Source organism: Triticum aestivum, chromosome 5A, assembly GCF_018294505.1.
Source record: "Triticum aestivum cultivar Chinese Spring chromosome 5A, IWGSC CS RefSeq v2.1, whole genome shotgun sequence".
Lineage (NCBI taxonomy): Eukaryota > Viridiplantae > Streptophyta > Magnoliopsida > Poales > Poaceae > Triticum > Triticum aestivum.
Window position 1 is genome coordinate 693,086,937 of NC_057806.1, and position 72,089 is coordinate 693,159,025.

The 72,089-nt window shown below is 44.3% G+C and overlaps 2 protein-coding genes, 1 long non-coding RNA gene and 1 pseudogene across 8 annotated transcripts; 2 read left to right on the forward strand and 2 right to left on the reverse strand.

Moving 5' to 3' along the window:
• Nucleotides 1-11,826: 11,826 nt before the first annotated feature.
• Nucleotides 11,827-15,289, reverse strand: LOC123108464 (uncharacterized). Of its 3 annotated transcripts, none has more exons than XR_006451911.1 (4): nucleotides 14,843-15,289; nucleotides 14,295-14,344; nucleotides 13,651-13,846; nucleotides 11,827-12,084 (listed from the first exon to the last, which is right to left on the reverse strand). It is a non-coding gene; the product is annotated as an uncharacterized lncRNA (long non-coding RNA). The 3 variants fall into 3 exon arrangements; XR_006451912.1 differs by lacking the exon at nucleotides 11,827-12,084 and adding an exon at nucleotides 12,094-13,132; XR_006451910.1 differs by lacking the exon at nucleotides 11,827-12,084 and having other exon boundaries at nucleotides 12,092-13,846.
• A 1,957-nt stretch (nucleotides 15,290-17,246) lies between these two features.
• LOC123106066 (pentatricopeptide repeat-containing protein At1g03100, mitochondrial) lies at nucleotides 17,247-20,814 on the forward strand. Its single transcript, XM_044528267.1, has 2 exons — nucleotides 17,247-17,556; nucleotides 17,673-20,814. Exon 2 carries the CDS (start codon nucleotides 17,684-17,686, stop codon nucleotides 20,003-20,005), a length of 2,322 nt encoding a protein of 773 aa, XP_044384202.1. The 5' UTR covers nucleotides 17,247-17,556; nucleotides 17,673-17,683; the 3' UTR covers nucleotides 20,006-20,814.
• Nucleotides 20,460-26,941, forward strand: LOC123106065 (putative disease resistance protein RGA4; annotated as a pseudogene).
• Nucleotides 26,942-27,462: 521 nt separating this feature from the next.
• Nucleotides 27,463-36,113, reverse strand: LOC123106067 (putative F-box/FBD/LRR-repeat protein At4g03220). Of its 4 annotated transcripts, XR_006451185.1 has the most exons (6): nucleotides 35,058-36,113; nucleotides 34,783-34,977; nucleotides 34,277-34,568; nucleotides 33,278-33,343; nucleotides 28,423-28,445; nucleotides 27,851-27,961 (listed from the first exon to the last, which is right to left on the reverse strand). XR_006451185.1 is itself a non-coding variant. In XM_044528269.1 (5 exons), the coding sequence occupies exons 1-4, from the start codon at nucleotides 36,057-36,059 to the stop codon at nucleotides 33,306-33,308; spliced, it is 1,527 nt and encodes a 508-aa protein (XP_044384204.1). In that variant the 5' UTR covers nucleotides 36,060-36,113; the 3' UTR covers nucleotides 27,463-27,864; nucleotides 33,278-33,305. The 4 variants fall into 4 exon arrangements, 3 of the variants coding, with proteins under 3 accessions (XP_044384204.1, XP_044384205.1, XP_044384203.1); XM_044528269.1 differs by lacking the exon at nucleotides 28,423-28,445 and having other exon boundaries at nucleotides 27,463-27,864; XM_044528270.1 differs by lacking the exons at nucleotides 27,851-27,961; nucleotides 28,423-28,445 and adding an exon at nucleotides 32,581-33,173 and having other exon boundaries at nucleotides 35,145-36,113.
• Between the last annotated feature and the right edge of the window lie 35,976 nt (nucleotides 36,114-72,089).

Here is a 72,089-nt window from a genome sequence, read left to right on the forward strand (position 1 = left end):
ATTTCAAACCGTATGGCCCCAGCTCTATAGCCCACTTTGCAATCCGGCCAGTTGCTTCCCGGTTCTAGATGATATCTCCCAAAGGAGCAGAACTGACCACCGTAATTGGGTTCCCTTGGAAGTATTGCTTAAGCTTCCGGCTTGCCATAAAAACTCCATACACCAGCTTCTGCCAATGGGGATACCTTTGCTTGGACTCAATGAGCACCTCACTGATATAATAGACCGGACGTTGAACCGGATGCTCCTTACCTGCCTCCTTTCGTTCCACCACAATAGCCACGCTGACCGCACGAGCATTAGCAGCAACATATAGCAGTAACGGCTCCTTGTCAATGGGAGCGGCGAGCACAGGCGGATTGGCCAATTGCCGCTTTAAGTCCTCAAATGCTTCATCAGCAGCAGAACTCCAGACGAATTGATCCGTCTTCTTCAACATCTGATACAAAGGGATCGCCTTCTCACCCAGGCGGCTGATAAACCGGCTTAACGCGGCAATCCGGCATGCCAGGCGTTGAACATCATTGGTACACTTCGGTTTATCCAGGGAGGTGATGGCTGTGATCTTCTCCGGATTAGCCTCAATTCCCCTGTTGGACACCAGAAAGCCCAATAACTTGCCCGCCGGTACACCAAAGACACACTTGTCCGGATTAAGCATCATCTTGTACGTCATTAGGTTATCAAAGGTTTCCTTCAAATTGTCAACCAGAGTCTCCTTCTCCCTGGATTTAACCACGATATCATCCATGTAAGCATGTACATTACGGCCAATCTGCTTGTGAAGACAATTTTGTACACACCGTTGATAAGTTGCCTGGGCACTTTTGAGCCCAAAGGGCATAGACACATAGCAGAAGGCTCCAAAGGGAGTTATGAATGCCGTCTTCTCCTGGTCCTTAACTGGCATTTTGATCTGATGATAACCAGAATATGCATCCAAAAAACTTAAATGCTCACAACCCGCCGTAGCATCAATGATTTGATCAATACGGGGGAGGGCAAAAGGATCTGCTGGACAAGCTTTATTAAGATCTGTGTAGTCCACACACATACGCCAGGTGCTGTTTTTCTTAAGGACTAGCACCGGATTCGCAAGCCACTCAGGGTGAAAAACTTCAACAATAAAACCAGCTGCTAAGAGCCTGGCTACCTCTTCCCCAATCGCCTTGCGTCTTTCTTCGTTAAACCGGCGGAGGAACTATTTCACCGGTTTGTATTTAGGATCCACATTAAGTGTGTGCTCAGCGAGTTGCCTCGGTACACCTGGCATGTCAGAGGGCTTCCATGCAAAAATGTCCCGATTCTCACGGATGAACTCGATGAGCACACTTTCCTATTGCGGATCCAAGTTGGCACTAATGCTGAACTGCTTGGACGAATCGCCAGGCACGAAGTCAACAAGCTTAGTTTCTGCTGCCGATTTGAACTTCAGGGCCGGATCATGCTCCGTAGTTGGCTTCTTCAACGGAGTCATGTCTGCCGGATCAACATTGTCTTTATAGTACTTCAACTCCTCGGTGGCACAAACCGACTCTGCATAAGCCGCATCTCCTTCCTCGCATTCCAAAGCGATTTTGCGGCTTCCGTGAACCGTTATTATCCCCTTGTGACCCGGCATCTTGAGCTGCAAATACACATAACAGGGCCGAGCCATAAACTTGGCGTATGCCGGACGCCCAAACTGGGCATGATATGGACTTTGGAATTTCACCACTTCAAACGTTAATGTCTCCAATCTAGAATCATGATCATCCCCAAAGGCCACTTCAAGAGCTATCTTACCAACGGGATATGCTGATCTGCCAGGCACTACACCGTGGAATACTGTATTGGACAGTTTGAGATTCTTATCTGTAAGTCCCATACGACGGAAGGTCTCATAGTATAGGATGTTAATGTTGCTCCCTACATCCATGAGCACTTTGGTGAACTTATAACCTCCCACCTGAGGCGCCACCACCAGAGCCAACTGACCCGGATTATCGACCTGGAGTGGGTGATCCTTTCTGCTCCATATGATTGGCTGTTCAGACCAACATAGATAACGGGGTGTGGCCGGTTCAACAGAGTTGACTGCCCGCCTTTGAACCTTCCGGTCTCGCTTGTCCAAGCTAGTGGTAAAGACATGGTACTGCCCACTACTCAACTGCTTTGGGTTGCTTTGGTAACCTGACTGTTGCTGCTGTTGGTTGTGACCATCCTGGTTGTTTTGACTATTTTAACCATTATGTCCGCCCGGATTACCATTAAATCCTGAACCAGAACTTCCTCCACCGTAACCCGGCCCGGATCCTGAGCCGCCGCCAGATCCGTGATCATACCGGAAATTATTAGAATTCTTGAACTCCTGCATAATAAAACAATCCTTCCAAAGGTGGTTTGTTGGCTCCTCCTTCGTCCCATGTTTTGGACAGGGCTGGTTTAGCAAATAGTTCAGGCGGTTTGGGTTGGGGTTGGGCGCTCCACTACAATTTTTCGGCCTGCCCTTGCGCCGCTGGCCATTGTCCTGTACGTTGGTATTAGCCACAAAATCCAAGTTGCCATCCGCTTTACGCTTGCCTCCTCCGCCATTGCCTACCCAGTGATGTTGCTGACCTTTGGAGCTGCTGTTCTTCTTCCCCTTCCCTGTCTTGTCATCATCAGACTCGGGATCCTTGGTACTATCAGAATCAGCATATTTTACCAAAGCGGCCATGAGGGTTCGCATGTCGGTGCAATGATGCTTCATTCGTCCCAATTTCAACTTCAGGGGCCCAAACCGACAGTTGCCTTCTAGGGTTAATACTGCGGTGTCAGCGTTGATGTGGTCTGAGGAGTGCAACACTTGTGAAACCCGGCACACCCAATGAGTCGTTGACTCTCCTTCCTCTTGGACGCATGCAGCTAAGTCCACTATCGACATAGGCTGTTTACAGGTATCCTTGAAATTGTTGATAAACCGGGCTCGTAATTGGGCCCACGAGATGATAGAATTAGCGGGCAAGCTTTTTAGCCAAGTACGGGCCATTCCTTCAAGCATCATGGTGAAGTATTTCGCACACGCCGTGTCATCCACATCAAGCATCTCCATGGCCATCTCATAGCTCTCTACCCATGTCTCTGGTGGTTGATCCGCCGTATAATTTGGTACCTTGCGTGGGCCTTTTAAATCCTTGGGCAAACACACGTTGCGTAAAGCGGGGACGAGGCAAGGCACCCCCAAAGAACTAGAAGTAACACCAGGTTCGATCGAAATGGTTGGACGAACCGGCGTGAGCTGCCGAGCCTGATGCTGTGCGGCTAACTCGGCCTCCCTACGCACTCGGGCCCGGTTCACCACTTCCTGAGCGTCATCAGCACCACCCGTCGGGTTGTTACCACGGGTGCTCCACTTCGTTCATTACTCGATACTGCCGGTTCATCCATATGTCTTCTATAGCTCCGGCTCGGACGGGGGGTCGAGTGGATTCGGTCGCGGCTGTACGAGTACGCCTCCTGTTGGGCCAAAGCTGTCCTCAGAAGTTCCTTGACCCGTCGCGTCTCTACTGCTTGCGGCGAGTCACCTTCAACTGGAATGGCCTCCAGTCGTGCAGCAGCGGCAACAAGATTGTCCATTGGGTTGGAGTAGTGACCCGGAGGTGTTAAAGCATCCCGAGGTATAACGGTGTTTTGACGAGGCGGGTCGATCTGACGAGGCTGAACCGGTGCACCGGTCCCAGGGGCTTCTGCCCGGTTCCCCTCCAGCGGATTTCTGGCTCTTGGCCCTGGAGTGTTGAAAAGGTCTCTGGCCTCGAAAACCGGAGGTAAGCGGGATCGATGCTTCCTTCTCATGACTTCATGTGATGCGCTCTGGTCTAACATAAGCCTGTAGGCCTGTGCGTCTAAAGCAGCCCACTCTGCGGCCATCCTGGTGTCCTCAGCCGTCAGATCTGCCTTGGCATGGGTGATTTGTTCCTTTACCTTTGCAATCTCCGTATTGTGAACGTCCTGATCTGGCGGATTAACTTCCGCCATAAGCACAGCCAACGCATCAAATAGCTCTGATAGAACCTGAGCCGGCGGGCGCACAGGGCCTCCTGCCCCGGCGGCCATTGCTGCTGCTAAACCGGAAATCGTTGCCGCAGTTGTCGAAGAATGAAGCGCTGCTTGTGTTCCGGCCATGAATATTCCAACCCGGTTGGGCGGATCAGAGGGGTCCGGAATACTGTCGCCATCGGAATAGCTCCCAATCCGGCCATCTTGTAGCTGATAAAGAGATTCGGTTTCTCCGGTCGAAGATTTGTCACCGGAACGAACGGCAGTCGCCCCGCGAAGCTCCGATCCATCCTCATAACTCCCTCCATGGATCATTCCCACGAAGGCACGCTTCATGGCCGGTTTAACCCGGGCGGATCGCGTACGCTGAGCCGTCTCAACGAGGTCGGTGCAGATGTCCGGCTCAGGGCCCGGTTCACCGATCTTGCCAATGAAAACATGAATGCTACCAAAGGGGACCTGGTACCCGTACTCAATTGAGCCGGCCTCGGGGCCCCAGCCTGCGTCGTCGGTGTAGAGTTTGCCGCGACGACTCTTAGTCATCCGGCCTATAGCGTGGCCCTCGAGTCCTTCAAAGCGGCCCTCCAAGAACCGGAAACCATCATGCGATAGCCCCATGGTGGGTGCCAACTGTCGTGGTTTTGTCACGGTAGATGTCCTATTGAAAGGACTTAGTTGTGGAGCCATCGCTACGGGTTAGCTTGAAGGGGTTAAAGCGGACACAAGAACGCAAGAGAGTTTATACTAGTTCGGCCCCTTCAATGAAGGTAAAAGCCTACCTCTAGTTGTGATGGAATTGATGGGTGTTTCGATGACTAGGGAGCAAATAAGGTTCGCCTATGTCTCGAATTGTTGTCTGTTGTCCCTGAACCACCGCCGGGTCGTCCCCTTATATACATGGGTGACGCCTGCCGGTTCAGAGAGTCCCAACACCGGTTCATACTCGTATCTGAGTTGGTCTCTCCTTGTTCCTAACTTATATTACAAGTATATGCACAAAGCTGACGTACGTCTACAGGTTGTAAACCGACTACGGGCCCTGGGCCTTTATCTACCTCTTTGGGCTTTAACACCTTTGAACTACTGATGGAGTTAATCCGGCCCAGGTAGGCCGGTTTATGCCCAGTAGTAATATCCCCAACACAAGTACCAAGTGATTCATAATCAAGTGGTTCCAAAAGTCCATCCGAATGGAGTTTCTTCATGCGCTTTACACCGATATGACCTAAATGGCAGTGCCACAAATAAGTTGCACTATCATTATCAACTCTGCATCTTTTGGCTTCAACATTATGAATATGTGTATCACTACTATCGAGATTCATCAAAAATAGACCACTCTTCAAGGGTGCATGACCATAAAAGATATTACTCATATAAATAGAAAAACCATTATTCTCTGATTTAAATGAATAACCGTCTCACATCAAACAAATCCAGATATAATGTTCATGCTCAACGCTGGCACCAAATAACAATTATTTAGGTCTAATACTAATCCCGAAGGTAGATGTAGAGGTAGTGTGCCGACGGGGATCACATCGACTTTGGAACCGTTTCCCACGCGCATTGTCATCTCGTCCTTGGCCAGTGTTCGCTTAATCCGTAGTCCCTGTTTCGAGTTGCAAATATTAGCAACATAACCAGTATCAAATCCCCAGGTGCTACTGCGAGCTCTGGTAAGGTACACATCAATAACATGTATATCACATATACCTTTGTTCACCTTGCCATCCTTCTTATCCGCCAAATACTTGGGGCAGTTCCGCTTCCTGTGACCAGTCTGCTTGCAGTAGAAGCACTCAGTCTCAGGCTTAGGTCCAGACTTGGGTTTCTTCTCTTGAGCAGCAACTTGTTTGTGGTTCTTCTTCAAGTTCCCCTTCTTCTTCCCTTTGCCCTTTTTCTTGAAACTGGTGGTCTTATTGACCATCAACACTTGATGCTCCTTCTTGATTTCTACCTCTGCAGCCTTTAGCATTGCGAAGAGCTCGGGAATCGTCTTATCCATCCCTTGCATGTTATAGTTCATCACGAAGCTCTTGTAGCTTGGTGGCAGTGATTGAAGAACTCTGTCAATGATACTATCAACAGGAAGATTAACTCCCAGTTGAGTCAAGTGATTATGATACCCAGACATTTTGAGTATATGTTCACTGATAGAACTATTCTCCTCCATCTTGCAGCTGCAGAACTTATTTGAGACTTCATATCTCTCAATCCGGGCATTTGCTTGAAATATTAACTTGAACTCCTAGAACATCTCATATGCTCCATGACGTTCAAAACGTCGTTGAAATCCTGGTTCTAAGCCGTAAAGCATGGCACACTGAACTATCGAGTAGTCATCAGCTTTACTCTGACAAACGTTCTTAACGTTGTCAGCAGCATCTGCAGCGGGCCTGGCACCCAGCGGTGCTTCCAGGACGTAATTCTTTTGTGCAACAATGAGGATAATCCTCAAGTTACGGACCCAGTCCGTGTAATTGCTACCATCATCTTTCAACTTTGCTTTCTCAAGGAACGCATTAAAATTCAACGGAACAACAGCACGGGCCATCTATCTACAATCAACATAGACAAGCAAGATACTATCATGTACTAAGTCCATGATAAATTTAAGTTCAATTAATCATATTACTTAAGAACTCCCACTTAGATAGACATCCCTCTAATCCTCTAAGTGATCATGTGATCCATATCAACTAAACCATAACCGATCATCACGTGAAATGGAGTAGCTTTCAATGGTGAACATCACTGTGTTGATCATATCTACTATATGATTCACGCTCGACCTTTCGATCTCAGTGTTCCGAGGCCATATCTGCATATGCTAGGCTCGTCAAGTTTAACCTGATATTCTGCGTGTGCAAAACTGGCTTGCACCCGTTGTAGATGGAAGTAGAGCTTATCACACCCGATCATCACGTGGTGTCTGGGAAAGACGAACTTTGGCAACGGTGCATACTCAGGGAGAACACTTTTATCTTGAAATTTAATGAGAGATCATCTTATAATGCTGCCGTCAATCAAAGCAAGATAAGATGGATAAAAGATAAATATCACATGCAATCAATATAAGTGATATGATATGGTCATCATCATCTCGTGCTTGTGATCTCCATCTCCGAAGCACCGTCATGATCACCATCGTCACCGGCGCGACACCTTGATCTCCATCGTAGCATCGTTGTCGTCTCGCCAATCTTATGCTTCTACGACTATCGCTACCGCTTAGTGATAAAGTAAAGCATTACAGGGCGATTGCATTGCATACAATAAAGCGACAACCATATGGCTCCTGCCAGTTGCCGATAACTCGATTACAAAACATGATCATCTCATACACTAAAATTTAGCATCATGTCTTGACCATATCACATCACATCATGCCCTGCAAAAACAACTTAGACGTCCTCTACTTTGTTGTTGCAAGTTTTACGTGGCTGCTACTGGGCTTAGCAAGAACTGTTCTTACCTACGCATCAAAACCACAACGATAGTTCGTCAAGTTGGTGCTGTTTTAACCTTCGCAAGGACCGGGCGTAGCCATACTCGGTTCAACTAAAGTTGGAGAAACTGACACCCACCAGCCACCTGTGTTCAAAGCACGTTAGTAGAACCAGTCTCGCGTAAGCGTACGCGTAATGTCGGTCCGGGCCGCTTCATCCAACAATACCGCCGAACTAAAGTATGACATGCTAGTAAGCAGTATGACTTATATCGCCCACAACTCATTTGTGTTCTACTCGTGTATATGACATCTACGCATAAAACCTGGCTCGGATGCCATTGTTGCGGAACGTAGTAATTTCAAAAAAATTCCTATGCACACGCATGATCATGGTGATGCATAGCAACGAGAGGGGAGAGTGTTGTCTACGTACCCTCATAGACCGTTCGCGGAAGCGTTATATCAACGCGGTTGATGTAGTCGTACGTCTTCATGATCCGACTGATCCAAGTACCGAAAGCACGGCACCTCCGAGTTCTGCACATGTTCGGCTCGGTGACGTCCTCGCCTTCTCGATCCAGCAAGAGGTGCGAAGTAGTAGATGAGTTCCGGCAGTACGACGGCGTGGTGACGGTGTTGGTGAAGAACAATCTCCGCAGGGCTTCGCCTAAGCACTACGAAAACTATGACAGAGGATAAATAACTAGAGGGGACGGGGTTGCTAGCACACGGCTTGGTGTTTCTTGATGTCTTGGGTGCTAGCCCTACCCCTCTATTTATATGTTGAGCCTTGGGGTCGAAACTTGGAGTAAAAGTCTCCACAAAGTCGGTTTCACCCGAAAGGCAAGAGTCCTTCTCGGACTCCAGGGCCAGACGCGTCTGGACCCAGACGCCAGGGACCCTGGCGTCTGGCCCCTGGACTATGCAAAACTTCCTTTTGCGCTTTTCAAAAACCTTGTGGGCTTTCCCCTTTGGCCCAAATAAAGTGTTCTCGTACCCAAACATTTCGGGAAACATCTGGAACCCCTTTCGGTGAATTCCGGAACCCATCTAGTGACCAAACACTATTATCTCATATATCAAACTTTATCTTCGGACCATTCCGGAGTTCCCTGTCATGTCCGTGATCTCATTCCGGACTCCGAACAACATTCGGTCACCAACATACATAACTCATATAGTACTATATCGTCAATGAACGTTAAGCGTGCGGACCCTACGGGTTCGAGAACTATGTAGACATGACTGAGACACCTCTCTAGTCAATAACCAATAGCGGTACCTGGATGCCCATATTGGCTCCTATATATTCTACGAAGATCTTTATCGGTCAGACCGCATAACAACATACGTTGTTCCCTTTGTCATCAGTATGTTACTTGCCCTCGATTCGTTCGTCGGTATCTCAATACCTAGTTTAATCTCGTTACCAGCAAGTCTCTTTACTCGTTCCGTAATACATCATCCCACAACTAACTCATTAGTTGCAATGCTTGCAAGGCTTATAGTGATGTGCATTACCGAGTGGGCCAAGAGATATCTCTCCTACAATCGGAGTGACAAATCCTAATCTCGAAATACGCCAACCCAACAAGTACCTTCGGAGACACCTGTAGAGCACCTTTATAATCACCCAGTTACGTTGTGACGTTTGGTGACAGACAAAGTGTTCCTCCGGTAAACGGGAGTTGCATAATCTCATAGTCATAGGAACATGTATAAGTCATGAAGAAAGCAATAGCAACAAACTAAACGATCATTGTGTTAAGCTAACGGATGGGTCAAGTCAATCACATCATTCTCTAATGATTTGATCCCGTTAATCAAATGACAACTCATGTCTATGGTTAGGAAACATAACCATCATTGATTCAACAAGCTAGTCAAGTAGAGGCATACTAGTGACACTCTGTTTGTCTATGTATTCACACAAGTATTATGTTTCCGGTTAATATAATTCTAGCATGAATAATAAACATTTATCATGATATAAGGAAATAAATAATAACTTTATTATTGCCTCTAGGGCATATTTTCTTCAAGGCGTGGTGCCAGATTCCTCCGTCGTTGTCGATGTTGTCATCGCCTCTGATGTCATGGCAGAGCCCCAGGTATGTCGCCGCCAGTATCGTTAGGTTTCCGAGGGCTGAGAGAGCAACAAGGAAGGGAAGGGAAGGGAAGGGAATGAGGCGAAGGACAATCTCGGGTGGATAGGGCTTGCCTGGTACCCAAGGTACCAGATCAAGAGAAAGCTGACTGAAGGGAGATGTCGTCACGCCTCGGATACGGGAATATCATCCCGGCGGCGGCCGGACCTAGGGCAGACGCCGCCAGAGAGGTCGCGACTCATGAGAGGAAAAATCGTGCAGTGCCGCCTGCTTCGCGTTCCCTAAAAGACCGAGGTTGGCCAGTTAACCAGAGAATGCCAATTTTGTTACGGGAGCGGCGGCCCATTCCCATTCGCGGAAACTGTTACGCTCAGAGGTTGATCCAACGGCCCAAAATTGATATGACTATCGATCCAACGACCGAAAACACTGATGGCCTTAGAGGGCTGGAACAGTGCTAGGTTGTAATGTGTCTAAAAATAAATAACTGAAATGGGAAAAGCCCATGTAACCACTTGGTTTTTTACAAACCAACCGCTTAACTTCTTGAGATCTAAAACCAGGTATCTAACCCCCTCATCTTTCTCAAACCATGTGAATCGGCTCTTAAAACAATCTTAGAGTGGATTATGTAGGCGGCATTGTAGGCTCTTAAAACAAGCTGCTCAAGTTCACATCCAGCTGACACCAAAGCATCGATCCAGCGCGTTGGAAAGACACAATGCTCAACCTCGCGTGGGACGGTGACACCGACATGCACGTCGTGATGTTCCCCTTCCTTGCCTTCAGCCACATCATGTCGTTCATGCAGCTGGCGTGCATGTTCTTAGCTACGGCGAATGTGCCCCGCATCGAATTCATGTCGGGCTCGCAGCCGACACAGTGCTAGTTGTGTCGCTGCTCTTCAGTGTTCGCCGGAGGGTCTCCTTGAGGGCGCCGAGAGCATGACCAAGGTCTCGCCGGACGGTCATGAGCTGCTCACGGTGGCCATCGACGGCACCAGACCACACGTGGTGGCCCATGGCCATGCTCATGGAGCTCTGCCCTGGCATGTATCGACCTCCCCTTGATGTAGACTAGACTAGATGGCGAGTCGTCGACGGCCTGATCTTTCACGGTACTAGCAGCAGAAACAAGAAATTTCGGTCGAGTAAAGATGCAAGACCGTAAGATCAGAAACTTATGTCGAGTAGGTTAGATCGACTCCACACGCAACAGCAACAAAATCCCTTCGGATCAGCAACAAAGATATTTGATGTCCCCCGACATGGGACATTTTCTGTAGTTTTATTGAACTCGCGACTAAAACAAGAATCTGACCTGATACATCGGCCATAGCCAGCCTTTTATATAGGCGTCACACGGCCAAACCGACCGACGAGAGAAACTAAAACGACACGGACTCTATATCAACTAATCTCTGTTATACGTATAGGAATCTCTCTCCTAACCATACTAAATAATGTTTTCCTAATAAAATAATACGGCTACGCTGATCACGTACATCTAACCCAACTTAACTAGGACTCTTAGTAAAGTGGAACCCCAGTTGGAATTTCTCCAGCCAGGTTACAATTACATGGTGGTGTTCTGAAGTTTGGCTTGATGTCTTCCTTCCATGATTCAGCTAAGTGAATTTGAATACCAACAGAGCCAATATAAAGTATACACGAAGTCTGTGTAGATGCATGCGTTGGAGCTTTCAATTCCTTTGCACTGATACTATTGTGTTTCTCCGTTATCTTGAACATATGGCACGACCCGATATCTCCATGGTGTTTCTTTCTTTTCTAGTAGCTATAACACCAATGACCACCCCTACTTGTTCCCTAACTTCTACAGCGAGCCGTGCATGTACGGCTGCTACGTCCTCACTAGGTAGCCTTTTGAGACCAACGACGCCCTCGTAATCAATGTGTGTGTCTAGATGGAAGGCCGCTACATTAGCATCAACATCAGATCCCATGACACCAGAGCGCGGGGTGCTTCACGAACCACGCGGCGCTGTGCTTCATTGTGGAGGGGCTCACTGCCGGGCAACCAGCCGGTGCTTTCTGCAGACTAGTAAGTATGCACGTGCAATGCACATCTCGATCAAAGCATCTGTGAAATTCGTGTGAGTACTGAATTCTGAGTTCATATTTAAATAATTAAACCTCCCCAGTGAAATGAAGCTTACTGTATACTACTCCCTCCGTAGACAAATATATGAGTGAGTTCTATTTTCAACAACACATGAAAAATAGTAATAAACCCGTGTAATAGCAGCATCTATGACAACCATATAGAGATTTGAATAATAAAAATGAATGATAAAAAGTGCCTGCATGAAGCATTACACTGCTATACGATATTGGACCAAAGTAAACATATTTGCAATCCTTAATCTTGGCACATAGCATTGGCCTTGTTTCATGGGAGTTGTGCGGGTCATCTTCTTGATTAGGAACATTTGGCTTCAGGCCTTCAACTCTTCCGCCTAAACCATTTTCTTTTGTAAATAATCTGCAAAAGAAAGACCGAATTAGGTTGATAAATCAAACCACATAAAACAGAACGCCAGAACAATCAAATGTGTAAGTGCTTACCAAAGAGTGAATAAATCAATTTTGATTTATATATCACTAAAATCAGATATAATCTAGATGGAACTCGGATATGATACAAAGGAGAACTGGTTTACATAGAAGGTTGAAGATTTTAAGAAAAGATCAATCTATTTTTTTAGCAGGTGTGTTTCCAAACCAAATGATTTATATTGCGATTAAACTTGCCATGAGCATCCTTGGTTCAGTTGCTACCACAAAATATATATTATGAACACATGATGTTCTCAATTATGAATCCCATCCTCGTGTTGATGCCACAAAAAAAAGAAATTAGTTGCTAAACATCCTTGGTTCAGTTCGTGCAGCAATGGGACATCCACAACCCTTTATCCTGGATGCTCTACACTACAGATGTTTGTAGTTCAGTTTTACATCCTTCTTTCCTAGGGTAGCAAATATATGTACATGATTCAGTGTTTTGGTGGATCAAGAGCTTTCCTATGTGAGATAGAGAAAACAAACAACAGAAAGAGGAGATTGAGAGGGAGAGAGACATGAAGGAGTAGACTGGTGCAGAGGAGACAGGAGGGCTTCGCTGGCAGCAAGGAGGAGACCAGTGCTCCGCGCAGACTCGACCTCGTTTGCCAGCAAGTGACAGAGGACGGAGTGCTTGATCTCCTACCGGTGCCCACACCCAAAACTTAATCATGGACATAATCAGGATGGAAAGTTGCAGTTTTAATAGCAGAGAAACTTACATTAAACCCCCAACCTTGAGAAAATTTGTGAATAAAAAATCTCTTCGGATGCTTAATTCAACATATTTTAGTCTTTGGACCGCTCAAGAATTTATGTTTTTGCCCTTTGCCTCTCGAGCTATCCCCATCTAGCTCCGCCACTGTAATTAGTTAATTAAAATGACTTAGTCAAAAAGGCATTCGGGTGTTGCATCCACCCAATGGGTTCTTTGTTATGTTGGCGGAAGAAATCCTTTCTTGTTGGCCCTTCAAAATAAAAATGTTTGGCAATGTTATCATTTTATATTTTAAGATAAGATGGTGCCCAACCTTGGCACAAACCACAAGAATACTTTTGTCCAACAAATTGTTATATACTCACATGGTCAGACAACACAACATAAGTACACCAATGACTCAGAAAACAATTGTTCTTTTAAAAATGTATGGTAAGGCAAGATGGAATTTGGAAAGATATACAGAGGTACAGTATATACACAAATGCTTCCATCGTAGATCTCCATGCCCAATCCTTCTATAATATACAACTAAAAATAATATATTAAAAAAACAAGATAAAAGTGCAAAAAAGAGGAAAAGTCCCTTCTCCGATGCCACAAACAGGTCAAGGACTACCATATAGTGAGAAAGAAAATTTGATAGCATGAATAGAGTGATATCAGCTGACCAAAAATGATAGTTTTCAGACGCCAATAGAAGATATGAACTCAAGGGGCCATGCACATGATAGAAAGTGGTACTGAAGCTTAGGTGAAGCAAATTACCCAAGAGAAAATATGTATTGACTGTCGAAAGAGTGTGACCAGGTCAGACCACCATATAAAAGAGCCTGACCAGCAGCAGACTTCAGAGGGAAGTTGATTTTACCCCTAAATAACTTGTACTTCCATTTGACATGCTCTAAATGCACTAATGAAATAATGTAGAACTCCTCTGCAACTCTGGGGATTTAGTAATTAACTGCAGATTGTACAAAGTGTCAAATATGCGATTTAAGTAAAATGTAGAACAATGGAAGTACAAGTTATACGCCTGAATAAAGCATAACCTACAAGAATCACAAGGGCTAAAAATTCAGAACGCAGAAAATCTACATATGCCAAGAAGGTCCCTGACCAATAACCATGTGTACTTCCATATTGCGCAAACAGGGGATAAAAATTATTTGATCTGCAGTTAATCACCTAAGCATTGGGTTTACACACTGGTGCTACTTTTCTTTTACGTCCCAAACGGAACCATCATGTCTTTAGTTTCGTAAACAGCAGTAGACATGCATAAGAATCCTAGTACTAATTAACAATTGATAAAAGATGTCGATCAAGCTTCAGAAACTTAGCGGCTGCATATTGAGTTCCATAATTGTTTTCCTTGAAACCACAATCCATAACACCTGCATATATCTCACCTGGAGTATTATGACATACCTGTCTTCATGCCTTTGAGAGTATATATCACCTGCAAAATAGGACATGTGCTACTTAGATTCTATTTTTGATCTGACAAGGCACTGAATCAAATAATTCCTTTGCCCATGAGTCTAGGTTTCTAACAATTTACTGAGAAGGGCAAAAAAAGTGCAGCTTTTGTAGGACATGCCAAAACAGAAAAGTATACATGTAACAGAAGTGGGAAGGACGAAACCAGGGTGATGGTATTTATATGGAGGTTATGGAGCTGAATTTCTCCCTCTGCGTCTGGTTATGGGATAACCAATCTTCAGACATTTGAAAGATGGGCCTTTGTTCTGCCGTTTGTTGGGAAGATTTGCTCTTATGTAAGAAGGCAGTTAGATTAAAAATTGTGAACACAACTTGCCGCAGAGCTTAATCCATGTTTTGCCACAGAACAAAATACATAGCCTAGCATAGGTGTTCTAGAGTACATAACCTACCAGAAAAAAAATCTGGAGGCAAAGAAGAAAGGATCATACATTAACGAAGAAAAGGGGCTAACCTCAGAATCCTGTTTTTTCAGTTGAAGTTTATCTCATGATTCATACTCATCATCCTGTGTCCCCTGCCTGGTTCACCACACTTATGATTACTGCAACTTCTTCCTTCTTCTCCCTGTCCGCTAATCTAGCAGGAAGTGGCGGTCGTGGTCTAGTAGGAAAACGTGGCCACGAACCCGCAAAATAGGATGGCGGCCAGCCCGGACCACAGCAGCCGCGTCGGTGATCTGGTCGGGAGGAAGGCTGGCAGTCATGATGGAAGGTCCAGCGGAGCTTTCGTCCATGGCCATGGCGTCCTGCACGGGAACGAAGAGAGGGAGAGAGATCAGCGAGGAGAGGGAGGGAGAACGGAGGAGAAGGGCGTTGGGTACGGCTGAACGGAGGCCGACGACGGCTTGCAGGAGCGCAGGCGGTGACCGAGGGTGGGGTGGATGGGGGGAAGCGCACGGGTGGAGGGGAAGGAGCAGCGACACGAGGTTTGCTGCTGATTCGTTCTTCCTTATCAGGTGAAATCGATCCGGTAATTAGGGAGTTGCGGGCGACGCCGCGGGGATCTATGGACGCGGAGCGCGTGGCGATGTCTGCCAGGCAGAACATTTGATCCCAGACGTTGATTGAGATGGCAGATTATTGATGTAATATGGTCAGTTGGATGTGTTTAATTTGATTTGATCGGAAGGTCTGGGTTATCCTGTGTACAGTTTGTTGTGTGGCTTTAGACAAAATTATGTTTGCCCTTTTAATAGTAGTATATTGGTCTCTCGAACGCCTGGCATACTAATACGAGCCGCATACTTGAATACTAGTAACATATTGGAGGATATAGATATAGAAGTAGTATAGATATAAATCAAGGGCGACTAATAGCTCATCACCGTGTCGTTTGCGCGGGACCATCGTGCTGGGGTCGAGGTGGCACAGCGCAATGACGATTTATTTTATTTTTACAAAAACAATATACAACAAGCAAAAATCACGCTAATTTTTTTTATATAAATGCATCCATTTGACATTTTGACTACACAACGCTCAGACGGGCGCGAGGATATGAGCGACGCTGTATGTAGGACGATGGCAGACAAATGTTAGAGTAACTTCAATGAGATGATCCATTTTGTTTGCCTGCATCTGTTTGGGTTGGCACGGACAAAAGTGAAGGCCCAACGTGTTGGCCTAAACCCAAATGCGGACGCCAGTCGACTCATTTTCGGTCCAAAACTGCGTCTGAAATGCATCGGCGCGGAGGCAAAGCGGACGCGCCGCGCGTCTCCTGAGTGTCCACCGCGGCCCCACTTGTAGGCCCCAACTACCGCTCGTCGTTTAATTTATGACGGCCACCGACAGCGGGCCCGCTAGTCAGCGAGTGGACGCGTCATTTTTTAACCACGCGTGCGGCGGGGCCGGCCTCATCCACTTCCATCCACATCTGCCCTCCCATCACCCCCTTGTGCTTCCTCGTCGGCGACGCCACCAAAACCCTAGCAAAGCAATGGGCCTCTTCGGCAGAAGCAGCGGGAAGGGCAAGGGCAATGGCACCCCCGGCACCTCATCCTCCCGTGCTCCTTCGTCGCCGCCGGCGTGTTTCCGCCTAGGTCGCCGGCGTTTGCACATCCCGGTGCACCAAGCGCAGTAGCACTGGGAGTACAGGAAGTCGCTGCCCTACCCCGACGTCACGTTGCCGCACCGCTGGCACCTGGATCCGTAGCGGATCCCGATGCCGGCGGTTCTGCGAATCCCAGCGGGCGCACGACGAGGGGGTGCGTAGGCGCTGGGCGCAGCTCACGCCAGAGCAGCGACGGATGCCCGAGTACGCCGCCGACTCTCCCAACTGGGAGGCTTGGTTTGCCCTCGAACACGAGGAGCAACGATGGGTCGGCGTCGATGCCATCTCGCCACCGTTTCAACTGTCGCCCCCGCGGGTAGAGCCGGAGGAAATGGAGGCGGAGTACCAAGCCGCCCTCGAGGAGGCCCTGCAGCACGCGTAGGAGGCTAGCCGGCTCGAGGAGGACGCGCACTGGGATAGTCTGGAGTAAGCCCTTGCCTTGTCGGCAGCGGGGGACTCCGTCCACACACCGCTCTTCGTCCCGCCTCTGCCACCGCCGTCGCCCGTCGAGCCCAAGCCGGAGCCGGAGCCGACGCGGAAGCGCTCTCTGCCTCTACCCATTTGGCCGGAGGAGGCCTACACGTGGACCGGTCAATACCGTGAGTGAGTGAGCGTGCCTCCTGTCTACGACACTAGAGGAGGAGACAGCCCATCTTGAGCGCTGGAGTTGGAGTTGCTCTTAGGGGAAGGGAGGAATTGGGCGGACGTGGTACTGTCAACCGTGCCAGGTCAACGTACAGAACCTGGGCATTTTTTTTACGACCTGGGCTGGTTACGTGGACTTGTTTCGCCCCAAGGCCCAACAAATCCAACAAGGCCTGCCGCTACCGCCGCCGCCGGCGCTCTCCTACCCGGAGCTCGCCCCCCTTCCCCGCCGCCGCCACTCCCACCCGCTGCGGTGCTCCCCCTCCCGCCACACGCCGCCGCGCCTCCATTGCCGCCGTCGCCCGTCGCCCGCCCCCATCTCTGTCGCGACTGCTCTCTCGGCTCGGCAGGCGCCGAGGATGGAGAGCGGAGGAAGCAGAGGCCAGGGATGCCGCCGGGGAGGGGATTATTAGGCGGCGCTCAGCTGCGGCCTGTGTCGGCTTCCACTCTTCGTGTAGCCAAACCGAGGTACATCCCCAATCTTGGGAGCTGATTTCCCCCAATACAATCTTCAGTGTTACCGCCGCCGTTTGCTGAATCTGTAGTACAAGACCGCGTTGATTTGATTTATCCATCCATGGCAGGCAACACGCAGATGCTCCGCCTTGCAAGAATCTGTACTGCAAGGCCGCGTTCAGGCCGTGCCGTATTTGCGCTCGTCGCCTGTCCGCCACCCTGTATTGCCTCTCACAGCTTGGACCACAAGTATCATGATGCTATCAAGTGCACCGGTGACAAAGATACCGGATTCTCGAACCGGAAATCGCATGTCGTTACTCATGGCGCTTGCTTCTCCACCGCTACCGAAACGGTTCTCGTCCAAGCCCGGGACTCGTCTCTGCTAGCATCGGAGATAGAAACTGGGACCGACCAGCAGAGGTTCGATGATGCGTGGAGGGCCTACGAGAAGCACCTTCACATGGACGGGCTCCCGAGAAAGTCTGTTCTGAGCAAGCTCATCACTGGCTTCGCGGCGACCTGTGACACTCACAGGCTTAACCAGTCATACAATGTGGTTGATCGCGCATTTCAAGAGAGGCATGAACTGCTGGAGAAGGAGGCCCTGATTTACCTGTCCCTTATTCTTGCACGGTGCGCTCCTCCTTATCTTGCTGTAAATGTTGTGAGGAAGCTGGTGAAGATTGAAGCATACCCACCCGTTGCAGCATGGTCTGCAATTATAGCACACATGTGTCAGACTGCAACCGGCTCATTTCTTGCTGCCGACATGGTAATGGAGATCGGATACCTTTTCCAGAACAATAGAGTTGATCCGCGGAAGAAGAGCAACCGTCCACTGCTAGCAATGAAGCCCAATTCATTTACCTTCCGCATTGTTCTGACTGCATCCCTCCTGTTTGGTACTACTAAAAAGGCGGAGCAGCTTCTCGAATTAATGCCCAGGATAGGGGTGAAACCTGAAGCCAGCTTGTTGGTTGTCATGGCTCGCATATATGAAAAGAATGGACACAAAGATGAGATTCAGAAGTTGAAGAGGCATGTAGATGAGGCCTGTGGTCTCAGTGAATCAGAGTTCAGGCAGTACTATGATTGCCTGCTCTCCTGCCATTTGAAATTCGGGGATTTGGATTCTGCTGTGGATATGGTACTGGATATGCTTAAAAAGGGTAACAACGCAAAGCGGTCACTAGAAGCAGCTAAAGCAGTTCTTGAAGCAGTCGAATCTAACAAATTGTATCTTCCTTATGAGAAAACGGGCCCCGAAAATTCAGGTTCCCCAGATAAACCTCTGTCTACTGATCGCCAAATGCAAAATTACTCTTCATTCTTCAAAGATAAGAGCTTTGCAAGGCTTGAATTAGAGGCGAGAGAATTACACAAGCTATTATCAGATAAGCTGCAGGAACAGGTTGGACTGGTAAAATCTGAACATGGTGTCCTCCATCCAACTGAAACAATGTATGCCAAACTAGTCAAAGCTTTCTTGGAAGCAGATAAGATCAGTGCATTGGCATCGTTTCTTGTGAAGGCAAGCAAAGAGGATTCAGCTGTGTCTGTTGAGAGCTCCTTTGTTGTACAAGTGATAAATGCATGCATTTCTCTTGGGTTATTAGAGCAAGCACATGACCTTCTTGACGAGATGAGATTTTCTGGAGTTAGAGTTGGTTCTTCCATTTATTCGTCACTCCTAAAAGCTTACTGCAAAGAGGAGAATCATGAAGATGATATAACTGCACTTTTGAAGGATGCTCAACAGGCAGGAATCCAGCTTGATTCAAGCTGCTACGAAGATTTGATACAATCCAGGGCACATCACAATAACACCACAGGCGCTCTCCATCTTTTTAAAGAGATGAAGAGCTCAAACATTCAAAAATCTGTTAACAGGGAGTTTGAGATGCTAGTACAAAGCTGTGATAGCAATGAAGCTGCTTTGACGGCTAAGCTAGTGGAAGAAGTCAAAAGTGGCCATACAGTTAATCATGCCCTTCATGACTGGAACAATGTTATACATTTTTTCTGTAAGAAGAGATTAATGCACGATGCTCACAAAGCACTGAGCAAGATGCGTGTTTTAGGCCACACGCCAAATGCACAAACTTTCCATTGTTTAGTAACTGCTTATGCTGCTGTTGGTGGCAAGTATGTGGAGGTGACAGATTTGTGGGGCGAAATGAAAGTTCTGGCCAACTCCAACTCGATGAAATTTGATCAGGAACTGTTGGACTCTCTGTTGTATTGCTTTGTGAGAGGTGGTTTCTTCCTTCGAGCAATGGAAGTTATAGAATTGATGGAAAAGTGCGAGATGTTTATAGATAAATACAAGTACAAGTCCCTGTGGCTTAAATATCATAGAACATTGTACAAAGGTAAGGCTCCTAAGGTGCAAACAGAAGCTCAACTGATAAGGAGAGAAGCAGCACTACATTTCAAGAGATGGATTGGGTTGACATGAAAGTGAGATTTTGGAAGCAGTGAAGCACGTGTAGCATAGTGTTTTTGGGACTAGCATGGTTGGAAACCAATGTATGGATGCCTCTATCTTTGATCCTTCCCCAGTTCCCTCCCCATCTCATTATCAGGCTAGACTTTCCCATGAAGATAGACCTGCTCTGAGGATGATGATTCTGGTTTGTAGCTGTGCCAGCTGCCGTGCTACAGGAATAAATCGCTTGCCAGATCATGCTTCCTCCAGATCAGAAACCCCGGTGGCCAATGTCGTCCAGTTTTGGTATGTTGTTTTTGAGTTGAAGTTCTGCAATAGCCATTTGTTCTAGTGGACCTAGCCATACGTGTATGTACAATCTGAGACAAGATGTACATGAACATAGAACAGCAGCGGAAAATCTGTATGCAATGCTGTCCAGTGTTCAAGTTGAAACAGGTCGTTGGATGGAAGGATGATGTGAGCGTGCAATGATATAACAAGAAAATATACATGGTTTACTTGGTATTACTTGAATAATATTGATAAGCCTTGACCTATTTGGAACTGCATTGATGCTTCTATGGAAAAAAGATGTCAGCAACGGATTTGTCTTGTTTTGTAAGTTAACATGGTCTGTGCACTAGTGTTAAGGTTTCAGTTAAGATATTTTTTCCTCCGTGGGAAAAGGATATTTTGTTACCAGTGATATAACCAAATTTGCTACAATTTGTGCTTATGTAATAGGCAAATTTATCTTTTCTGGCTATGGATCTAGATAATACTACTTGTCTTTTTTGTTCGTAATTATTCTATGATACTAACAGTTGTTGATAATACTACTTGTCTTTTTTGTATGCAAATTTTGGGACCAAATATATCTAGTCATCTTTTTCAAATAGTGCTGTTCATATGATGCGACTGAACCAAATATCTCAGACTGTATATGTAGGTATACCTCCGTCCAGAAATAACTGTCGCTTAAACGGATGTATCTAGACGTATTTCAGTGCTAGATACATCCGTTGAGCGACAGTTATTTCTGGGCGGAGGGAGTATAATTTGGTTTGATTGAGATCGTGTTTTGAACCATGCATTGTATCTAAGAATATTGACAAACTATGTTCTTCTGTCAGCTTATGTACTTGTTTGCGTCTCATTGATGATGATTGTAACCCTACTTTGATTTAACAGATCTCACCCTTTCTTCGTAAGGAAAAAACCTAGCTCACTTATTGTAGCAAATATTTCGTACCCGTCAGTAAGTCACTAATCATCATGTGTCTCGCCTGCCTTTAGTTCTGACTAATGTGTAGGGCATGTACAAATCATATGAGTCAGTCTTTTGATTAACTGTATACAAGCAATCACGACATCTGAACAAAACCAGCTTTCTTAATCATGCCTGATCATTGCTGGTTTATTAGTTGATGGCCTGTTTTTGTCCTCATTTGCATATTAAATTGCATCAATTAATGTATTCCCAGGATTTTTTTAATTCTGCAACTTGCCTATTATTTCTCAGAGACAAATCTCAAGCTGACACATGCACCAGGTTTCACATTTGCTGATTGAATCTTGACGAGGTAAACAGATCAGAGTCTTACCTGCTTGCTGGTTCTGTGCATCATCATCCATCACGGCCAGTAAGCAAGCTGCAGGCTTGCTTATTAATGAATGGTTGCATCAGAGCCAATGCCATCCTATAGTAAAAATAATACTACAGAACAGACTTTTTGGACTGTGCTATCTAGTGGACATAGTTTATGCAAGCTCCCCTCACTGTTAGTGTGATATAAGAAAATGGTTCTTCTTATCTTTCGCGGGGAAGAAGCCGATGCTTCAGTAGGAAAATACTCTTCAGTTTTCAACCATTTCACTGCGTCCATTCAGTTCTCAACATTCTGCTCATTTCTGCATCCATTCTCTTGATATCTAGTAAGCATATCCTTTAATCAATAGAGTAGACATTTCATCCTTCTTCTTATCTTAACCTTTCTGAAGTCATACCTTACTTGCACCTGCTGATCGCGCAGACTCGTTTCATGATTGGTGAGCCTGTTCTTATTGTTTGTTGGACTGCTTAGCAAAGATATCCTGTTGGGAGGGAACAATTCATTCGAACACATCCTGTTCTGCTGCAGCAGTCTAATCAATTTAACTTATTCAGGTATTTTCTCTAGTTCAGATAGCTCTATTTAGTGTTACTTTTTGTTGTATTCATTGAAGCAGTTTTCTTTCAAGGGAAGCATACTTCACCTTCTCTTTTTCCCCTTCTATATGTGTTGCAGTGCGGCTTCCTTTGGTTATTTGCTGACAATCCTCTGCTATCTCTTCTATATGTCAGTCTAGTCAACCAATTACCTTCCATCTTCCTTGGGTTCGGCCATCGAGATCTTAAGTAGTCATGGGTTGATCGAGATCTTAAAGTGGTGATTGGTTGACCACTGGAGCAATCTGCTTCCGTGTTTATCGGCTGGTGTTACCAACTATTTATTTCTTGCTTTAAGGTTGGTTTCAAAGGTAATATTTGTACTGTATTCCAGATCTTCCATCTTTCTTTCCATGGTATTACTACAATGAAATGAAATGTGTTATCGTGACTCCTATGCTACCGTGAGAAAAAATCATTGTTGAGGAAATCGCTAACTGGTAGCTGCTCGGTTGGCTGGCGAGTAGGGGATTAATAGGCTAATTGGCAAGTTAATTAGCCATTTAATCAATTAATTGGATGATTTATCAGTTTATTGCCTACTCGGTGACCCTACGAGTAAGGATTAATCGGCAAGTTAACTGGTTAATGAACAGGTAAAAAAATTAATTAGAGTTATTTGTCTTTAAGATGGATAACCAGATAAAGATTGAACTGCTAGAAATCTCATGATGGTTGAACTAATTGAATATTACTTGAGGTTTAGTAAAACATACGGAAGGAATCATAGTAACTTATGGACTAAAAGAAATGATATAGAACAGAAGGACACAATGCTAAGTCAAGGGTTGATACTTCAATAGTAAAAGCTAAAATAGCAAAAGCGGGTACACGCTACTGTTGAATTTATCAAACATGGATGCAGATTTTTTTTTCCTTGCACCTTTCCTGTGGAGTTGAGTATATTGATTTATGATCAAATTACTCTGTCTATTTGCATTATGCATGCATTAATAACGTTCCTACTTACGCTACTATACTATACAGTACAAAAGCCTAAGTGATTGGCTGGTCCCATTGTTCAGAACTTGTACTGACATGCATGCTGTGCAAAGCGCACTAGAGCCATTATTGAAGTTCCGTAGCTCCAGCCTCCTGTAGACTATTTTATTCAGGATTTAAACAGCAAACCAATGTCATTGTCTCTGACTTTCAGTTACAAGGATATGAATTTAGTTAACTTTCTTTTTGAGGAATGAATTTAGTGAACATTGTCTACCTTTTGAACCGTATTAACACATGTTGTGTATTTGTTGCCAGCCTGCAAATTTGCCAACACTTCCAGAGAAATTCATTTGTAAATTGGTGGATTAAACTCATCAAGTTTGTCTGATGGCAGCCATACTGGGATCTCTTGTTGGATCATGTGCCAAAAGATTGCAAGAAATAATTACAGAAGAGGCGGTTCTTATTCTAGGGGTAAATAAAGGTCTTAGAGACCTGCAGCGAACAATGACTCAAATACAATGCTTTCTCAATGATGCTGAAGAAAGGAGGACAGAAGAGTCAGCAGTCAACAATTGGCTTGGTGAGCTGAAAGATGCTATGTATTATGCTGATGACATTATCGACTTGGTGAGATTTGAAGGAGGCAAGTTACTAGCTGAACATAATTCTTCATCAACGAAGGTAACCAAATGTGGTGGAATTTCATTTTTCACATGCATTCCCAATTGTAAGAAACGTCATGATGTTGCCATAAAAATCAGAGATTTCAATGGAGAACCTGAGAAGATTTCAGAGTTGGGGGCAAGATTTTTAAAGCTCCAGAGTATGCACTATGCAGCATAAAGCGGAAGCTCCACTGGTGAAGCAGATGAGAACTTGCCACCTTGTGGAGCCTAATCTTGTGGGAAAGGAAACTTTACATGCTTGCACAAGGTTGGTTGAACTGATGCTTCCACAAAAGAAAAAGAAGGCGTACAAGGTTGGGAAGACAACTCTGGCTCAGAAAATATATAATGACCAAAAAATAAAAGGAGCATTTAGCAACCGAGCATGGATCTGTGTTTCTCAGGAGTACTCTGAAGTTGCTCTATTGAAAGAAGTTGTTCGAAATTTTGGTGTACATCAAGAGCAAGGTGAAAGTGTGGGAGAGCTCAGCAGCAAGCTTGCAGAGGCCATTCGAGGAAAAAGTTTCTTTCTTGTGCTAGATGATGTTTGGCAGCCTCAGGTGTGGACCAATCTGCTGAGAGTTCCATTCCATGCTGCTGCAACCGGAGTAATTCTAGTAACCACTCGACATGATACAGTTGCACATGTAATTGGGGTGGAGGATGTGCATCGAGTTGAGTTGATGGCATTAGATGTAGGATGGGAACTGCTCTGGAAGAGTATGAACATTAATCAAGAAAATGATGTGCAAAACCTTCGGCATATAGGCTTGGAAATTGTGTGTAAATGTGGCGGACTTCCCCTTGCAATCAAAGTTACTGCTAGTGATCTAGCAACTAAAGAGAGAACTCAGAATGAGTGGAGAAAGATTATGGAGAGAAGTGCATGGTCTATGTGCAATCTTCCAATCGAGCTCAGAGGTGCTCTGTATTTGAGTTACGATGATCTGCCACGGCATTTGAAGCAATGCTTCCCCTATTTGACCTTATATCCAGAAGATCAGTACATGTACCGTGATGATCTTATCAGGCTTTGGATTGCTGAAGGCTTTGTTGAGGAGCATAAAGAACAACTTCTGGAAGATACAGCTGAAGAATATTACTATGAGTTGATGTATAGGAATCTACTGCAACTAGACCCTTTGCGTTTTGACCGTAGCATGTGCAAAATGCATGATCTCTTGAGGCAACTTGCTCAACACTTTTCAAGAGACGAAAATTATTGTGGTGACCCACAATCATTACAGGTTACAACTCTGTCCAAGCTACGGCGTGTTTCAGTTGTCACTGACAAAGATTCTTTAATGCTCCCCAATGTGGACAAAGAGAAGATTAGAGCAAGGACACTGTTAATTCATTCTACTAAGAAATTGAGTGTTGAAAATACAATTTTCAAGAGGCCACCATGCATCAGAGTTTTAGATCTGACTGGTTCATCTATAAAAAGCATTCCAGATTGTGTTGGTGGTTTGATCCATCTACGACTTCTTGATCTAGATGAGACAGCCATATCTTGTCTTCCAGAGTCAATCGGTTCTTTGACAAACCTTCAGATACTGAACTTGCAAAGGTGCAAAGCTCTGCACAGCCTTCCTTCTTCGATCACACAATTGTGCAATTTAAGGCGCCTTGGTCTAGGTGGTACACCGATAAATCAGGTGCCAAAAGGGATAGGTAAACTAGAATTCCTCAATGATCTGGAAGGATTTCCTATTGGTGGTACAAGTGATGATGCTAATACACAAGATGGATGGAAGTTGGAAGAGTTAGGGCATCTTTGGCAGCTAAGGCAGCTTCACATGATCAAATTGGAAAGAGCAGCTCCTAGTACGGCAAATTCTTCATTGTTAGGAGGCAAAAAGTATCTCAAATTTTTGAATCTTTGGTGCAGTCAACGTAAAGAAGAACCAAATTCAGATGATATCAGCAATATTGAGAAGATTTTTGAGCAGCTAGTCCCTCCACTCAACTTGGAAAAGCTTATTATTGTTAAATTCTTTGGTCGAAGGTATCCCACCTGGCTTGGTACCATTATCCATTTGTCTTCAACAACATATTTGAACCTTATCGACTGCAAATACTGTGCGCATCTTCCAGCAATTTGGCAGCTAGCCAGCCTGAGATATCTGAAAATTGTTGGAGCAAGCGCAATTACCAAGATCTGACCCGAATTTGTTGGATGCGGGGAGGCTAATCCCATAGAATCCATGGAGGCAGTTGCCTTCCCCAAGCTTGAATACCTCGTCATCAAAGATATGCCCAACTGGAGCGAGTGGTCCTTTGTTGAAGAAGAAGAAGAAGAAGAAGAAGAAGCAATGGCAGCAGCTACAGAAGGGGGAGTGACTGCGACGTCTCCCCCGATGCAGCTGTTGCCATGCCTGAAGAGGTTGGAGCTTCTTGGCTGCCCCAAGCTGAGAGCTCTCCCACGACAGCTTGGACCGGAGGTCACCAACCTGAAAGAGCTTTTTATTATTGGCGCAAGCTTCTTGAAGGCAGTGGAGGACCTCCCTTTCGTGGAGAGTGTCTTGATCTCGGGATGTCAAGTCCTGGAGAGGGTCTCGAACCTTCCTCGGTTGAGGGAGCTATGTATAAATGATTTCCCAGAATTGTGGCATGTTGACGGGCTGGCAAGCTTGCAGCAGCTGTGGTTGACAGAGAATACGCTGGAGATCTCTTCTTTACTATGGGTGCCAGGGCTGCAACAATAGTGCCGTCAGCTTCACGGCCATGGGGAAGACCCGTTGGATGTCTACCAATGGCTTCAGTAGATTAGATGCCCAATTTGTGGTGGCACCTCAAGGCACAGACAGTTTGGATTATTAGATGCTCTGCTTCGACTCGGTAATGTGCGTGCTCTGTTTTATCGTGCCATTTGTGTTCTCAAGTGATGGTAGATGTCTTGAGCTTCCAAGAATACGGTGTGTGTTCAAGTGTAAGCTGGTGGTAGCCAGTTTCTGTGTGCAAGCGACATTCAGTTTTTCTCTTGTCTGTTTTGTCCCGAATTTTGAAGCTGGAGATGTATGGGTTTATCTCTAGAGTTGAATTTTCAAATGGCGGTGTTGGTATGATGTAACTGAACCAAATATCTCAGATTGTATCTGAATGCATGGGTCACCTTCGTATATAATTTTGTTTGATTGAGACCGTGCATAATATTGGTGCATCTGGGAAAATTGACAAGCTATGCCTACAACATTGCTTGCTACTGTAATTTATTCTTGAATCATGTGGAAAGCCGGCTCACTGTTCATAACTCATGTAATATTCAGTGTCGGAGAACCAGTTTTACAAATAACTGTTCCTTGTTGTAAATAAACCAAAGATCTCAGGACACAATTTCCTGAGCAAGAAGATGAGAACCTTTTCATATGGGAATGTCACAAACCTTTTCATAGTACATGAAATTCAGACAACAACCATGTGATCAACTCGTCGCACTCAGTTGACGAACTGGACACCATGAACAATTCCACACTGCATTATTAGCAAAATAACATGAAGCAACCAAGCAAAATCCTGAAACCAGCTACTCCCTCCTTCCATCTATACAGGGCCTAAGTTTTGAATCTCTCATACCAAGGCTGTTGCATAAAAAGAGGAGCAAATATTGGGTATAATACTTCATTAATCACTCACACCATCACACGCAACTTCCTCTCCTCCTTTTTCTGCATGCAGCCAACAATAACTCCTCCAGTCATGCATGCATTGGCCAAAAGAAACAGTTTTGTGGAGAAAAAGGAGGAGGAGGCGAGGTGAAGCACTCCTAATAACTGCTCTGTGCATGCATGCAAATCAATGCTACCGCCATTGCGTTTTCACGAGGACGACCACGCGATGTGCGAGGAGGAATTAAGTGGGAGATGCATTGGTTAGCTCGTTTGGCCTTGTATAGATGGAAAAATGAAATTTGGGGTTAGGCCTTATATAGATGGAAGGAGGGAGTAGCTAGTGGAGTCGGTCGACACGGGATAGAAGGATCTCTTCGATGAGCCCCTGAACTGGTAAACATGACAATGAAGATCATCATGTCGGCGCACCACTATGGCAGCTGCATATTGACCCTGCACGCGAAGGAGGTAAAGCAACACCAATTTCAGTCAGCACCTCGGTATGGAAATGTAATGTCATTGTATCCACAGAGATGTCTGTCCACAGCAAATAAAATCATACTCCCTATGTCCCGAAATAAGTGTCGCAGATTTAGTATGAAGTTGTACTAACTTTGTTGTACCAAATCGACGACACTTATTTTGGGACGGAGGGAGTAGCATAGTGACAGCATAGAGGAAAACAACGCAGAACATGCTCAACAGAATTCAGAAGGATGACAATCTTCAAAGGCAGCTTACCAAGGCGAACGAACATCCACATTGCATTCCATGAAATACGCCTTGAAGACATCATGTATTTTCTGGCAGCAATCGTTGCTTTCCGCGATATCATCTGCCAGCCTCACAGACATTGTTTTCAGATTTGGTGCGCAGCTAAATATCAGCTTCAAGAAATCAAACTCATGGTCTTCTCCTTGGAATCCTTTGATTTCCACCTTTTCAAGTTTGGTCATGGTCCCGGAGATAGTTTGGCTTCTCCAGTTATTATTGGGCAGCTCACAAGCGCAATTTTCTGGGCATGCTTCATTATCCTAAAAATAACAACATGAAAATTACTAGAATTAATGTGTGTATATATACTAGTACATCATAAGTAGAGAGATGCTTCATAGTTGGCAAGTTTTTTGTTGAGAGAGCAAGTACTATATATATACAAGCACATGGATAAATATACAAGCACATGGATAAATTAACTACTCCTACCTCTGATCTCATCAGGATGACCTTAAGGCTTTCTGTATTAGTGCGGATCCGTTCGATGTCAAATATATGCAATGCAAATGCTCCAAAAACATGCCCCAACGTTTGGACGTGTAGCTCCAGCACAGAGAAAAGGGTAACCATATGTCTCTCTATCTCCGTCGTAAGGTTGAGCCCCTCTGAAAATCTATATGAAGTCTACAAGAAACAATTTGGCGGTTATATCAGCTACTCCCTCTGTAAAGAAAATAAGAGCGTCTAGATCACAACGCTCTTATATTTCTTTACAGGGGGAGTACGTAGTAGCTTATAGTTGGCGAATCTGAGAAATTGAGCGACATACATGGGCGGCAGCGAACAGCGACAGGACATGGACGTGAGGATGAACCTGTCCATTGGTCTCTGCCGTCTGTAATCTCACAGACAAGAGGCCCCGAGGGCCAAGGCCGACAGACACACCAAGCCCGGTGGACACGGTGGAATACCTGCAGCGCCATGAGACCTTCTCCAGCACTGGTGCCGAAACGGACACCGACACAATGATGTTGTTGCTGCTGGCAAAGGACATGGCCAATCGCTTGAGCGCAGGTGCGTGGATGTGGATGCGGTGCAGGAAGGGGACCCTGTTCTCCACATCCAGCTCCTGCAGCGACGAGGATTTGATGATGATGTTTGTGTGTTGACAGACAAGAAGATCATCCCTGAGCCTCAACACGCGCAGCCGCGGACAGCGGCGCAGCAGGTTGGTGAGGACGGCGCGGCAGCTCGTGAGGGAGAGCCTCTCCAGCGCCGGGAACCCCTGCCAGCTGCATGGCTGGTCGGCGAAGGCGAGATCCAGCCCTTGCAGCTCCACCGACCACCGAGGTGGCGCGTGGGAAGCGGGGCACGACCACTTTGACGTACTTGAACGGCGTGTTTTCCCAGACGGCGAGGCGGAACTCCACCGGCGAGAGCTCCGCGGCGGCGTCCAGCAGCTTGGGGACGCGCTCTCTCAACTCCGATTCGGAGAGGGACGCCTCCGGAACGGAGATGTCGAGGAGCGTCACGCTCGCGCCGGGGCCGCCCTCGGCTTTGATCGAAGCGAGCGCCGCTTGGACGGAGCCGAGCGCGACGCCGCGGAAGACGTGGGTGGGGAGGCGGGTCCAGAGGCCGCGCCACGAGCGGGAGAGGCCGCCGGTGCGCGCGGCGGCGCGGGAGCAGCGGAGGCGGACGAGGATCTCGACAAGCATATCATCCGGGAGGGCGGTGATGAGGTCGGGTGCTCCCACATCCATCTCCTTGGAAAATCAATCCCCACATCGTACACTTACGCTTTGTGAGCTTTAAAACCGTGTCTTCGGATCAAGCCATGTAGCTTTCAGGTGGGCGGGAAGTAAATGCACCAGCTACAAATATCTAGCATGTCAGAAACTTAATCACCAAGGATCCGTGATTCTTTTTTTATTAAACACGACTACAACCCACTCATACACTCACCCCGATGAGTGCCTCTGAGATACCAAACTACATACGTCCTTGTAGTTGAAGGGAATTTCTCCTACCGTTGAACAAATATTGCCGAAAAGCCTACTATAAATTCAGAAAATACAAATACCAGAACCAAGTAATCTTGATGGGCTAGGGATGTCACGATCCTTCTATATAACTATTTAACCACAAATTGAGTGGCATAAAGAACCATGACTTAGTAGTGAAGGTATAGAAAGAGATAAGTCTGTACGAAAAGCTCCTTTGAAGCACAACGCTCACTGGTTATATGCATCTGGCTCAACAAACAGCATTTAAGACGCATAGTATAGCAAACATTTCTTTGGGCACAATCCACACATCATACTGTCCAAGTGTCACAACAACGTTGTTCTCCTATCGACGCCAAGTCCTTCCGAGTGCCCAAATGAATTTGGACTCCTCTACTGGTCACTCACAAGGCGAGTGAATAGCATAAAACTACCACTTTTCGTGTTAGGGTTTAAAAAAACTATGAAATTTTTGTTTGTCGCTGATAGCTACCAGAATCAGCGTCGACTGTTTCAAAAAACCTAAGTGACCGGGGTGTTCTATAATTGATCGCAATTCTAACACATCGGGCCCGCGTGTAAGAGCTCTGATTGTTTGAATGTTAACTACCGTGGTATAAAAGCAATCGGGTCCCTGTATTTTTTGAAAGAAAGCAACCGGGTCCCTGCAGTGGTCATCCTGCAACTAATCCAATTTGGCAGGGACAAAAAGTATCTCAAATATCTGAATCTTAGGTGCAGTCAACGTAAAGAAGAACCAAATTCAGATGATATCAGCAATATTGAGAAGATTTTTGAGCAGCTAATCCCTCCACTCAACTTGGAAAAGCTTATTATTGTTAAATTCTTTGGTCGAGGGTATCCCAACTGGCTTGGTACCAGTATCCATTTGTCTTGGACAACATATTTGAACCTTATCGACTGCAAATACTGTGCGCATCTTCCAGCAAATTGGCAACTAGCCAGCCTGAGATATCTGAAAATTGTTGGAGCAACCGCAATTACCAAGATCGGACCCGAATTTGTTGGATGCGGGGAGGCTAATCCCATAGAATCCATGGAGGCAGTTGCCTTCCCCAAGCTCGAATACCTCGTCATCAAAGACATGCCCAACTGGAGCGAGTGGTCCTTTGTTGAAGAAGAAGATGCAATGGCAGCAGCTACAGAAGGGGGAGAGACCACCAATGATGTCTCTCTCGATGCAGCTGCTGCTAATGGCAGCAGCTACAGCAGCTACAAGATGTCTCCCCCGATGCAGCTGCTGCCATGCCTGAAGAGGTTGGAGCTTCTTGGCTGCCCCAAGCTGAGAGCTCTCCCACGACAGCTTGGACCGGAGGCCACCAACCTGAAAGAGCTCTTTATTATTGGAGCAAGTTGCTTGAAGGCAGTGGAGGACCTCCCTTTGTGGAGAGCTTCTTGATCTCGGGATGTCAAGTCCTGCAGAGGCTCTCGAACCTTCCTCGACTGAGGGAGCTACGCATAAATGATTGCCGGACATTGAGGCGTGTCGAGGCACTGGCAAGCTTGCAACAGCTGTGGTTGACAGAGAACATGCAGGAGATCTCTTCTTTGCTGTGGGTGCAACGACAGCGCCTTCAGCTTCACGGCCATGGGGAAGACCCGCTGGCTGTCTACCAATGGGCAATGCCTCTAGTAGATTAGATGCCCAATTATGTGGCTTCTGAAGACACACAATGAGGCATGACCATTTACTGACAGACAGTTTGGACTATTAGATGCTCCCCTTGGACTTAATATAATGTGTGTCGTCTGTTATATATCGTACCATTTGTATTCTCAAGTGATAGTACTCCCTCCGTTCCCAAATACTTGTCTTTCTAGGCATTTTAGATGGACTCAACATACGGATGTATGTAGACATATTTTAAAGTGTAGATTCACTCATTTTGCGCCGTATGTAGTCATTTGTTGAAATCTCTAGAAAGACAAGTATTTAGGAACGGAGGGAGTACATGTCTTGAGCTTCCAAGAACATGGTATGTGTTGTTGCCCACGTGTCCAAACGACATTCAGTTTTTATCTTTGTCTATTTTGTCCCGAATTTTGAAGCTCTCAATGGACAGTATGATAGAATGAGCAACGCTGGAGATGTATGGATTTATCTCTAGAGCCAGATATTCAAATGAAATGATAGTGTTGGCATAATGTAACTGGACCAAATATCTCAGATTGTATCTGAATGCATGTGTTATCTTCATGTACGTATGATTTTGTTTGATTGAGACCGTGTTTGGAACCATGCATTGGTGTATCTGAGAAAATTTGACAAGCTATGGCTACAACATTGCTTGCTACTGTAATTTATTCTTGAATCATCTGTAAAGCTGGCTCACTCTTTGTAACTCATATTCAGTGGCAGGAAACCAGCTTTACAACAACGAATGGTTATTTGTAAAGCTGGTTCACTGTTGTAACCGAACCAAAGATCTCAAGGACACAATTTCCTTAGCAAGAACAGCAAATCTTTTTCATATGGGAATGTCACAAACCTTTTCATACTACATAAAATTCAGACAACCATGGGATCAACCCATCCGGAATGCACAGAAACTATTCCAGATTGCTGCAGTTTGAATCTGAGGCTAGTTTGATTAGGATGGTACAGAGCATCAAATGAACCAAAGCACAAACTCAACTCCAACAGACTTCATCACACCCAGTTGAGGCCACAATGAGGCGACGGCGTCATGAAAAGCTCTGGCCACTGTAGGTGCTACCCATTTCCACAACACTTGACAACGCAGTTGTGCGCCAGATGTTTTAGTGTAGTATGCAACTTCATTTTTCCTTCCAACATTTTAAGCAGTGATGCCTTAAACGACCATGTAGTGCCATACCGAGTTAGCTAATCAGGAACATGCTGGCCAAGAAAAGCATACAAGCCATAATAGGCTTACAGAACATCACTTAGGCAGGCTGACATAAGTTGAGTCCACTAAATCTGGTAATTGCTACCCAATCAGGCAATGGCTACCGCTAATGCATTAACTAAGAGCGCAACATTTCGTGCCTGTGGCTCCACTGCAATAGCAAAATAACATATCAAGCCACCAAGCAAAATCCTGGAACTAGGTAGCTAGTGGAGTCAGCCAGCACGGTAGAAGACGGTCTCTTTGACAACCCACCTGATTCGGCAAATGTGGCAACTGAGGATCATGTCGAGGCACCACCATGGCTGCTGTCTGTTGACTCTGCGTGCGAACAAGGTGAATCAACACCAGTTTCAGTCAGCTCCTCGGTATGGAAACGTAGTGCCGTTGTATGTATAGAGATTGTTGTCCATAGCAACTAAAATCATAAAGTAGTGACAGCATGGAGAAAACAACAACCAAGAACTTGTTCAACAAAATATAACTATAACTTCTTATTTTTTTACTAATCACATAAATATCTGAAGCAGTTTAAAATAACTTAAAACAATGAAGAGCTGTCAATCTCTTTTCATATGCCTGTTTGAGAATACTTCTAAATTTTCTCTCTAGGCCTACATAGAAATCTAATACTAAGACACATAACTTCAGCCAATCCAGAAAATTCTTTATTGGCTACTGAATCCTAGTGGTCCAAAACCAGAGTGCGACGAATAAAGAATATTGCCAATAACAAAAAGATGCATGCATAGACTAGAAAGTTACAATACTTCTTATCTCCAATTTCATCATTCAGCACCTGTCATTTTGCATGAAATAAACTGTATGGACACAAATTCAGAAGCAATATTCTCTTAAAGAAAAAACATCACTAACATAGCATGTTCAGACATTTATTGGGGTCAAAACCAAAATTTTCAGTGGCCTAGACAAACAACAAATCATCTGATAGCATGGATGAATATAGATTTAAGGGTCTACTCCTCCAAGGCAAACACATTGCCAAAACATAGGACCATCACAATGGACATTTCTGCAGCAAACAAAAAGATTAAAGAGCAAGAGCAAGCTAAAACTAAGCTGGCCTGAAATGAACAATCAGCATGTCAACGACACTTTGGAAGCATCGTATGAACTCGCACAACATGAAAGGCGCTAACAAAATAAAACAGGTAAATAAGAGTTTCAGAGCAGAATATATACACCAAGCATGACTTTAGAAGAATGCTAATCTTGCATTCCAAATCTACTTACCAGGACTAAGATCCACAATCACATTGCATTCCACAAAAGGATACATCTTGAAGACGTCATGTATTTTCTTGCAGCAATCGTCGTTACTTGCTGTGACCTCATCTGACAGCCTCACAGACATTGTTTTCAGCATTGGTGCGCATCTAAATACCAGTTTCAAGAAATCAAACTCATGACCTTCTCCTTGGAAGCCTTTGATTTCCACTTTTTCAAGATTGGTCAAGGAGATAGTTTGGCTTCTCCAGTTACTGGGCTCCTCACAAGGGCAATTTTGTGGGCATGCTTCATCATCCTAAAAATAATAACATGAAAATTACTAGTACAATGTATACATATTATAGATAGATGCTTGACGGTTGGAAACTTTTTATTGAGAGAGCAAGTACTATATACTGCTCCGTCTGTAAACTAATACAGCATAAGATTGTTTAAATCACTAAATGATCTTTATTAGTTTACAGAGGGAATACACCATAAATATACAAGCACATGGATGAATTTCCTACCTCTGAACTCAGCAGGATGACTTTAAGGCTTTGTATAGCAGTGGAAATCTGATCCATTTCAAGGATGTGCAATGCAAATGCTCCAAAAACATGCCCCCACGTTTCGACACGTAGCTCCAAAACAGAGAAATGGGTAACCATATGTTTCTCTATCTCCGTCCTAAGGCTGACTTCCTCTGGAAACTCATATGAATCCTACAAAACCAATTCGGCGGGACATCATAAATAAATAATTTTTCAGTTTAGTTGGCGAATCGACGAATCGAGTGGCATACATCTGCAGCCACGAAGAGCGACAGGACATTGACGTGAGGAGGAAGCTGCCCGCCATGTCCATTGTTCTCCTCCGTCTGTAACCTCACCTCTGAGAGGCCCCAAAGACCAAACCGGGCAGACACTGTGGAATAGGTGCAGCGCCATGAGACCGTCTCCAGCATTGGCGCCAAAACGGACACCAGCACAATGATCTTGTCGCTGGTGCTGAAGGACATGGCCAATCGCTTGAGCGCGGGCGCCCTGATGTCGATGCGGTAGGTGAAGGGGATCCTGGTGTCCACATGGAGCTCCTGCAGCGACGAGGACCTGATGATGATGTTCATGTGGTGGGCGCCGTGGTCCTCCCTGAGTCTGAAGACGCGCAGGCGCGGGCAGCGGAGGACCAGGTCCGTGAGGTTGGCGCGGCAGCCGGTGAGGGAGAGCGTCTCCAGCGCGGGGAACCCCAGCCAGCTGCGGCGCGGGTCGGCGAACACGAGATCCAGGCCTTGAAGCTCCACCGAGATGGCGCGGGGGAGGCGGGGCACCTCCACCTGCACGTACAGGCGCTGCGTGCCCTCCCCCACGGCGAGGCGGAGGTCCACCGGCGAGAGCGCCGCGGCGGCGTGGAGCAGCGGGGGCATGTCGTACTCGCGGACGGAGTGTAGGAGCGCGTCGGGAACGCACATGTCGAGGAGGGTCACCCCCACGGGGCCGGCCGCGGCTTGGACCGAGGCGAGCGCCGCTTGGAGGGAGCGGAGCGCGACGCCGCGGAAGACGAGGTCGGGGAGGCGGGTCCAGAGGCCGCGCCACCGGCGGGAGAGGATGCTGGTGCGCGCGGCGGCGCGGGCGCATCGGAGGCACCCGAGGACCTGGAGAAGCAGATCCTCCGGGAGGGCGCTGATGAGGTCGGCTCCTCCGCCGCCTGGACCCATCTTGGGACGGCGTGCTCCTCCTCCTCGTCCTCCGCCGCCGCCGGCGGCTGGACCGAGCTTGGTACGGCGTACTACTTCCCCCTTCTCCATGGAAAATCCCCAAAGCCGACCTTTGCTCTCGCCAAAATGTCCTTTCTTCGTACTTCCGTCCGTTCCAAATTACTCGTCGTAAAAATGAATGTATATAGAACTAAAATACATCTAGATACATCTATATCTACGACAAATAATTCTAAATGAAGGAAATATTAATAAATACGCACACAACATTAATAGTGCTATTAGAAACAAAATTAATTACATGTCGGTATCAGATAGGATATTAGTTATTCCCTTCATTCAGAACTTGTCAGAGAAATGAATGTATCTAGACGTATTTTAATTTTAAATACATTCATTTCTATTCACTTTTGCGATAAACAATCCCGGACGGAAAGAGTATATGTTAGTTATGCTACTATTAGTACAGACCTTGATATTTGATATGATGTTAATTGCACACTTAACATTTGATACTAACCTGCATGCATTTGTGAGTACCAAAAACATTATTAATAAAAGAAGATCTAAAATTAGACGAAGAATTGGGGGAAGAGAAGAGATAGGAAAGGAGGTTTGGAAGAATAGGGAGGATTAAGCCATGGTTGTCAGACAAGTTTTTTTGCGAAAATGAGGGTGTTGGATCTTATTATAATGATAAAACTAGATTTGAGAGGTCATAACTCTAATTAGTGATGATTTCACTATTTTGGAAGAGGTTTCAATTGATTATGATGAGACCAAAATTGTTACTTATGATGACTGTTGATAGCACTTACGCTATAAGTAGTGTAGTGATAATTATTCTTGTGAAACTTATCATAATCATGAATATCATTTCACTAAATTATTTTAATGTAGAATCGATTTGTAGTGTTCAAGTTATATATGCTACTTTCACTATTATGAATGAGAAAAATTTGCTTATGCGAAGAGTAATAAAAATTCTATGCTTGTGAATCATAAAAAGAATGTTTTATGTGATAATTATGTTGTTGAATTTATTCATGATGCTACTGAAAATTATTATGATAGAGGAATATATGCTTATGGATATCTCAATAATACTAAGTTTCCTCTCTATGTGTTGAAACTTTTGAAGTTGCACTTGTTATGCCTTCCTATGCTAGTTACCTTGTTCTTCAATGAATTGTTTTCTTGTAAAATTCCTATGCATCAGAAGTGGGTTAGGATTAAATGCATTTGCTATATTGTTCATGATGTTTGCTACCTCTTGAGCACTGCATTGGTTTTCCCTTGAAGAGGAAAAGGTGATGCAGCAAAGTAGCGTAAGTATTTTCCTCAGTTTTTAAAAACCAAGGTATCAATCCAGTAGGAGACTACACGCAAGTCGTCTCGCACCTACACAAACAAATAAGAACCTTGCAACGAACGCGATAAAGGGGTTGTCAATACCTTCATGGCCACTTGCAAAAGTGAGATCTGATAGAAATAATAAGATAAATATTTTTGGTATTTTTTAGATATAGATTGAAAGTAAAGATTGCAAAGTAAAATAGATTGGAAACTTATATGATGGAAAATAGACCCGGGGGCCATAGGTTTCACTAATGGCTTCTCTCAAAATAGCATAAGTATTACGGTGGGTAAAAAAATTACTGTCAAGCAATTGATAGAAAAGTGCATAATTATGAGAATATCTAGGCATGATCATGTATATAGGCTTCACGTCCGCGACAAGTAGACCGGAACGATTCTACATCTACTACTATTACTCCACACATCGACCGCTATCCAGCATGCATCTAGAGTATTAAGTTCATAAGAACAGAGTAACACATTAGGCAAGATGACATGATGTAGAGGGATAAACTCAAGCAATATGATATAAACCCCATATTTTTATTCTCGATGGCAACAATACAATACATGCCTTGTTGCCCCTGCTGTCACTGGGAAAGGACACCGCAAGATTGTGAAGGAAATATGCCCTAGAGGCAATAATAAAGTTATTATTTATTTCCTCATATCATGATAAATGTTTATTATTCATGCTAGAATTGTATTAACCGGAAACATAATACATGTGTGAATACATAGACAAACGGAGTGTCACTAGTATGCCTCTACTTGACTAACTCGTTAATCAAAGATGGTTATGTTTCCTAACCATGAACAAAGAGTTGTTATTTGATTAACGGAATCACATCATTAGGTGAATGATCTGATTGACATGACCCATTCCATTAGCTTAGCACCCAATCGTTTAGTATGTTGCTATTGCTTTCTTCATGAATTATACATGTTTCTATGACTATGAGATTATGCAACTCCCGTTTGCCGGAGGAACACTTTGTGTGCTACCAAACATCACAACGTAAATGGGTGATTATAAAGGTACTCTACAGGTGTCTCCAAAGGTACATGTTGGGTTGGCGTATTTCGAGATTAGGATTTGTCATTCCGATTGTCGGAGAGGTATCTCTGGGCCCTCTCGGTAATGCACATCACATAAGCCTTGCAAGCATTGCAACTAATGAGTTAGTTGCGAGATGATGTATTACGGAACGAGTAAAGATACTTGCTGGTAACGAGATTGAACTAGGTATTGAGATATCGACGATCGAATCTCGGGCAAGTAACATACAGATGACAAAGGGAACAACGTATGTTGTTATGCGGTCTGACCGATAAAGATCTTCGTAGAATATGTAGGAGCCAATATGAGCATCCAGGTTCCGCTATTGGTTATTGACCGGAGACGTGTCTCGGTCATGTCTACATTGTTCTCAAACCCGTAGGGTCCGCACGCTTAAGGTTTCGATGACAGTTATATTATGAGTTTATGAGTTTTGGTGTACCGAAGTTAGTTCGGAGTCCCGGATGTGATCACGAACATGACGAGGAGTCTCGAAATGGTCGAGACATAAAGATTGATATATTGGACGACTATATTCGGACACCGGAAGTGTTCCGGGTGATTTTGGAGAAAACCGGAGAGCCGGAGGGTTACCGGAACCCCCCGGGAGAAGTAATGGGCCATATGGGCCTTAGTGGAGAGAGAGAGAGGGGCAGCCAAAGGTGGGCCGCGCACCTCCTCCCCCTGGTCCGAATTGGACTAGGAGAGGGGGGGCGGCGCCCCCCTTTCCTTCTCCCTCCCTACTTCTTTCCCCCTCCTAGTAGGAGTCCTACTCCTACTAGGAGGAGGACTCCTCCTTGGCGCGCCATAGGGGCCGGCCGGCCTCCTCCCCTTGATCCTTTATATACGGGGGCAGGGGGCACCCCTAGACACACAAGTTGATCCACGTGATCATATTCTTAGCCGTGTGCGGTGCCCCCTTCCACCATAATCCTCGATAATATTGTAGCGGTGCTTAGGCGAAGCCCTGCGACGATAGTACATCAAGATCGTCACCACGCCGTCGTGCTGACGGAACTCTTCGCCGAAACTTTGCTGGATCGGAGTCCAGGGATCGTCATCGAGCTGAACGTGTGCTAAAACTCGGAGGTGCCGTAGTTTCGGTGCTTGATCGGTCGGGCCGTGGAGACGTACGACTACATCAACCAAAGTTAACGCTTCCGTTGTCGATCTACAAGGGTACGTAGATCACACTCTCCTCCTCTCGTTGCTATGCATCACCATGATCTTGCGTGTGCGTAGGAATTTTTTTGAAATTACTACGTTCCCCAACAGTGGCATCCGAGCCTAGGTTTTATATGTTGATGTTATATGCTCGAGTAGAACACAAGTGAGTTGTGGGCGATATAAGTCATACTGCTTACCAGCATGTCATACTTTGGTTCGGCGGTATTGTTGGATGAAGCGGCCCGGACCGACATTACGCGTACGCTTACGCGAGACCGGTTCTCCCAACGTGCTTTGCACATAGGTGGCTTGCGGGTGACAGTTTCTCCAACTTTAGTTGAACCGAGTGTGGCTACGCCCGGTCCTTGCAAAGGTTAAAACAGCACCAATTTGACAAACTATCGTTGTGGTTTTGATGCGTAGGTAAGATTGGTTCTTGCTTAAGCCCGTAGCAGCCACGTAAAACTTGCAACAAACAAAGTAGAGGACGTCTAACTTGTTTTTGCAGGGCATGTTGTGATGTGATATGGTCAAGACATGATGCTAAATTTTATTGTATGAGATGATCATGTTTTGTAACCGAGTTATCGGCAACTGGCAGGAGCCATATGGTTGTCGCTTTATTGTATGCAATGCAATCGCGCTGTAATGCTTTACTTTATCACTAAGCGGTAGCGATAGTCATGGAAGCATAAGATTGGCGAGACGACAATGATGCTATGATGGAGATCAAGGTGTCGCGCCAGTGACGATGGTGATCACGACGGTGCTTCGAAGATGGAGATCACAAGCACAAGATGATGATGGCCATATCATATCACTTATATTGATTGCATGTGATGTTTATCTTTTATGCATCTTATCTTGCTTTGATTGACGGTAGCATTATAAGATGATCTCTCACTAATTATCAAGAAGTGTTCTCCCTGAGTATGCACCGTTGCGAAAGTTCTTCGTGATGAGACACCACGTGATGATCGGGTGTGATAGGCTCTACGTTCAAATACAACGGGTGCAAAACAGTTGCACACGCGGAATACTCAGGTTATACTTGACGAGCCAAGCATATACAAATATGGCCTCGGAACACGGAGACCGAAAGGTCGAGCGTGAATCATATAGTAGATATGATCAACATAGTGATGTTCACCAATGAAACTACTCCATCTCACGTGATGATCGGACATGGTTTAGTTGATTTGGATCACGTAATCACTTAGAGGATTAGAGGGATGTCTATCTAAGTGGGAGTTCTTTAAGTAAATTAATTGAACCTAAATTTATCATGAAACTTAGTACCTGATAGTATCTTGCTTGTTTATGCTTGATTGTAGATAGATGGCTCGTGCTGTTGTTCCGTTGAATTTTAATGCGTTCCTTGAGAAAGCAAAGTTGAAAGATGATGGTAGCAATTACACGGACTGGGTCCGTAACTTGAGGATTATCGTCATTGCTGCACAGAAGAATTACGTCCTGGAAGCACCGCTGGGTGCCAGGCCTGCTGCTGGAGCAACACCAGATGTTATGAACGTCTGGCAGAGCAAAGCTGATGACTACTCGATAGTTTAGTGTGCCATGCTTTACGGCTTAGAATCGGGACTTCAACGATGTTTTGAACGTCATGGAGCATATGAGATGTTCCAGGAGTTGAAGTTAATATTTCAAGCAAATGCCCGGATTGAGAGATATGAAGTCTCCAATAAGTTCTATAGCTGCAAGATGGAGGAGAACAGTTCTGTCAGTGAGCATATACTCAAAATGTCTGGGTATAATAATCACTTGATTCAATTGGGAGTTAATCTTCCAGATGATTGCGTCATTGACAGAATTCTCCAATCACTGCCACCAAGCTACAAGAGCTTCGTGATGAACTATAATATGCAAGGGATGAATAAGACTATTCCCGAGCTCTTCGCAATGCTGAAAGCTGCGGAGGTAGAAATCAAGAAGGAGCATCAAGTGTTGATGGTCAACAAGACCACTAGTTTCAAGAAAAAGGGCAAAGGGAAGAAGAAGGGGAACTTCAAAAGAACAGCAAACAAGTTGCTACTCAAGAGAAGAAACCCAAACCTGGACCTAAGCCTGAAACTGAGTGCTTTTACTGCAAGCAGACTGGTCACTGGAAGCGGAACTGCCCCAAGTATTTGACGGATAAAAAGGATGGCAAGGTGAACAAAGGTATATGTGATATACATGTTATTGATGTGTACCTTTCTAATGCTCGCAGTAGCACCTGGGTATTTGATACTGGTTCTGTTGCTAATATTTGCAACTCGAAACAGGGACTACGGATTAAGCGAAGATTGGCTAAGGACGAGGTGACGATGCGCGTGGGAAACGGTTCCAAAGTCGATGTGATCGCAGTCGGCACGCTACCTCTACATCTACCTTTAGGATTAATATTAGACCTAAATAATTGTTATTTGGTGCCAGCGTTAAGCATGAACATTATATCTGGATCTTGTTTGACGCGAGACGGTTATTCATTTAAATATGAGAATAATGGTTGTTCTATTTATATGAGTAATATCTTTTATGGTCATGCACCCTTAAAGAGTGGTCTATTTTTATTGAATCTCGATAGTAGTGACACACATATTCATAGTGTTGAAGCCAAAAGATACAGAGTTGATAATGATAGTGCAACTTATTTGTGGCACTGCCGTTTAGGTCATATCGGTGTAAAGCGCATGAAGAAACTCCATACTAATGGACTTTTGGAACCACTTGATTATGAATCACTTGGTACTCGCGAACCGTGCCTCATGGGCAAGATGACTAAAACAACGTTCTCCGGTACTATGGAGAGAGCAACAGATTTGTTGGAAATCATACATACAGATGTATGTGGTCCGATGAATATTGAGGCTCATGGCGGATATCGTTATTTTCTCACCTTCACAGATGACTTAAGAAGATATGGGTATATCTACTTAATGAAACATAAGTCTGAAACGTTTGAAAAGTTCAAAGAATTTCAGAGTGAAGTTGAAAATCATCGTAACAAGAAAATAAAGTTTCTACGATCTGATCGTGGAGGAGAATATTTGAGTTACGAGTTTGGTGTACATTTGAAACAATGCGGAATAGTTTCGCAACTCACGCCACCCGGAACACCACAGCGTAATGGTGTCCGAACGTCATAATCGTACTTTACTAGATATGGTGCAATCTATGATGTCTCTTACTGATTTACCGCTATCGTTTTGGGGTTATGCTTTGGAGACAGCTGCATTCACGTTAAATAGGGCACCATCAAAATCCGTTGAGACGACGCCTTATGAACTATGGTTTGGCAAGAAACCAAAGTTGTCGTTTCTGAAAGTTTGGGGCTGCGATGCTTATGTGAAAAAGCTTCAACCTGATAAGCTCGAACCCAAATCGGAGAAATGTGTCTTCATAGGATATCCAAAGGAGACTATTGGATGCACCTTCTATCACAGATCCGAAGGCAAGACTTTTGTTGCTAAGTTCGGAAATTTTCTAGAGGAGTTTCTCTCGAAAGAAGTGAGTGGGAGGAAAGTAGAACTTGACGAGGTAACTGTACCTGCTCCCTTATTGGAAAGTAGTGCATCACAGAAAACTGTTTCTATGACACCTACACCAGTTAGTGAGGAAGCTAATGATGATGATCATGAAACTTCAGAACAAGATACTACTGAACCTCGTAGATCAACCAGAGTGAGATCCGCGCAGAGTGGTACGGTAATCCTATTCTGGAAGTCATGCTACTAGATCATGATGAACCTACGAACTATGAAGAAGCGATGGTGAGCCCAGATTCCGCAAAATGGCTTGAAGCCATGAAATCTGAGATGGGATCCATGTATGAGAACAAAGTATGGACTTTGGTTGACTTGCCCGATGATCGGCAAGCAATTGAGAATAAATGGATCTTCAAGAAGAAGACCGACGCTGACGGTAATATTACTATCTACAAAGCTCGACTTGTCGCAAAAGTTTTCCGGCAAGTTCAAGGGATTGACTACGATGAGACCTTCTCACCCGTAGCGATGCTTAAGTCTGTCCGAATCATGTTAGCAATTACCGCATTTTATGATTATGAAATTTGACAGATGGATGTCAAAACTGCATTCCTGAATGGATTTCTGGAAGAAGAGTTGTATATGATGCAACCAGAAGGTTTTGTCAATCCAAAGGGAGCTAACAAAGTGTGCAAGCTCCAGTGATCCATTTATGGACTGGTGCAAGCCTCTCGGAGTTGTAATAAACGCTTTGATAGTGTGATCAAAGCATTTGGTTTTATACAGACTTTTGGAGAAGCCTATATTTACAAGAAAGTGAGTGGGAGCTTTGTAGCATTTCTGATATTATATGTGGATGACATATTACTAATTGGAAATGATATAGAATTTCTGGATAGCATAAAGGGATACTTGAATAAGAGTTTTTCAATGAAAGACCTCGGTGAAGCTGCTTACATATTAGGCATTAAGATCTATAGAGATAGATCAAGACGCTTAATTGGACTTTCACAAAGCACATACCTTGACAAAGTTTTGAAGAAGTTTAAAATGGATCAAGCAAAGAAAGGGTTCTTGCTTGTGTTACAAGGTGTGAAGTTGAGTAAGACTCAATGCCCGACCACTGCAGAAGATAGAGAGTAAATGAAAGATGTTCCCTATGCTTCAGCCATAGGCTCTATCATGTATGCAATGCTGTGTACCAGACCTGATGTGTGCCTTGCTATAAGTCTAGCAGGGAGGTACCAAAGTGATCCAGGAGTGGATCACTGGACAGCGGTCAAGAACATCCTGAAATACCTGAAAAGGACTAAGGATATGTTTCTCATATATGGTGGTGACAAAGAGCTCATCGTAAAAGGTTACGTTGATGCAAGCTTTGACACTGATCCGGACGATTCTAAATCGCAAACCAGTTACGTGTTTACATAAAACGGTGGAGCTATCAGTTGGTGCAGTTCTAAACAAAGCGTTGTGGCGGGATCTACATCTGAAGCAGAGTACATAGCTGCTTCGGAAGCAGCAAATGAAGGAGTCTGGATGAAGGAGTTCATATCCGATCTAGGTGTCATACCTAGTGCATCGGGTCCAATGAAAATCTTTTGTGACAATACTGGTGCAATTGCCTTGGCAAAGGAATCCAGATTTCACAAGAGAACCAAGCACATCAAGAGACGCTTCAATTCCATCCGGGATCTAGTCCAGGTGGGAGACATAGAGATTTGCAAGATACATATGGATCTGAATGTTGCAGACCCGTTGACTAAGCCTCTTCCTCGAGCAAAACATGATCAGCACCAAGGCTCCATGGGTGTTAGAATCATTACTGTGTAATCTAGATTACTGACTCTAGTGCAAGTGGGAGACTGAAGGAAATATGCCCTAGAGGCAATAATAAAGTTATTATTTATTTCCTCATATCATGATAAATGTTTATTATTCATGCTAGAATTGTATTAACCGGAAACATAATACATGTGTGAATACATAGACAAACGGAGTGTCACTAGTATGCCTCTACTTGACTAGCTCGTTAATCAAAGATGGTTATTTTTCCTAACCATGAACAAAGAGTTGTTATTTGATTAACGGGATCACATCATTGGGTGAATGATCTGATTGACATGACCCATTCCATTAGCTTAGCACCCGATCGTTTAGTATGTTGCTATTGCTTTCTTCATGACTTATACATGTTCCTATGACTATGAGATTATGCAACTCCCGTTTGCCGGAGGAACACTTTGTGTGCTACCAAACGTCACAACGTAAATGGGTGATTATAAAGGTACTCTACAGGTGTCTCCAAAGGTACATGTTGGGTTGGCGTATTTCGAGATTAGGATTTGTCACTCCGATTGTCGGAGAGGTATCTCTGGGCCCTCTCGGTAATGCACATCACATAAGCCTTGCAAGCATTGCAACTAATGAGTTAGTTGCGAGATGATGTATTACGGAACGAGTAAAGAGACTTGCCGGTAACGAGATTGAACTAGGTATTGAGATACCGACGATCGAATCTCGGGCAAGTAACATACCGATGACAAAGGGAACAACGTATGTTGTTATGCGATCTGACCAATAAAGATCTTCGTAGAATATGTAGGAGCCAATATGAGCATCCAGGTTCCGCTATTGGTTATTGACCGGAGACGTGTCTCGGTCATGTCTACATTGTTCTCGAACCCGTAGGGTCCGCACACTTAAGGTTTCGATGACAGTTATATTATGAGTTTATGAGTTTTGGTGTACCGAAGTTAGTTTGGAGTCCCGGATGTGATCACGGACATGACGAGGAGTCTCGAAATGGTTGAGACATAAATATTGATATATTGGACGGCTATATTCGGACACCGGAAGTGTTCCGGGTGATTTCAGAGAAAACCGGAGAGCCGGAGGGTTACCGGAACCCCCCGGGAGAAGTAATGGGCCATATGGGCCTTAGTGGAGAGAGAGAGGGGCAGCCAAAGGTGGGCCGCGCGCCTCCTCGCCCCTGGTCCGAATTGGACTAGGAGAGGGGGGCGGCGCCCCCCTTTCCTTCTCCCTCCCCACTTCTTTCCCCCTCCTAGTAGGAGTCCTACTCCTACTAGGAGGAGGATTCCTCCTTGGCGCGCCATAGGGGCCGGCCGGCCTCCTCCCCTTGATCCATTATATACGGGGGCAGGGGGCACCCCTAGACACACAAGTTGATCCACGTGATCATATTCTTAGCCGTGTGCGGTGCCCCCTTCCACCATAATCCTCGATAATATTGTAGCGGTGCTTAGGCGAAGCCCTGCGGTGATAGTACATCAAGATCGTCACCACGCCGTCATGCTGACGAAACTCTTCCCCGACACTTTGCTGGACCGGAGTCCGGGGATCGTCATCGAGCTGAACGTGTGCTAAAACTCGGAGGTGCCGTAGTTTCGGTGCTTGATCGGTCGGGCCGTGGAGACGTACGACTACATCAACCAAAGTTAACGCTTCCGTTGTCGATCTACAAGAGTACGTAGATCACACTCTCCTCCTCTCGTTGCTATGCATCACCATGATCTTGCGTGTGCGTAGGATTTTTTTTGAAATTACTACGTTCCCAAACAGATTGAACCCAAAGCTAAGCACTTCTCCCATTGCAAGAAAGATCAATCTAGTAGGCCAAACCAAACTGATAATTCGAAGAGACTTGCAAAGATAACAAATCATAGATAAAAGAATTCAGAGAAGAACCAAATATTGTTCATAGATAATCTTGATCATAAACTCACAATTCAACGGATCCCGACAAACACACCGCAAAAAGAATTACATTGAATAGATCTCCAAGAAGATCGAGGAGAACTTTGTATTGAGATCCAAAGAGAGAGAAGAAGCCATCTAGCTAATAACTATGGACCCGAAGGTCTATGGTGAACTACTCAGACATCATCGTAGAGGCTATGGTGTTGATGTAGAAGCCCTCCGTGATCGATTCCCCTTCGGTGGAGCTCCGGAAAAGGCCCCAAGATGGGATCTCTTGGGTACAGAAGGTTGCGGCGGTGGAAATAGGGTTTCGTCGTGCTCTCGGATGTTTTCGGGGTATATGAGTATATATAGGCAAAAGAAGTCAGTCAGGGGAGCCACGAGGGGCCCACGAGGGTGGGGGCGCACCTGCCCCTAGGCGCGCCTCCCTGCCTCGTGGCCTCCTCGATGCTTCCTCGACATCCACTCCAAGTCTCCTGGATTGTGTTTGTTTCAAAAAATCACTCTCCCGAAGGTTTCATTCCGTTTGGATTCCGTTTGATATTCCTTTTCTGTGAAACACTGAAATAGGCAAAAAAACAACAATTTGCACTGGGCCTTTGGTTAGTAGGTTAGTCCCAAAAATAATACAAAAGTGTATAATAAAGCTCATTGAACATCCAAAACAGATAATATAATAGCATGAAACAATCAAAAATTATAGATACGTTGGAGATGTATCAATGTTCTCTTTATGTTGCAATTCCTACTTTTATGTGGGTATCATTAAAATCATTATGCCTAGCCGAAAGGCTTTAAACAAAAGCACTTGTCGAGAGGCAACCCAATATTTATCCTTACTGTTTTTGTGTGTTTACATGACTAAGCTACTGCAATAATCATGTTTTGTATCTTTTCTTTCAATAATGTGCCAAGTAAAACTTCTGGGATAGTGTGTGATAACCCACAAGTATAGGGGATCAGTTGTAGCCTCTTTCGATAAGTAATAGTGTCGAACCCAACGAGGAGCTAAAGATAGAACAAATATTCCCTCAAGTTCTATCGACCACCGGTACAACTCTACGAATGCTTTATGTTCGCTTTACCTAGAACAAGTATGAAACTAGAAGTACTTTGAAGGTGTTGTAGGATAGGGTTGCAAGATAATAAAGAGCATGTAAATAAAAGCTAGGGGCTGTTTAGATAAAGAAACAACTAAGTTAGTTTTATTAGAGAGTTTTTTGTCACAAGAAAGTTATTTGTCCCTAGGCAATCGATAACTAGACCGGTAATCATTATTGCAATTTTATATGAGGGAGAGGCATAAGCTAACATACTTTCTCTTCTTGGATCATATGCACTTATGTTTAGAACTCTAGCAAATATCCATAACTACTAAACATCATTAAGGTAAAACCCAACCATAGCATTGTAAGGTATCAAGTCCTCTTTACTCCCATACTCAAACAACCTACTTACTCGGGTTTAAGCTTCTATCACTCTAGCAACCCACCATAAGCAAATCATGAGCATATTGCAAACCCTACAACGGGGATCCCTCACGCTTGCGTGACACAGAGAGCACCATAGGATAGCACCAATAATAAAACATACAAATCAAACTAATCATGATCATCAATTAACCCATAGGACAATGTGGATCTACTCAAACATCATAGGATAGCCATACATCATTGGGAAATAATATATAGCGTTGAGTGATGTCTGCTAGAACTACGTTGGTATTTCCCCAAAGAGGAAGGGATGATGCAGCACAGCGATGGTAGGTATTTCCCTCAGTGATGAGACCAAGGTTATCGAACCAGTAGGAGAACCACGCAACACTACGTGAACGACACCTACACAGAAATAACAAATACTCGGAACCCAACGTATTAAATGGGTTGTCAATCCCTTTTGGGTAACGACGCCAAAAATTGGTAGACGGACGTGAGAAAGTTGTAATAAGTTGATAGATCGAACACCTAATAAAATAAAGTGCAGCAAGGTATTTTTGGATTTTTGGTTTAATAGATATGAAAATAAAAGCAAAGTAAAATAGATCGCAAAGGAAAATATAATAAAGAAGAGACCCAGGGGTCGTAGGTTTCACTAGTGGCTTATCTCGAGAAAAATAGCAAATGGTGGGTAAACGAATTACTGTTGGGCAATTGATAGAACTTCAAATAATCATGACGATATCTAGGAAATGATCATTATATAGGCATCACGTCCAAGATTAGTAGAGCGACTCATGCCTGCATCTACTACTATTACTCCACACATTGACCGCTATCCATCATGCATCTATTATTTTAAGTTCATGGAAAACGGAGTAATGCAATAAGAACGATGACATGATGTAGACAAGATCTATTTATGTAGAAATAGACCCCATATTGTTATCCTTAATAGCAATGATACATACGTGTCGGTTCCCCTTCTGTCACTGGGATCAAGCACCATAAGATCGAACCCATCACAAAGCACCTCTTCTCATTGCAAGATAAATAGATCAAGTTGGCCAAACAAAACCCAAATATTGGAGAAGAAATACGAGGCTATAAGCAATCATGCATATAAGAGATCAAAGAAGACTCAAATAACTTTCATGGATAAAAAGATAGATCTGATCATAAACTCAAAGTTCATCAGATCCCAACAAACACACTGCAAAAAGAGGTACATCATATGGATCTCCAAGAGACCATTGTATTGAGAATCAAATGAGAGAGAGAAAGCCATCTAGCTACTAACTATGGACCCGTAGGTCTACAAAGAACTACTTACGCATCATCAAAGAGGCACCAATGGACATGATAAACCCCTCCGTTGATGGTGTCTAGATTGGATCTGGTGGTTCTGGAACTTACGATGGTTGGAATTGATTTTCGTCGACTCCCCTAGGGTTTCTGGAATATTGGGGTATTTATAGAGTAAAGAGGCAGTTTGGGAGGCAACCGAGGTGGGCACAACCTACCAGGGCGCGCCTGGGCCTCCAGGCGCACCCTAGTGGGTTGTGCTCCCCTCGGAGCACCACCCAGGTGCTTCTTCGGCCCACTGGATGTCTTCTGGTCCAAAAAAAGTCCACAAAAAGTTTCGCTACATTTGGACTCCGTTCGATATTGATTTCCTGCGATGTAAAAAACATGCGAAAAACAACAACTAGCACTTGGCACTATGTCAATAGGTTAGTACCAAAAAAATGATATAAAATGACTATAAAATGATTGTAAAACATCCAAGAATGATAATATAACAGCATGGAACAATAAAAACATATAGATACGCTGGAGACGTATCATTGAGCACCATGTTTAAGTAGAGATTACAGTGGGAGAAGAGGTGTTACACCACTGCATAGAGGGGGAGAGAGTTGGTGATGACGGCGGTGAAGTTGTTGGTGTAGATCGTTGTCATGATGATGGCCCCGGCGGCGTTCCGGCGCCACCGGGAGAGAGAGGGAGAGAGCCCCCCTCCTTCTTCTTCTTCCTTGGCCTCCCCCTAGATGGGAGGAGGGTTTCCCCTCTGGTCCTTGGCCTCCATGGCGGCGGAGGGGTGGGAGCCCCTCCGAGATTGGATCTCTCTCTCTGTTTCCTTCTGTTTCTGCGCTCCCTGTTTTTGGCCTTTCACTGTTTCTTAAATTCCCGGAGATCCGTAACTTCGATTGGGATGAAATTTTAACACGATTTCTATCTGGATATTAGCTTTCTTGCGCCAGAAGAAGGGCACCAACCGCCTTACGGGCGCGCCCCCTGCCTTGTGGCCCCCTCAGGCATCGTCTCGCATTGATTCCACTTTCCAAAATTCACATATATTCCAAAAAAGTCTCCGTAAGTTTTTATCCTGTTTGGACTCCATTTGATATGGATTTTCTGCGAAACAAAAAATATGCAACAAACATGAACTAGCACTGGGCACCGTATCAATATGTTAGTCCAAGAATATCATATAAATTGTTGCCAAAAGTATGTAAAAGTTGTAGAATATTGGCATGGAACAATCAAAAATTATAGATACGACGGAGACGTATCAGTGTGGATGCTTGTTGATTTGATTTTGTGCAGAAACATAAACTTTTGCGTCCAGGAATTGAATTCTTTCTCCATGCTAGAACATGATCAATTCTTAAAAAAATTCACAACTTTGGGTTACAAATTTTCCAAGTTGTACTAGTTGTGAGTTACATAAGTATGGATAATAATTCATCGGTTACAAACTGTTCTATTTTTGATAGTGTAGGCATTATGTAAGAGCAATTATGTCCTGTCTTTACAATACCCAAGTGAATGATTTATTTTATTATACTAAACTATCTCACGAGTTCTGTTAAGTTTTGTGTGAGTGAAGTTTTTAGGTTTTGGGTGAGAACACTGGCGGAGCTCTCCAGTGTGTAGGGTATGGCGCCTGCCATACCTTAATTTTGAGCAATTTTTTTATACATATGCATAGATGATGGGCCTACGTAGCTAGTGGCCTGATGGGCCAACAACCAAGGCAGCCAGCGAACGGCTAATTTTTTTAAAATAATACATTTTTTAATTAATTTTCAGAAATATTACACCAAAATTATTATTTTTCAAAACTAATACACAGCTGGCCATCTGATAGCCGACTGGGTCCAGTAGGCTAGGACAAAGCCGATAGGTGCCTGTCGGTTACCAGATGGCCGATTGGGGATCCAGTCAGCCAACAGTAAGCCGACTGGGACTAAGGTTTACTGCTGGCCGATAGGCTCATGTAACCATTTTTCTTTTTTTCTTTTTGGTTTTAGTTGTTGTTTTCTATTTATTCTAGCTATCAAATGAATTTGGTTTGTGTTGAAACTTTTTGCATAAATTACTAGCAATATTAACGAGCCACATATAAATTTTCATAATTTTTGGAACACCACATATTTACAATTGTATTTGATAGCTTTTGGTGACCACTCCTCTGTCCTCTCCATGCGAGGGGCGCGCCAACCCTAACCTAGTGCGGCGGCTGGCCAGGTCACCAAGAGCCCAAGACCAGGCGGGGCAGCTAATGGCGGCGGGAGGCTGGGGGGCTAGAGGGCGGAGCTTTTTATAAAACTATGAAGTTCAATTTAAAAAAATTGTTTGATGCTTATTTTAAAAACATATTTCCCCCCAAGAATGAAGCAAAGAAGTTCAAATTAAACTAACAGAGAATTCCGAAGATTATAAAAAGGTAAGATATTCTTATTATTAAAGAATAAAACGAAGAAGTTCAAAATAAAAAGGAACAACTAAAAAAAGTTTAAAATAGATTTTACCCGTTTCTAAAAAAACTAGAAGTTCAACTGAAAATAAGGAAGTGGTTCAGTGTTTAATTTGAAACTAGGATTTGACCGTTATTAAAATACTCAGATATACCCTAATATGAAAGAATAAACCATGAAGTACAAATTTAAAAATATAGTGAAACTCGATGTTTGTTTAAAAATAAAAACAATTATTTTAATCAAAAATAAAAATGTGAAATTTAAATTAAATTAACACAGAAATTTAAAGTGTATTAAACACTAGAATTTACAAGTTCAAAAAAACCAACGTCTATTTTGGTGTTTTTAGAAATCTCAAATTTTCCTCCTTACTAAATAGTAAAACCAAGAAGTTCAAATTTAAATAACAGAGCAGCTCATGTATACAAAAAACTCAGATTCTTCTCGTTTCTAAAAGAAAGAATTTAATTCAATTCAAATAATGTTGTTCGATGCTTTCTTAGAAAAATCTATTTTTTTCTTCTATAAAAATTGAACTAAGAAGTTCAAATTAAAATAAAAGAGAAATACAAAGTTTATAAAAAAACTTAGATTTACAGGTTAAAAAATCGATAACATTCTTGACATTTTAAAATCTACTCATAAATGGCAACCAATTTGAAAAAATTGTCTACATGAAAAATTGTTTACAAAACATAAGCTTTCCAATGGTATATCGTACATGTTAGTCACACAATAAAATTTGAATGTTTTGTGTATATCGTTCAAATCAAGTTTTAGCATGTTCAAAAAGATGCTTCTAACCCATCATGATTTTGTCAAAAACCGTTTTCCAATAATTTTCTATTGGTACCATTTTCTCAAATTCGATGAGTGCTTTAGGAGTTAGGGACAAAAAAAATAGAGATCAGTTCAAGTAGAAAACAACCAGAAGTCCACATACTGCATGTTCTGTGTTTTCATATGAGATAAAAAAGAATAAAATGGTAAAGTATAAAAAGTTTTTGCTAGAAGTTCAAGTGCTTGGCATGGGAAACTTCAAGACTTCTGTTGAGAGAGGTTCACAGTGTATTTTAATGTTCAAAGCACACACACAAAGTTGTTTTTGGTGTTTTAGAAAAAATCTCTCAATCCATTACAAATTTGGAATAAAAATGTTCTGCATGAAAAAAAGTTCCTCATATTCAACTACTTTCCAGGGGTATATAACATTCTTATTCCAAAATAAACGGTTTAAATAAATTGTTGTATGTTGTTCGAAAAGAAAAGTTTAACAGTATAAAAAAGTTAAGTCTTTTCAATAGGTTTCTAATGGTATACGGGTGAGGAATTACGAACAAAAATACATGATAGAAGTTCAAAGTGAAAACCTTGAGCAGTTCAACAACTACACGAGTTGCTTTCCAATGGTATATTATATGCTACATTCCAATGAATGGTTTAAAATTTTCAGGTATATGATACGTCTCCAACGTATCTATAATTTTTGATTGTTCCATGCTATATTATATTCTGTTTTGGACATTATTGGGCTTTATTATACACTTTTATATTATTCTTGGGACTAACCTATTAACCGGAAGCCTAGCCCAGAATTGCTGTTTTTTTTGCCCATTTCAGAGTTTTGCAGAAAAAGAATATCAAATTGAGTCCAAACGGAATGAAACCTTCGGGAACGTGATTTTTGGAACGAACGTGATCCAGAGGACTTGGACCCTACGTCAAGAAAGCAACCAGGAAGGCACGAGGTAGGGGGGTGCGCTTACCCCCCAGGCGCGCCCTCCACCCTCGTGGGACCCACGTTGCTCCACCGACGTACTTCTTCCTCCTATATATATACCTATGTACCCACAAACTACCAGATACAGAGCCAAAACCCTAATTCCACCACCGCAACCTTATGTACCCGTGAGATCCCATCTTGGGGCCTTTTCCGGAGCTTCGCCGGAGGGGGCATCGATCACGGAGGGCTTCTACATCAACACCATAGCCTCTCCGATGATGTGTGAGTAGTTTACCTCAGACCTTCGGGTCCATAGTTATTAGCTAGATGGCTTCTTCTCTCTTTTTGGATCTCAATACAATGTTCTCCCCCTATCTTGTGGAGATCTATTTGATGTAATCTTTTTTTGCGGTGTGTTTGTTGAGACCGATGAATTGTGGGTTTATGATCAAGTTTATCTATGAACAATATTTGAATCTTCACTGAATTCTTTTATGTATGATTGGTTATCTTTGAAGTCTCTTCGAATTATCAGTTTGGTTTGGCCTACTAGATTGATCTTTCTTGCAATGGGAGAAGTGCTTAGCTTTGGGTTCAATCTTGCGGTGTCCTTTCCCAGTGACAATAGGGGCAGCAATGCACGTATTGTATTGTTGCCATCGAGGATAACAAGATGGGGTTTATATCATATTGCATGAGTTTATCCCTCTACATCATGTCATCTTGCTTAAAGCGTTACTATGTTCTTTTGAACTTAATACTCTAGATGCATGCTGGATAGCGGTCGATGTGTGGAGTAATAGTAGTAGATGCAGGCAGGAGTCAGTCTACTTGTCTCGGACGTGATGCCTATATACATGATCATACCTAGATATTCTCATAACTATGCTCAATTCTATCAATTGCTCAACAGTAATTTGTTTACCCACCGTAATACTTATGCTCTCGAGAGAAGCCACTAGTGAAACCTATGGCCCCCGGGTCTATTTTCTATCATATTAATCTTCCGTCAACAAGCTATTTCTTGCACCGTTTTTATTTTTGCTTTATTTACTTTGCATCTTTATCATAAAAATATGAAAAATATTATCTTATCATATCTATCAGATCTCACTTTCGTAAGTGACCGTGAAGGGATTGAAAACCCCTTTATTGCATTGGTTGCGAGGATTTTATTTGTTTGTGTAGGTGTGAGGGACTCGTGCGTGGCCTCCTACTGGATTGATACCTTGGTTCTCAAAAACTGAGGGAAATACTTACGCTACTTTGCTGCATCACCCTTTCCTCTTCAAGGGAAAACCAACGCAGTGCTCAAGAGGTAGCAAGAAGGATTTCTGGCGCCGTTCCCGGGGAGTCTGCGCAAAAGTCAACATACCAAGTACCCATCACAAACCCTTATGTCCCGCATTACATTATTTGCCACTTGCCTCTCGTTTTCCTCTCCCCCACTTCACCTTGCCGTTTTATTTGCCCCCTCTCTCTCCGTCCTCCTTCTCTTTCCCTATTTGCCTCTTTTTGCCCGTTTCTTGTTTGCTTGTGTGTTGGATTGCTTGCATGTCACGATGGCTCTACCTAGACTTGGTGATATTCACCTTAAAAGGTGAGAAGAGATCGAAAGCAACGTCAGGAGTTTTATGGTCTTACAATTTGAGCATAGTATTTTCTTTAGAAACGATCTTAAGGAACAAAAAGGCTTTATGGGTTATATGAATAAAGAGCTCGATGATATTTCTAAAGAATTTGATGGTTTGAAATCTCAGATTGCTCATCTTGAGAAGTCAATAGCTGAAGTTTCGGATAAGCAGGCCACCTGAGTTAATAAGATGGCCGCTAAGCCGGATTTTTTTTGGAAAATAAAGATGAAGATCTAAAATTTATTGATGTGTCCCCTATTAAATCTTTGTTTTGCAATATGAATCTTGATGGGACTGAATATGATCCATCTTTACCTAGAAGGCGTTCAAAAAATTCGGAGTCTTTAGATCTTGATGCTAAAATTGTTAAAAGTGGGATTGGAGAGGTCAAAACTTTAAATATCAATGAACCCACTATTTTGGATGTCAAGGAATTTAATTATGATAATTGCTCTTTGATAGATTGTATTTCCTTGTTGCAATTCGTGCTAAATTCTCCACATGCTTATAGTCAAAATAAAGCTTTTACTAAACATATCGTTGATGCTTTGATGCAATCTTATGAAGAAAAACTTGAGTTGGAAGTTTCTATCCCTAGAAAAAATTTATGATGAGTGGGAACCTACTATTAAAATTAAAATTAAAGATCATGGCTGCTATGCTTTGTGTGATTTGGGTGCTAGTGTTTCCACGATTCCAAAGACTTTGTGTGATTTGCTAGGTTTCCGTGATTTTGATGAGTGTTCTTTAAACTTGCACCTTGCGGATTCCACCATTAAGAAACATATGGGAAGAATTAATGGTGTTATTATTGTTGAAGATAGGAATTATGTGCCCCTTGATTTTATTGTTCTTGGCATAGATTGCAATCCTTCATGTCCTATTATTCTTGGTAGACCTTTCCTTAGAATGATTGGTGCAATTATTGATATGAAGGAAGGGAATATTAGATTCCAATTTCCGTTAAGGAAAGGCATGGAACACTTACCTAGAAATAAAATTAAATTACCATATGAATCTATTATGAGAGCCACTTATGGATTGCCTACCAAAGATGGCAATACCTACATCTATCTTCGCTTTTATGCCTAGCTAGGGGCATTAAACGATAGCGCTTGTTGGGAGGCAACCCAATTTTATTTTTATTACTTGCTTTTTTCTCCTGTTTAGTAATAAATAATTTATCTAGCCTCTGTTTTGGTTGTGTTTTTTTGTGTTTAATTAGTGTTTGTGCCAAGTAGAACCGTTGGGAAGACTTGGGGAAAGTCTTTTTGATCTTGCTGTAAAAAACAGAAACTTTAGCGCTCACGAGAATTGCTGTTATTTTTATTTGGAAAGTGCTATTTAGTTAATTATTTTTGCAGATGATTAATAGATAAATTCATTACATCCAGCAATTTATTTTAGAATTTTTGTGGTTCCAGAACTTGCGTTAGCTACAGATTACTACAGACTGTTATGTTTTTGACAGATTCTGTTTTTCGTGTGTTGTTTGCTTATTTTGATGAATCTATGGCTAGTAAAATAGTTTATAAACCATAGAGAAGTTGGAATACAGTAGGTTTAACACCAATATAAATAAATAATGAGTTCATTACAGTACCTTGAAGTGGTGTTTTGTTTTCTTTCGCTAACAGAGCTCACGAGATTTTCTATTTTGAGTTTTGTGTTGTGAAGTTTTCAAGTTTTGGATAAAAGATTTGATGGATTATGGAACAAGGAGTGACAAGAGCCTAAGCTGGGGGATGCCCATGGCACCCCTAGATAATCTAAGGACACCTAAAAGCCAAAGCTTGGGGATGCCCCGGAAGGCATCCCCTATTTCGTCTACTTCCATCGGTAACTTTACTTGGAGCTATATTTTTATTCACCACATGATATGTGTTTTGCTTGGAGCATCTTGTATTATTTGTGTCTTTATTTTTTTAGTTTGCCACAATCATCTTTGCTGTACACACCTTTTGAGAGGGACTCACATGATTAGAAAATTATTAGAATACTCTATGTGCTTCACTTATATCTTTTGAGTTATATAGTTTTTGCTCTAGTGCTTCACTTATATCTTTTAGAGCACGGTGGTGGATTTGTTTTATACTCACTCCGTCCGGAATTACTCATCGGAGAAATAGATAAAAGTGGATGCATCTAAAACTAAAATACATCTAGATACATTCATTCCCCCGACAAGTATTTCCGAATGAAGGGAGTAGAAACTATTATTCTCTCATGCTTCACTTTTATTATTTTGAGAGTCCTACAAAACAGCGTGGTAATTTGCTTTAATTATGATAGGCATTCGAGACTAGTAAAAAAGAAAAACTTTCTTATGAGTGTGTTGAATACTACGAGAAGTTTGATACTTGATAATTGTTTTGAGATATGGAGATGGTGATATTAGAGTCATGCTAGTTGAGTAGTTGTGAATTTGAGAAATACTTGAGTTGATGTTTGTGATTCCTGTAGCAGGCACTTATGGTGAACCGTTATGTGATGAAGTCGGAGCATGATTTGTTATTGATTGTCTTCCTTATGAGTGGCGGTCGGGGACGAGCGATGGTCTTTTCCTACCAATCTATCCCCCTAGGAGCATGTGCGTAATACTTTGTTTCAATAACTAATAGATGTTCGCAATAAGTATGTGAGTTCTTTATGACTAATGTTGAGTCCATGGATTATACGCACTCTCACCCTTCCACCATTGCTAGCCTCTCTAATACTGCACACTTTTCGCCGGTATCATACACCCACCATATACCTTCCTCAAAACAGCCACCATACCTACCTATCATGGCATTTCCATAGCCATTCCGAGATATATTGCCATGCAACTTTCCACCGTTCCGTTTACTATGACATGCTCCATCATTGTCATATTGCTTTGCATGATCATGTAGTTGACATTGTATTTGTGGCAAAGCCACCGTTCATAATTCTTTCATACATGTCACTCTTGATTCATTGCATATACCGGTACACCGCCGGAGGCATTCACATAGAGTCATATTTTGTTCTAAGTATTGAGTTGTAATTGTTGAGTTGTAAGTAAATAAAAGTGTGATGATCATCATTTTTAGAGCATTGTCCCAAGTGAGGAAAGGATGATGGAGACTATGATTCCCCCACAAGTGAGAAGGCCCAAATAAAAAAGAGGCCAAAAAAAGGAGAAAAGGCCCAAATAAAAAAATGAGAGAAGAAGAGAGAAGGGACAATGCTACTATCCTTTTACCACACTCGTGCTTCGAAGTAGCACCATGATCTTCATGATAGAGAGTCTCCTATGATATCACTTTCATATAATAGTGGGAATTTTTCATTATAGAACTTGGCTTGTATATTCCAATGATGGGCTTCCTCAAAATGCCCTAGGTCTTCGTGAGCAAGCAAGTTGGATGCACACCCACTTAGTTCCTTTTGTTGAGCTTCCATATACTTATAGCTCTAGTGCATCCGTTGCATGGCAATCCCTACTCACTCACATTGATATCTATTAATGGGCATCTCCATAGCCCGTTGATACGCCTAGTTGATGTGAGGCTATCTTCTCCCTTTTTGTCTTCTCCACAACCACCCTTCTATTCCACATATAGTGCTATGTCCATGGCTCACGCTCATGTATTGCGTGAAGATTGAAAAAGTTTAAGAACACCAAAAGTATGAAACAATTGCTTGGCTTGTCATCGGGGTTGTGCATGATTTAAATACTTTGTGCGGTGAAGATAGAGCATAGCCAGACTATATGATTGTGTAGCGATAACTTTCTTTGGCCATGTTATTTTGAGAAGACATAATTGCTTAGTTAGTATGCTTGAAGTATTATTATTTTTATGTCAATATTAAACTTTTGTCTTGAATCTTTCGGATCTGAATATTCATACCACAATTAAGAGAATTACATCGAAATTATGCCAAGTAGCATTCCACATCAAAAATTCTGTTTTTATCATTACCTACTCGAGGACGAGCAGGAATTAAGCTTGGGGATGCTTGATACGTCTCCAACGTATCTATAATTTTTTATTGTTCCATGCGCATTATATTCTGTTTTGGACATTATTGGGCTTTATTATAAACTTTTACATTATTTTTGGGACTAACCTATTAACCGGAGGCCCACCCCAGTATTGCTATTCTTTTTTGCCAATTTTAGAGTTTCGCAGAAAAAGAATATCAAATGGAGTCCAAACGGAATGAAACATTCGGGAACGTGATTTTTGGAACGAACGTGATCCAGAGGACTTGGACCCTACGTCAAGAAAGCAACCAGGAAGGCACGAGGTAGGGGGCGCGCCTACCCCCGAGGCGCGCCCTCCACCCTCGTGGGGCCCATGTTGCTCAACCGACGTACTTCTTCCTCCTATATATACCTACGTACCCCCAAGCTACCAGATACGGAGCCAAAACCCTAATTCCACCACGGTATTCCCACGGGTGTCACCTTACCATGGCCCGGGACCGTTTGCGCCCTTTGGCTCACGTATATGATAGTGCCCGGGCCGACATGGCTGGTCGTGAACCCAAAGTGGCACTAACCTATGGGGACAGGCATACATGAATCACATCGAGCATGTCGGTCAGCAGCGTGTGAATCCGGGCTATAGCACTGGGCTAACAGGACTCCAGGAACCCAGGCTGTAGCAGGCTAGGCAGGACTCCAGATGTCACCGCATGACATTTCCCCGAAGGGACAGACACAGGAACAAAGTGAAACACATACCGGCCAGTCAAGTGTCCTGAGCAGTAGTGCTGGGCTAGCAGGACTCCGGTGAACCGGGCTGTAGCGGACTACTATGTCTCATGGAAGCACTAGACTACATTCCATAAGAGAGGCTGCCAAGGATAAACAACTAGATTGTCGGATCCCACACATACCAAGCATTTCAATCATACACACAATATGCTCGATATGTGTAAATACAACATGGCATCACAACATAACTCTACGATTCAAGTATTATTCATTAGGCTCCGAGGAGCGAGAAATTACAAACATGGGTCTCATGACCCAACAATCATAGCTTACAAATCAAAGCACATGCAGAAGCTTAACATGTCTGAGTACAGACATCTACAAAGAAAAAGGCTAAGAAGCCTGACTATCTACCAGATCCTGCCGAGGGCACAAGATCGTAGCTGAGGTATCAAGCTAAACATCGAAGCCCACACAGAACTACTAGCGAGACTGATGTCTCTCTGCAAAACATAAATTAAGCAAACATGAGTACAATTATACTCAGCAAGACTTACATCAGAACTAACTACATATGCATCGGTATCAACAAAGGGGTAGTGGAGTTTAACTGAAGCAAGCTAGCTTAGATTCAGTGGCTAACCTGAACTACGACAGCAAGCAACTCTTTTGAGGTGGCGCACACGAGTCCACATATTCACCATTCAATACACCACTATGGATCCGCTCCCGTCTCCCTACGAGAAGGCCATCCATAGCACTCACACTTATCTTGCGAGTTTTAGAGTATCCACTTTCACTTGTCTATGAACTATGCAAGGGGTCCAAGTTTCCACATCCAAGGAATCCGGCTATTCGAATAGATAATGATAACCCTGCAGGGGTGTACTTCTTCACACATGCTCCCACCACTTACCGTCGTTTACACGACATGTACTCGGCAACCTTCAAGCGGAAGCCCAACGAGGGTGTCGGCCACGGCCTACCTAAACACTAAAGTCTCTAGTCCAGGTTTATCGCCTATCCAGGTACCATCCGCAGGGAGTCCGGCCGAGGTTTCCACATACGGCCCCGAACGATGTGAACATGGTTCCCGGGACACCAAACGGACGCCCGGTACACCGTGCCATGGTGTATCTACCGCATCATATCCCACCCCTTGGGTTAGCGCTATGCACGTCCGCCAACACATAACCTACAAACACCAGAAACTAGTTGCAACTCCTGGACAGAGTACTAGGGTGATTAAGAAGCCGAGAGGGTCAATTAAGGATCCCAATGAGTGGTAGTAGCTGTTCATGGATCACAGACACAGAACTCAGTTCCCGAGGACAGTTTCAATGAGACAACCCACCATGTACTCCTACATGGCCTCTCACCGCTACCTTTACCAAATCGTGTTCACACACTTAGCTCACACACAGTAGGACATGTTCACACACCATTCCAATTCATTCCCGATGAATCAGACCCGACACAACTCTATGCAATAGCAGGCATGACAAAACAAGCATGAATGAGTAGGCACATCAGGGCTCAAACAACTCCTACTCATGCTAGTGGGTTTCATCTATTTACTGTGGCAATGACAGGTCATGCAGAGGAAAGGGGTTCAGCTACCGCAGCATGTAACAGTTGAATCGTTGTTGTCCTAATGCAGTAAAAGAGAGCAGGGGCGAGAGAGTGGGATTGTATCGGAATGAACAAGGGGATTTTGCTTGCCTGGCACTTCTGAAGATAGTATATCTCTTCATCGGTGTCATCGATCACGTCGTCGGAAACATCGTCTACTAAGAGGGAAACAACCACCGACAAACACAAAAGGAACCACAATCAATGCAATGCACATTCATATGAATGATATGTCATATTAAAGTACTGAATTGACCTAGCGCAACAGTTAGTCATATTCATTGAAGTGGAATTCAAACCTATAGCAAATTCCAACTCCAAAACTAATTACCATTTATTCCATAATCATGAATTGTCCTATTCAGTGAGGTTAACTTGTTCAAACATGCATGAAAATGCCATAAACAGATTCTTTGGATTTTTCCGATAATTTTTCATATATAATTTATCTTATTTGGAGTTATAGATAATTTTCTATGCTTTTTAGAAGTTTTGGGCATTTCCTAGAATTTTCTAATTATATTAAATCCAGAAAATTATTAACTATGTTAGCATTGCGTCACTGTGACGTCAGCAAGTCAATAGAGGCGATCCAGGTGAAACCTGACCAGTGGGGTCCACTGGTCAGTGACCCAGGGCTGTGTTGTGTGGCTGACAGGTGGGCCTGGTCAACGGCCACGTCAGCAAGTCAACGCTGACGTGTGGGGCCACCGTGGTTAGTTTAAGATAAACAGAGAAATAAACTACGGTTAGCTAAAACGTGGGGCCCAGGTGTCAGTGACTCAGGGGGTTAATCAGCAGGGTCATTAGTGGCTAATGACGGGCCACGTCATCTCACCGGAGTTCAACGCCGGCGAGCACACAGATGCGGCGGCGATGATCGGGATGGCTGCTCCGGCGACCAAATCGATGGCCGAGCCAATCTACGAGGAGCTGGGGCTCATGCGCAGCCAACTATGGCAGGGGGAGGGCGCTAGGTGACCGGTGTTGGGCACGGCGTCAACCTTGGCGGTGGCCGGAGCTAAGGCGTCAAGCGGAACGGGGCTGCGGAGCACGACATGAGGAGTTGGTGGGTGCTACGGGCTCCTGGAGCCGCGTTGAGCACAACTGTGTGCTCGGCTTCGAGCTACGTTCGCTCTAGCCACGGTGGCGACGAAGCGCAACGGCGGCGAGCTTCGGTGACGGTGGGGAATGGCGCTACGGCATGCAAACGTGACGGAGAAGAGGGGGGTTCGGGGAAGGAGCTCACGGCGGTTGCAGTACGCGTCTCAGCAGGCTTGGGGAAGGGTTGGTGATGGCGTGCAGTTGTCGGCGATCTCGGCGGCCGAGAGGTTGAAGACGACGCCATGGTCGTGGTGCGGTGCGTCCGGCGTCCTGCGGGTCGTCCAGGAGGTGTGGCTGATGGTGGCGGAGCTTCCACGCAACACGGGAAGGCGAGAGGGGGTCGGGGAGCGCGGTGGTTCACAGCGGCGCTTCCATGGCCGCGTCGGCCGTCGCGGATGAGAGCGAGGGAGAGGAGGGGATGGACGCGAGAGAGAGGGAGGGGGCCCGGGGGGAGTGCGTGGCGCTCACAGGCGCGTCGGGGAGCGGCGGGAAGCAGGAGATGGCGCGGCGTGTGGCCAGCGCGCAGCGAGCACGCGCCCTCGTGCCTTCTGGCACGAGGTTGAAGACGACTGGCGCTGAGGAGGTGGACTGGGCCGGCTCGACTGGGCGAGCTACAGTAGCAGGTAAGGCCCAGGTACTTCTCTCCTTCTCTCTTATTTCTGTTTTCTAATTTCTGCAGATGTTTTGAATTTGGTTTGCTAACCAAATATTTTTGCAGCTTCTGGAAATAATTGTGGCTACAAAATGGTTTAACCCAGAGCTCCACAAGAAGTTTTGGAATTTTTGGAGCAATAAAAATATTTATAGGATTTATTTGCACCAACTCAAATACATTAGTGGATTAAATCAAAGCCCAAATAATTCCCTAAAAATGTTCACTATTTTTGGCTTGGATCAAAACCCTTGCCAAAATTATCAAACATTAATTAAGGCATTTTTGGGTTCATTGAAAAATATTCTTTTGGTTGATCCTAGTTTTCAAAGGAGTGCTAGAGTTTGTTAATCCCCATTTCAGGTTTAAGGAAAGATTGCCATGATGCATGGATGCAAATGCAACTATTGCACACAAATAATCTAGGGCTGTGACAATTCACCCCCACTAAACAAGAATCTCGTCCCGAGATTCAAGACATGAGGTAAGAAGACAGAGGGGACACAGAGCTAACATGATCTTCACGATCCAGATGCCCTTCTCGAGGATGTTGATTCATTTCTCCAATTGATCTTGACGTCTTTGCTTTGAAATGTTCTTGCAACTATGATGACGGAAGAGAGGAAACTCGACAGAATTCGATCTTCACAAAGATCAAGCGATACACGATCAACTCATGTAATGAGATGATAGAACGTCTCTTAAGCCGGGACACAATGCACACATCAGGACGGATGGAGAGAAACTGATAACAAAGGTTCAATTTGGCAAGCAACATTTCCACGCTTAAGAAGATGGTGGATGCGTTTCAAGTAGCGAGGAGTTAAGTTGCCCTTCATGTCATACGGGGCACCTTAGAGGAGGTGGCTCGTAGAGCTATTCCCTTAAGTGGCAAAAAGAATTACTTTTGATTCAGAGATCATTGAAACTCTTTATACCATCCTAAGGCAATTCACAACAATCATTTGGCGGAGTACAAAGGGATGGCATACCCGGACTAGAATGGATGATATGGACTACCTTGTTGAAGACAACGCAAGGGATGATTTTGCTTGCGCGTGCTCTCAAGAACTTGAGCATTTCCATATTGATCAAGGTTCTACCAACATCCGAGTCGAGGATCCTGGCAACACATCTTACTACCTTGACGAATAGTGATGGACAATGCAGATGCATAGAAAGACAACCCTTTCTCAGATTTCACCTTAGCGAGGCCAAGGGAATGAAATCTGGATGATCGACCGAGAGACATTTAGCACTCCACTTATAATGTTCTCCTTGATGTACTGGTTACCACGGTCATGCTTTAAAGCATCAACATAGCCATCAAGTAGTGGTCGGACTTCGGAATACAATGGATCCATAAGGAACAACTTCTGGAGTAAATCATACGAAATCCTTATGGGGCGGTGGCCAACTTCCTCAATCAAGATACTACAATAATAGGTCTTTCGGCTGGGTGTGTTGGCCACGACATCCACTTTACCGGTTATAGGGAGACCAATATTATAGTTCTTGGAGTGTGTTCCAACCATCATATCTGCCTGAGATTCAGATCTGGTTGGTGTCAGGATATTCCAGACTCATCAAGTCTAGAAAGAAAAATGAAAGTTTGCAACACAAATCGACGAGATGACATTGCAAGACTCTCGGGGGAATGAACTACGGCAGTAAGCTCCAAAACATGAGCCGGTTCTGCTACAAGCATGTGAACACGTTGTCCTAGACAAGCATGGTCACATGGTAGTCTTACAATGAAACACTACCGAGTTCAGGGGGAACCATCAACGAGGATATCGAAGTCCTTGCGTAAGTCTAGCTCTTAAGAAGAAACTTCTTCTCCTTGAACAAATCAATTAGTGGCTTGGTGTGCTAGGGACACATATGGACTGGAGGTAGCGAGCCTATCAAACCATAGAATACTTCGCACATGCATGACTAACTTGGGATCACTCCAAAGGAAGAAAAACAAGCTTTCTCAAATCCACGGCGGCAACTTGCATCAGATGCACATGAATTAGAGGAAGTCACATCTTTCAACCGGACATATGCTTCATGATCGGGACATGAGGGCAATGCTTATAAAGTTTTCCAACACTAGTATAATGTTCAACATGAATCATGGGGGAGACAAAATAATGCTGATGGGCTCAACAGCAACTCATCAGAATTTCCATATCACTGGACTTCCATCATCATGTGAACACGGTGATAGCATTGGTCAGACCAAAAGATGTAATGGTGTATGCTCGAGGGATCAACCACGAGTAAGACAACATTAAGAACATCGTTGGTTCTGATTTGACTTGACAATAGCCAATACTCAAGTCAAAGTTTTGACAAGGCAATAGATCCAACAAATGATCACGAGGACCAATCGACGGAGATATCATCTTTCTTCAACTCTCTCACACACAAAAATATATCCCTTAACATGAACTAAGTCAGACAAGCTTTTATCTTCCAACTCTCCAAGTTGTTGTTTGGCTTAACCAACTAGCTCAGGGATATCCAACACAGATTCTTGGAGAAGGGGTGGTTTACAAGAAACCAACTTGATCACAAGCTCAACATAACAGTTAGGGGACAACCAGGTAATACTTCCGAGAAGATCTTCGAAAAATCACGAACCACCGATATGTTACTAGGCTCGAGAACAACCTTGCTTTTCAGGGCAAGATGATATGATCAAAAGAGTGAGGGATTGACATAATCCTAACTCATTGATCGAGGAGTGCACCAGAAATAAGAACTAGATAGCACGATCAATCTTAGGATGATGATTTAATAACCAACATGCTAAGAATGAGAATATTGTCCACTAACTACCAAGCAACAGAGTTGCTAGGAGTATTGATTTCACACATCATGACTCACTTACCAGCATTCCGGTTACAATAACACGGGAGCCGAGGAATGAACAATGATGGCAAGAAGTATCACTGCGTCAAAATTCATAAGAGATGGTGCAATTCCTATGATATTCTTGGCATGAATAGGGTAGAACTCCGAGGTAGAACAGAACAAAAGCTGGATTGACATTTTGATCCGCGGGATACAACTACTTTGACCCAATCGTAGATATGGATGAGGTACTGGAGTTTGTTTCTCCTAGTCATTCTGGAATAGAATGGCTTGATGGACCACAAGAATAATAGGCATCGATGAACACAAATGCACACATACTCTTGGCTATCAACTGATAGAAGATGGTCGGGATACAACTGAAGAGGAACAACTCGAGGAACATATAATTTTCTGAGTTGTGGATGCATAGATTAGTATGTCGAGCAAAGCTCAACATTTCTTCCGGACAACCCATGCAGAAAGGTAGAACTGGCAGAGTCACAATTATGAACGGAGAACTCCTCAAGAGTACTATGATTGTGATATTTTGGTTCAAAGAACTTCTGCCTTAACGGTTCATGGTATTTGGAAGGAAGAAATACCACGGACCTCGAGGACTGTTGCAAGGTTACTAATATCCTAAAGGAACGAGCAAACACTATCAACATGAGTTAAGTAGGGTGAATCTCGGTTTCAAGAACCCAGGAATGGAATACCTACTACTAAATGGCACCACGGGATGCTTTTGAGAATATTTGCCAAAACCATCACACCGGAACACAAAACATGGCTAGATTACTAGGTGACTCCCTAAAACACCTAGGGTCATAACACTAACTCCAACATACATGTCAAGGCAATAGAGTACCTCAACAGACCGATTAGTGTGGTTGAACTGGCCCAAAGGGACATCGGGAACAGAAGGAAGGGATTTGCAAATGCATCAGACTATTTAGAAACCTGGGATGACTCGGACAACATAATGGCTGTAAAAGCTTAAAAATACTTGAGACATCCTTCAAAATGGTGGCATAACCACTCAACAACATCATATCAGGGTTCTGAGGCCATTTAACAACACACTAGAGTAGAAGAAACTGAACTGAGGCTTGAGACCAACAATCCTACGAATCTACGGATTAGTAACACGTGATCATGATAGAAAGATGAGAAGCCAAGTTCTTAATCCCCGTAGAAGAGAAGAGGGTGACTCAGATCAGAAGGTATAAGGTATAAGGAGCAAAAAGAGCCTTACGTTCCCTTCCACAGTCAATTCCTGTATATATCTAAAGCATTTCTAGACTCAACTTTGACCGGTTTGGCTTGGTAATCCTACAGGCACTCAGACTCTGATACCAAAGCTGTCAGGACCCCGATTCCAAATCACATCGATCTAGCCGGTAACACCTCATATCACTTTGCGGCCTCACGCACGGTATTCCCATGGGTGTCGCCCTACCATGGCCCGGGACCATTTGCGCCTTTTGGCTCACGTATATGATAGTGCCGCTAGCATCCATATGACAGAGAACCCGGGCCGACATGGCTAGTCGTGAACCCAAAGCGGCACTAACCTATGGGGACAGGCATACATGAATCACATCGAGCATGTCGGTCAACAGCGTGTGAATCCGGGCTGTAGCACTAGGCTAACAGGACTCCGGGAACCCGGGCTGTAGCAGGCTAGGCAGGACTCCGGATGTCACCGCGTGAAATTTCCCCGAAGGGACAGACACAGGAACAAAGTGAAACACATGCCGGCCAGTCAAGTGTCCTGAGCAGTAGTGCTGGACTAGTAGGACTCCGGTGAACCGGGCTGTAGCGGACTACTATGGCTCATGGAAGCACTAGACTACATTTCCCCATAAGAGAGGCTGCCAAGGATAAACAACTAGATTGTCGGATCCCACACATACCAAGCATTTCAATCATACACACAATATGCTCGATATGTGTAAATACAACATGGCATCACAACATAACTCTACGACTCAAGTATTATTCATTAGGCTCCGAGGAGCGAGAAATTACAAACATGGGTCTCATGACCCAACAATCATAGCATACAAATCAAAGCACATGCGGAAGCTTAACATGTCTGAGTATAGACATCTACAAAGAAAAAGGCTAAGAAGCCTGACTATCTACCAGATCCTGCTGAGGGCACAAGATCGTAGCTGAGGTATCAAGCTAAACGTCGAAGCCCACACGGAACTACTAGCGAGACTAATGTCTCTCTGCAAAACATAAATTAAGCAAACGTGAGAACAATTGTACTCAGCAAGACTTACATCAGAACTAACTACATATGCATCGGTATCAACAAAGGGGTAGTGGAGTTTAACTGCAGCAAGCCAGCTTTGACTCAGTGGCTAACCTGAACTACGACAGCAAGCAACTCTTTTGAGGTGGCGCACACGAGTCCACATATTCACCATTCAATACACCACTATGGATCTGCTCCCTTCACCCTACGAGAAGGCCATCCATAGCACTCACACTTATCTTGCAAGTTTTAGAGTATCCACTTTCACTTGTCTATGAACTATGCAAGGGGTCCAAGTTTCCATATCCGAGGAATTCGGCTATTCGAATAGATAATGGTAACCCTGCAGGGGTGTACTTCTTCACACATGCTCCCACCACTTACCGTCGTTTACACGACATGTACTCGGCAACCTTCAAGCGGAAGCCCAACGAGGGTGTCGGCCACGACCTACCTAAACACTCAAGTCTCTAGTCCAGGTTTATCGCCTATCCAGGTTCCATCCGCAGGGAGTCTGGACGAGGTTTCCACATAAGGCCCCGAACGATGTGAATCCGGCTATTCGAATAGATAATGGTAACCCTGCAGGGGTGTACTTCTTCACACATGCTCCCACCACTTACCGTCGTTTACACGACATGTACTCGGCAACCTTCAAGCGGAAGCCCAACGAGGGTGTCGGCCATGGCCTACCTAAACACTCAAGTCTCTAGTCCAGGTTTATCGCCTATCCAGGTTCCATCCGCAGGGAGTCCGGCCGAGGTTTCCACATAAGGCCCCGAACGATGTGAACAGGGTTCCTGGGACACCGAACGGGTGCCCGGTACACCATGCCACGGTGTATCTACCGCATCATAGCCCACCCCTAGGGTCAGCGCTACGCACGGCCGCCAACACATAACCTACAAACACCAGAAACTAGTTGCAACTCCTGGATAGAGTACTAGGGTGATTAAGAAGCCGAGAGGGTCAATTAAGGATCCCAATGAGTGGTAGTAGCTGTTCATGGATCACAGACATAGAACTTAGTTCCTGAGGACGGTTTCAATGAGACAACCCACCATGTACTCCTACATGGCCTCTCACCGCTACCTTTACCAAATCGTGTTCACACACTTAGCTCACACAGTAGGACATGTTCACACACCATTCCAATTCATTCCCGATGAATCAGACCCGACACAACTCTATGCAATAGCAGGCATGACAAACAAGCATGAATGAGTAGGCACATCAGGGCTCAAACAACTCCTACTCATGCTAGTGGGTTTCATCTATTTACTGTGGCAATGACAGGCCATGCATAGGAAAGGGGTTCAGCTACCGCAGCATGTAACAGTTGAATCGTTGTTGTCCTAATGCAGTAAAAGAGAGCAGGGGCGAGAGAGTGGGATTGTATCGGAATGAACAAGGGGGTTTTTCTTGCTTGGCACTTCTGAGGATAGTATATCTCTTCATCGGTGCCATCGATCACGTCATCGGAAACATCGTCTACTAAGAGGGAAACAACCACCAACAAACACAAAAGGAACCACAATCAATGCAATGCACATTCATATGAATGATATGTCATATTAAAGTACTGAATTGACCTAGCGCAATAGTTAGTCATATTCATTGAAGTGGAATTCAAACCTATAGCAAATTCCAACTCCAAAACTAATTACCATTTATTCCATAATCATGAATTGTCCTATTCAGTGAGGTTAACTTGTTCAAACATGCATGAAAATGCCATAAACAGATTCTTTGGATTTTTCTGATAATTTTTCATATATAATTTATCTTATTTGGAGTTATAGATAATTTTCTATGATTTTTAGAAGTTTTGGGCATTTCTTGGAATTTTCTAATTATATTAAATCCAGAAAATTATTAACTATGTCAGCATTGCGTCACTGTGATGTCAGCAAGTCAACGGAGGCGGTCCAGGTCAAACCTGACCAGTGGGGTCCACTGGTTAGTGACCCAGGGCTGTGTTGTGTGGCTGACAGGTGGGCCTGGTCAACGGCCACGTCAGCAAGTCAACGCTGACGTGTGGGGCCACTATAGTTAGTTTAAGCTAAACAGAGAATTAAACTACGGTTAGCTAAAACGTGGGGCCCAGGTGTCAGTGACTCAGGGGGGTTAATCAGCAGGGTCATTAGTGGCTAATGACGGGCCACGTCATCTCACCGAGTTCAACACCGGCGAGCACACAGACGCGGCGGCGATGATCGAGATGGCTGCTCCGGCGACCAAATCGATGGCCGAGCCCACCTACGAGGAGCTGGGGCTCGTGTGCAGCCAACTATGGCAGGGGGAGGGCGCTAGGTGACCGGTGTTGGGCACGGTGTCAACCTTGGTGGTGGTCGGAGCTAAGGTGTCAAGCGGAACGGGGCTGTGGAGCATGACATGAGGAGTTGGTGGGCGCTACGGGCTCCTGGAGCCGCGCTGAGCACATCGGTGTGCTCGGCTTCGAGCTACGTTCTCTCTAGCCACGGTGGTGACGAAGCGCAACGGCGGCGAGCTTCGGTGACGGTGGGGAATGGCGCTACGACATGCAAACGAGATGGAGAAGAGGGGGGTTCGGGGAAGGAGCTCACGGCGGTTGCAGTACGCATCTCAGCGGGCTCGGGGAAGGGTTGGTGATGGCATGCGGTCGTCGGCGATCTCGGCGGCCGAGAGGTTGAAGACGACGCCATGGTCGTGGTGCAGTGCGTCCGGCGTCCTGCGGGTCGTCCAGGAGGCGTGGGTGATTGTGGCGGAGCTTCCACGCAACACGGGAAGGCGAGAGGGGGTCGGGGAGCGCGGTGGTTCACGGCGGCACTTCCATGGCCGCGTCGACCGTCGCAGAAGAAAGCGAGGGAGAGGAGGGGATGGACGCGAGAGAGAGGGAGGGGGCCCGGGGGGAGTGCGTGGCGCTCACAGGCGCGTCGGGGAGCGGCGGGAAGCAGGAGGTGGCGCGGCGCGTGGCCAGCGCGCAGCGAGCACGCTCCCTCATGCCTTCTGGCACGAGGTTGAAGACGACTGGCGCTGAAGAGGTGGACTGGGCCGGCTCAACTGGGTGAGCTACAGTAGTAGGTAAGGCCCAGGTACTTCTCTCCTTCTCTCTTATTTCCGTTTTCTAATTTCTGCAGATGTTTTGAATTTGGTTTGCTAACCAAATTATTTTTGCAGCTTCTGGAAATAATTGTGGATGCAAAATGGTTTAACCCAGAGCTCCACAAGAAGTTTCAGAATTATTGGAGCAATAAAAATATTTATATGATTTATTTGCTCCAACTCAAATACATTAGTGGATTAAATCAAAGCCCAAATAATTCCCTAAAAATGTTCACTATTTTTGGCTTGGATCAAAACCCTTGCCAAAATTATCAAACATTAATTAAGGCATTTTTGGGTTCATTGAAAAATATTCTATTGGTTGATCCTAGTTTTCAAAGGAGTGCTAGGGTTTGTTAATCCCCATTTCAGGTTTAAGGAAAGATTGCCATGATGCATGGATGCAAATGCAACTATTGCACACAAATAATTCTAGGGCTGTGACATCTACATCAACACCATAGCCTCTCCGATGATGTGTGAGTAGTTTATCTCAG

Excerpts from the sequence above, each read along its gene's own strand:
- LOC123106067 (XM_044528269.1), bottom strand. The coding sequence starts at position 36,059 with ATGGAGAAGGGGGAAGTAGTACGCCGTACCAAGCTCGGTCCAGCCGCC. Across the intron at positions 34,978-35,057 it reads CGCTCTTCGTGGCTGCAGAT|GATTCATATGAGTTTCCAGA; the intron begins GTATGCCACTCG and ends TTGGTTTTGTAG. Across the intron at positions 33,344-34,276 it reads GATTGTGGATCTTAGTCCTG|AGTCAACAGACAGCAGCCAT; the intron begins GTAAGTAGATTT and ends GTTCGCACGCAG.
- LOC123106066 (XM_044528267.1), top strand. The coding sequence starts at position 17,684 with ATGCTCCGCCTTGCAAGAATCTGTACTGCAAGGCCGCGTTCAGGCCGT.